General features: G+C 38.4%; 3 protein-coding genes and 3 long non-coding RNA genes across 15 annotated transcripts; 1 reads left to right on the top strand and 5 right to left on the bottom strand.

Annotated features, from left to right (window-relative positions):
- Positions 1 to 3,124: 3,124 nt before the first annotated feature.
- On the bottom strand, positions 3,125 to 6,094 carry LOC112201945. The gene is made up of 5 exons (XR_002936992.2): positions 5,665 to 6,094; positions 5,437 to 5,566; positions 4,187 to 4,380; positions 4,018 to 4,080; positions 3,125 to 3,781 (listed from the first exon to the last, which is right to left on the bottom strand). It is a non-coding gene; the product is annotated as an uncharacterized LOC112201945 (long non-coding RNA).
- A 2,699-nt stretch (positions 6,095 to 8,793) lies between these two features.
- Positions 8,794 to 11,154, bottom strand: LOC112167172 (aluminum-activated malate transporter 2). Of its 2 annotated transcripts, none has more exons than XM_024304144.2 (6): positions 10,805 to 11,154; positions 10,562 to 10,702; positions 10,197 to 10,469; positions 9,771 to 9,883; positions 9,475 to 9,618; positions 8,794 to 9,383 (listed from the first exon to the last, which is right to left on the bottom strand). In XM_024304144.2, exons 1-6 carry the CDS (start codon positions 11,064 to 11,066, stop codon positions 8,985 to 8,987), a joined length of 1,332 nt encoding a protein of 443 aa, XP_024159912.1. In that variant the 5' UTR covers positions 11,067 to 11,154; the 3' UTR covers positions 8,794 to 8,984. The 2 variants fall into 2 exon arrangements, with proteins under 2 accessions (XP_024159912.1, XP_040375664.1); XM_040519730.1 differs by having other exon boundaries at positions 10,784 to 10,821.
- A 22,878-nt stretch (positions 11,155 to 34,032) lies between these two features.
- On the bottom strand, positions 34,033 to 36,082 carry LOC112165474 (histone deacetylase 8). The gene is made up of 3 exons (XM_024301995.2): positions 35,739 to 36,082; positions 34,948 to 35,528; positions 34,033 to 34,498 (listed from the first exon to the last, which is right to left on the bottom strand). The coding sequence occupies exons 1-3, from the start codon at positions 35,986 to 35,988 to the stop codon at positions 34,196 to 34,198; spliced, it is 1,134 nt and encodes a 377-aa protein (XP_024157763.1). The 5' UTR covers positions 35,989 to 36,082; the 3' UTR covers positions 34,033 to 34,195.
- A 1,347-nt stretch (positions 36,083 to 37,429) lies between these two features.
- LOC112166337 (pentatricopeptide repeat-containing protein At2g13600) lies at positions 37,430 to 45,377 on the bottom strand. Of its 9 annotated transcripts, none has more exons than XM_040505630.1 (9): positions 44,519 to 45,377; positions 44,206 to 44,324; positions 44,029 to 44,100; positions 43,462 to 43,662; positions 39,878 to 42,649; positions 39,255 to 39,389; positions 38,729 to 39,064; positions 38,515 to 38,595; positions 37,430 to 37,963 (listed from the first exon to the last, which is right to left on the bottom strand). In XM_040505630.1, the coding sequence occupies exon 5, from the start codon at positions 42,611 to 42,613 to the stop codon at positions 39,884 to 39,886; it is 2,730 nt and encodes a 909-aa protein (XP_040361564.1). In that variant the 5' UTR covers positions 42,614 to 42,649; positions 43,462 to 43,662; positions 44,029 to 44,100; positions 44,206 to 44,324; positions 44,519 to 45,377; the 3' UTR covers positions 37,430 to 37,963; positions 38,515 to 38,595; positions 38,729 to 39,064; positions 39,255 to 39,389; positions 39,878 to 39,883. The 9 variants fall into 9 exon arrangements, with proteins under 9 accessions (XP_040361564.1, XP_040361562.1, XP_040361563.1 ...); XM_040505628.1 differs by having other exon boundaries at positions 37,431 to 37,963; positions 38,491 to 38,595; XM_040505629.1 differs by having other exon boundaries at positions 37,431 to 37,963; positions 38,515 to 39,064.
- An 815-nt stretch (positions 45,378 to 46,192) lies between these two features.
- LOC121049592 lies at positions 46,193 to 52,907 on the bottom strand. The gene is made up of 2 exons (XR_005800836.1): positions 52,870 to 52,907; positions 46,193 to 46,288 (listed from the first exon to the last, which is right to left on the bottom strand). It is a non-coding gene; the product is annotated as an uncharacterized LOC121049592 (long non-coding RNA).
- On the top strand, positions 48,244 to 49,405 carry LOC112167504. Its single transcript, XR_002923814.2, has 3 exons — positions 48,244 to 48,315; positions 48,550 to 48,607; positions 49,356 to 49,405. It is a non-coding gene; the product is annotated as an uncharacterized LOC112167504 (long non-coding RNA).
- Positions 52,908 to 72,089: the final 19,182 nt, after the last annotated feature.

Genomic DNA, 72,089 nt, shown 5'->3' with positions numbered 1-72,089 from the left:
GTTGGTTTTAAGTCCCTTGAAATTGAAGGGGATGCCCTTACGGTGATTAACACGCTCCATGAGTAGGGAGAAGATCTTAGTGAGGAAGGAAATATATTGGATGAAGCAAAAGATGTGATAAGTCAGTTAGATCATGACATGAAACCATTGGTTGATTATTATGTCGGAAATTCTGGGTATATAGAAATTTCAGACATAATTGCAAAGTTAGATGGAGTAAACGTAGTAGATGATCACTTTGGAGTCAGCTTCATTCTGTTGGCATTGGGAACCTTGCTTTGCCCAAATACATCAACACATCTCAATCCAAAGTATCTTCTTGCATTGAAGAATCTGAAGAATATAAGAAGTATGAACTGGGCAAGTTTTTCATTTGAATTTCTATTGGAAAGTGTGCGGTTGTTCAAGCAAAACAAAGCAAAGTACATATCTGGATGTGTGTTGTTCTTCCAACTATATTATTATAATGTCATCGGATATGGAAGGGCACTTGTTGATTGTGAGACGCCTTCAATTGCAGCTTGGGGAGAGGAGCAATCAGCAAAATTAATTAAATGGATATCGCGTAAAGGGGGTCATGAAAGTCCAAACATTCTGGTTTCCAAAGTTTATAATTCAAGTGAACAGAAACATGAGGCAGAAAATGTTGTTGCCCTTCGAGCTGATGTTGAATCCGTGAAGAGTACCATTATGCGTGTGGAGGAAAAGATTGATGAATTGGGAGGTCTTCTTAGAGGGATACAAGAAGGATTGTTCAAAGTAGTGAGACAAGATGGTGATCAGGATGTCAATATAAAAAGGGACAAGGCTAATCATGAAAGAAAGACTGTAGATCTGTCAGCAAATGATACTATTAGGCAAAACCATCAAGAAATTGATGATTTCAAAACTCAAAGTTCAAAAGAAGTTGAGGTTAATGACGAATCATCATGCCAAATACAAAGTGACGACAACTCTGAGGCAGCACATCCTAAGGTATGTTTTGCATCAACTTCTTATTTGAATTTTATCTAAAAAAAAACAAAAAATCTTGGTAATTATTTCTAAAACCGTTACTAACAAGTGTACATATTATGATGCAAAAAATAGCTTTAATTTTTTTTTTCTTTACAGATTAAGGAAGAATTTGTCATAGGCAAAACAATCAGGACGGACACTAAATCAACTAAATTCAGTCCGATCAATACGCGGCGGACCGCTGAAAGGAAGCCAAGTCAAGCAATATCAGATCCATTTGTGAAGCTTGGGTTCAAATTAGATGATGAGCAAATGGACGAATATTTGCATGGGAGAACCCTAAATTTGAAGAGAATTGGTGAATTCAACGGTCCTTTCGATTTTGACGATGATGATTGTGATTTGCTGAGTTTTATATATGAAAAATATAAAAAGGAGTAAGCCTTCATACTTTTCATACATTGTTCAACAAGAATCTGATACATACATGTACAAAATTAAAACATAAATTTGTTCTGCAGCTTTATGGTTTTCCAAATAGATGATAACTTCCTAAACCGTGCTGATATGAGATGCTTAGAGCCCGGTCAATATGTCAGCAACAAGGTATGAATTTCAAGTACAGTACAATTTTTGTTTCAGTCATCATGTTTACATCTTTTTCGTAACTATAACTGTACCATATTTTTTCCTGGATACCAGTTGGTAAGCGCTGTAATTGGAATTCTTAGGAAACATGGAGATCCTTCTCAATGGTTTTTTAGTGCATATTTTTCGGTAAGGTTGTATATACTTGGATTGTCTGTGCAAAATTTGACTGTAGGAGACTAAGTTCAGTATTTTAATGTAGGCCAAAGCACTTTCTAAAAAAGAAGGTCAAGATTTGTCAAAATTTGCTGCCAACGCGAAAAAAGAAAATAAGGCTGAGTTCCGATACTTCGTATTTGAGAAATGCGAAAAGGTATCATATACACTTTTAATTTGTTTAATTGAGCTTCTCAAACAGATATTTCATGTAGTAAAAATTTATAGTGTGCAGATTTTTATTCCCATTCTGGATGAGGGTGTAAAAGGGAACCACTGGTTCCTCATGGTAGTAAAAATAAGAAGCAAGGAAGTTGAGATATTGGATAGTTTTCCTAGTTCCGCACGCAAGACTCCACGAGAGAATCTAGCTTATCATTTGGTAATAAATTATTTTGTGCATTATTGTTATTAATTCAGATTATATGTACACACTTTCAAAATCACACCTTCTTGATTCTTAACGATGCAGCTGAAGACACTGGACATGATATTTAATAACGAGATTATGATTCATTTCGATGAAGGATGCACATTCTCTTCATTTAAAATTATTCATCCCGATTGTGTTCCAGTACAAAAAAATGGATTCGATTGTGGTATTTTTATGATTAAATTCATGGAGGATTATGAGAATGCATCCAAAGCAGGGGACAAGGTCGTTATTTTATCTGAAATTCAGCATCTAATTTTTCAAGTTATTTCTTTATAAAAATTCTAATAAACCCATGCATGCAATATCATTATGTGAACGAGCGTCTGCGCATAGCTCTCACCTTGTTGAGGCATCCGGACAACCAAGCACGCAACAATATTGCTGAAGCTAGACAAAGGTCAATGCAAAAAGTTATATGCAAGAAATGTGGACCAAACACAATGAAGATAGATCAAGATAGCACAGCACGCAGCGATACTGATGAAGGTTTGCAAAGGTCTCCAAAGAAAATGAAGGCAATCCACGAAATAGATGCAGCCAACGTGAACAAGAAAAAAGGTCCTGGTCGGCCTCGTGGATCAAAGAATAAACAAAAGAAATAACTAATAGCACACACTAAGTTACAACTAGTTACATTTTATCATACTCTTTTGCAAGTTACATTTGATTGTTAGAACTGCATTTCTTTAGGTCAAAGCTTGTAACAGGGTCTTCCTATTTGGATTATCATAATCAGTCACCAATCTCAGGCATTATGCTGAGACTACACTGGAACATGTTAGCCTCTTCCATCATGTCATTGACAGTTTGACACTGTATGGGCCGAAGGCATGTAGACTGGGTGCTCCTTGTCTTTTTGTTTCATGCATAATGCATTCCAGCTTAGTTTGCCTAATGTAGATGGAAAGATGGGGAACTTTATCAATGTGATAATAACATGGTTTTGAATTTTTATTCACTTCTGTTTTGACATTTAGAAGCAGTCTGCTTAATTTATTCTAGTTTAGATATACCTAAATTGCAGTAAAGCATGCATCTGTTGACATGAGCACCTGAATGTGCACCGCATTTAGACAAATAAACAGTTCTCTTTTTTCTTTTTTCTTGTATTCTTTTCTTTTCTTTTGGCCAATAAACAAAGAAGTTGTTCAAGCAAAAAGAAGCTGAACAAAGAAAAAAGAATGAACAAAGAATCCAAACATTGAGGTCATTGTTGGCCACGGGATCAGCAACGTGGTCATAGAGGTTCTCAACTGGCCCTTTTCCAGTTACAATAGCCTGAACAAAGAATCCAAATATTGAGGTCATTGCCAACCGCCCATTCTTGATTTCCTTCACCTTCAGTTCAGCAAAGGCTTCAGGTTTAATTGATAATAGTTGATTTCCTTCACCTTAACTCGTCAATGTCTTCCATATTGAAAATGGGAATGGTCGATTCAGTTCTTTTGACAGCCCTGGAATCTCAAATTAAAAAGCAGTAGATGCTATCTGCTCCCATCCTTCGAGGGCCTCCAATTGATGCGTGCTAATTGCAGCAGCACAAAATTCTTCAAAGTCCATTTTCCTATATGCAAGTGGTTCCATCTGCAATCATATAGTGTTTTCATCAAAAGCTGATTATACTAAATTTTAAAATGTAAGAGAACAAAGAGGATCAAATCATAGTTTAACCAATTGCAAAGGGGTTGAAATATTTAATCAAGCATACTGGTAGCTTGCTCTAGCACATGCCGCAAAAGTGACAGAACTTTAGAACCAACACAAACGAAAGCAATACCAGCGAAGCTATATATCTACAGTAGTATTGAAATAAGCCTTACTGCATTTAGAATATCAACAACCCTTGCCTCCATCATAGCTTCGGTTGAATTTCTCTGAAGAGCCTGCAGAATTTAATTTCCTAACCATAAATGACTTGGATAGTTGCATAGTGTGGAAGTAACAAATAAAAAAGACAAGGAAAAAAGAAAAGTCCTCTTCAGTGTCTACCCTGGAATCTCAAATTAAAAGAACTAAGAGCAGCCCTCTTCTTGTGGGAACTGTACATAGCAGGTCTTCTTCCCATAATCTGGGTCCATCATGAAACACATTGCTTCCTTAACAGCTTTACTGTTATTGAAGTAGTGATCACAATCGACGTTCAAAAGATATGCACCATTTGTCAGGACAGCTGAAACTCGAATCTACAAGGCACATGGTAAACCATGTCAGACAATTGAAATGGTTTGGGTATACAATTATTAATCAAAATACCTATTGTATCTCAGATAATCTTGTTTAAGAGAGGATAACAGTATTGCTATAAAACAAGGGTAATTTACAACAATTGCTACCCCAAATTGAAAGAATGTTAGCATCCTCACAATATGATATGTATCATGCCATCATGGTGTACTTGGTCAAGGATTATTGAGGATCCTAATCAGCCAAGTAACAAAGACAGATCCTCCAGAGAGGTCATAAATAGAAGCTAGCGGGGTGAGCATTTATGCAGTTATACAAATGCATATCAATGAAAAATAAATCATTTTGGGCATTTATCCATCTTTATCAGAAAATGATTGAATAACCAAAATACAGTTCCAACTCAGTCAAACTTTGATTATAGCAATCAGAAAATAAAACTAATAAAAACAACTCAACAGAACATACCAATATTCAGTAAGGGCAAAGCAACTAAAATGAGGTGAGAAACATCGATCAAACCCAACCCAACTGCCATAGACAAGTAAAAAGGTAACCCCAAAGCCAATTTGCACTAAGAGTTTAGTGAATGTACTAAACTTAATTAGCATAACAGAGAAACAAAAGCTTAATTAGCATTGCACGGGTTCTTCAACCACAAACATTTTTGTACAGTGAACAGCCAAAAGACCAAATCCCAACCCAGAAATTTTGAAATAAAACTACAACACAGAAACTCTAAAACTCAATTCCCACAGAAGTCATCACAACCTCTAAGTTTACCCAAAAACCCTGACCTTAAAAAATTCATCAGGTCACACCCACACCTCTACAAATTCATCAGGTCACCCCTAACATTACTCAATGCCACCATTATATTCCAATCTCAAACCCCCTCCAAGTTGACCCTCCTTCATTCGACACCTCCTCCAACAAATTAACAAGAACACAACTTTTCATACAAATTCCAAATTCATATATAAATAATAAATCCAATAAAAATAATAAAAAAAGACCAAAACAGGGTGAATTTTTTTAAAACAAATTGCATATACCTGTGAAGAAGAACTCTCATGCACAAGGCCAGACCTTCTTCCTTCCATAGAAGAGCCATCACTACCTCTCTCAGCTTTCTTGGACCCAATATGCGCAATCCTCTTCCGCCCCAGAAGCCCCTTTCAATTGCTGCAATAGAATCACATTCAAAAACCAAAGAACTAACCAAAATCAACTCCAATTTACCGAAAATAGACTGCAAACATATACCAAAAAGCAAGAAATACCTAACGAGCCACAAGATTTCGATTGCAAGTACAGAAATCGAGTGCGACAAGCAACTGATTGCTAAGCAAGAAGTCGAGAGAGCAAGTGAGATTGGAGGAGGTATTTGGGGCTGAGGTGTTAGGTTTTTTGATTTGGGTATTACGGATTTTGGGCCAAGATTGGTTTCATAGGAAATGAAGCAGGATGTGAGAGGCTAAGAGAGAAGGAAGACGAAACGGATGGCGAAGGTACGATTCAGATTTGGTTGTTTGGTGTTTGGTATGTTTTTCGATCTGGTTTTTGAGGGTGAGAGCGACTGGAGGAGAGAGGAAGTAAAAGATATAGAACGAAGAAAAATGACAACAAAAGAAGAAAAAAAGAAGAAGCAAATAATCTGAGAGTCAAAGATTAACTATGGACCAAGAAGGAAGAAGTAAGAAGGAAGAAGGAAGAACTAAGAAGGGCGTTGGAAGAGAAAGGGAAATAGAGAACCCAATCCTCAGTTCGGGTAAAAAAAAAAAAAAAACTTAGTTCACTTTTTAATACTTTATTATTACAAGTTTTCAGAACCACTTTACTAATAAAACACCGAATGTGTTGCTATAATAGTAAAACTTCATATATTTAAGTAAATTTGCAGTGAGTCCTTTATGGTGTAATAAGGTTGTCTATTTTGTAATTACTGTCCTTTAGAAGTTATTTACTTATTTGACAATATTTTTTCTAGATTTTACGGCAATTGAGGTCCAAAGTAATAACCAAGGTTGTATTTGTGGTAATTCTTCAATATTACAAGTTTGACAACGAATTGTTGTAGAAGTAGTAATCAAACTCTTATTTGTGGTAATTTTTTATATTACAAGTCTGAGAACCATTTTATTAATGTGACAACGAATTGCTGTCAAAGTGGTAAAACTTTATGTATATATTGTAAAAGAGGCGCGAGTTCTTAATTGTGTATTAAAGTTCTATATTTTGTAATTAATACTTTTCTTGTGTAAATCTCATCATCCATGAGAGAATTACTCGTTTGACAATGCATTTTACTATAGATTACAACAATTGAGGTATAAAGTGGTAATTATGGTTGTTTTTATGATAATTACATGAAATATGATCCATTTACAAAAAAAAACGATCCACTTACCAATGCTACAACAAATGATTTGTTTATATGGTAAATAATCATATTAGACCTAAAACTTTTCAAGTCCTTATTCTTGTAATCCAATTGTTCTTTTTGTAATTAGAGTCCTTTCTTTTGTAAATTATATCATCGATGAGGCATTTTACAACAAAAGATCACATTGGACGTATTTAATGATAATTATAGTTGTAATAAAAGTAATTATTATATTTACGATATTCATTACAAGTTTTTGAACGATTTACGTATAAAAGAATAAATGAGTACTTAATATGGTAATTTTTTTTTTTTTAAGTACACATGTCAAATTATAATTGGATAACCTGTTGACCTGTACAATAGGTTTCACCAACTAATTTAATTTAATATATATTAATTAAAAAGTTGATGTATGACAAACATCAACACACCTTAGACTTCCCCTTTAAGTGAAACCCCTTTTTAATTAATCTCTTGATCAGGCCGTATCTGCGCAGTTGTTCCTATCAAAAACATCCTCAAAAGAAATATTTCCAGATGCATCCGATACGTGTCGATATGTATATACTACGAATCATGACTACAAATCAAAACTAGATTTCAAATTATTCCTTGGGAATGGAAACAACAACAAATAGTGAGAACCTTTATTCCCAAGATTTGGATGTAAGCTATGGTTTATAAGAAAGAAATCATCTACATTCTAGACGTTGAATAATTAAATGGGTAAGGTTGGGGATATCACAAAGTTCAATTTCTTTATTCCTTGACAGAATTATTGTTGGATTTCAAGAATCTTATACTATTTCTCTCCAACAAAAATTATTAGATTTGTAATTGGAATTGAACAATATGGCATAAACAAAGCCAGAAAGGAACCTAGCTAGCTTAATGACAATGTTTTTCTATTGTGGGGAGTGGGGCTGAGGTGGACTATCTATGGTAGCTCTTACGAGAGGAGAGGAAAATGAATTAGTTAATGAGGCAGCAGTTGAACATTGAATATGAACGTGGTTACACGTTAAGTACTCTCAATTTTAGTTTTGAGGTATTAAACAAAGTCATATCAGGAGCGTCCATTAACAGTAAATAACCGCCTAGAAATTTAAACCATTCAGTAGTGTTCATCTAGTCAGTTGCTGACCAAAGAATTTATGCTTAATAACCCTTAGATTTACATGCAAGGGTGGAAAACAAAACACCTCAACTTAATAATAATTCTCTCTATCATTGGATTTACATCCAAGGGTGGTTGAGCATTATTTTTTTGGTCAATAACTGACCAGATGAACATTTTCACACCAATATATATAAAAAGTAGTTACTCATGCAGTCATGCATATGATCAAGAAGTCTAAGATTCACTTACAAAACCCTAGTGTAAACTTCACTGACGAAACCCTACTAAGTTAATTTATGAAAGCTTGCAGGCGAAGAATAATTACTAACTAACCTATGCCATATAAGCAGTTCGAGGAAGAAAGTGCAGCTTCTAGATAGTATCAAAACGTGCTCACAACAATCTACCAAATAAAAAGATCAACATCAAATCTAACCCTTTAGTTTAATGAAAAGAGTAAGTGATTCAAGGATTGCAATCTAATTATTAGTTTCCTGCGTCTTCTATCTTGTTAATAGATCATGATAATTAATAGGGGGTTAGGTGTGCTTGTGAATTGCGGTCTTGGTTTTTGGGAAAATCCAACACAGTGAAAGTTACAGGTTCGAATCTGCATCATGCATGGGTGAGCTGGGGTTAGAAAAGAAAGAGAGAGGAATTAGGTGTTAAACACCTCTCAACTTTCAGGTCTAGCAGGGTATGCTTAATTTATCAGTAAGACGGTAAGTGCAATAATTTTCTGTATCCAAGCATGAGAGTACAAAAGAATTGTTCCACTCGATCTATCTTTTTTTTTTTTCTTATTTAATTTGGGAAGGAGGACAGATTATTGTGATCACAAAAGGTGACTTTTTATCATTTGCAGAGAGTACAAATACGAAACGCTTCGAACTGAACCTCTGAGCTTCCAGTGGAAAAGACACTAAATGCATCTACGGGAGAGAAAAAGAAAATTCTAAAAAAGCTAAATAAGCTCTTCCAGCAATTTATTTATTGACAAAGAACTGCTCAAGCATCCCCAATCTACCCTTCCATTCTTGAACTTCTCATTGACGGAGTGAATGACGAGTTAGCAGTTTCGGGTAACTGCGCGATTATCCCTCAATCGTAATAACATGGTGCGGCCCATCATTCCCCGAGTTTTCCTGGACCGGTGTCACTCTAGGTTTTACATCCTTAAAATGTGCTTGGGATGCTAGTTTATGCGCAGCCTCAGAAATTTTCTCTGTACATGTGATAATTTCAAAGAGTAGTAATGCCACTGCACCATCTTTTATTATATCTAGGGAATCATCTTGGTGTTTACACAAGCTTGATCTTATAACAGTTTTGAGTTCTTCAGCGGCATCTTTAGACTTTGCAATGTGGGGATCCTTTGAGGGTGATTTGGTCATTTTCCTCATTGAGGTTGCTAACTCCTTCAATGCTTTCCCACACTCTGAGCTGATAACCACGCTTGGCCCTTGTATTATGCTTTTAACGTCCTGAGGTGTCTACAAGAATTTATAGCAAAAGATAAGTCAGATCATATGTATGGTATATATAATAACAACGTAAATTGGTGAAAGTGCTTGCTTATCATACTTGGGTTTCAGAGGTAAGGTAGTTGTTGAGAGCTTCAATTTTGAACGCACATTGTCGAGTTAGGGTTCCAACTTTCAAGTATTGTTTCCATGGATGACGAAACCTGAACCTCCCATGGCCCGGTTCCCATCTTGCCAAATTAGCCTGGAGAATAATATAAAAAAAAATAATTTAGAACATAAAACCTAATTGAAATCCGATTGCAACGAGTAAAGCAACCCTAATAGGACCATGCAAACTAGCTTTAATGCAATGTGGAATTTATATTCTCAGTTGATTTGAATATTTGTTCTTACCATGGTGTCTTCACTGCTTTTTGAAGTTAGAACACTTTTGTATCCCTGAAGAGAAGATGACTTGTCTCTATTCTGGCTATTCTCAGATACTGAAAAGTATTCATCTCCAAATCCTGTAATTAAGTAATTATACATGCAAGAACTTGTTAGATAATTACTTTTAAGTTTCTTGGTACGTAGTAGTAAAAACAAACTAAAAATAATACATGAATCTTTTTGGCGAAGTTAAATATAAATGCAAGAACATATACATACATATATATGTATAATAATAATAAAGTTAGATACTTTTTAAATACAAAGTGCACATAATATTAATTTACATGTATATATCTATGTGCGTGATAATAAAAACACGTATAAAAGTGATTGATAGTAGAAGTAAAAAAGAATAATTATTGATTGCTTATAGCTGGATAGCTGTACCTTCTAAGAAGTTGGCAAGCTTTTCCATGTTGGTAGCAATCTGATTGTGAAGTTCCACGCCAATCCATACGGGACGAATGAAAACACAAACAGCAACAGCAGTACAGCTTCCAATGATGATGGTATTTGTTCTCTCGAATCCCATTCGTATAACCTCATCGTCGCGATAGCCAGAGACCGATATCAGGCAGAATGTCAAGTTGAATACCAGCAGACCAAAATCGTATCTGGCCTTCATTTGGGGAATAAATCTGAAGAATGTCACTATTCCAGCTGCACCAAATTCAAAACCAAGATGAAACATAGAATAAAATGGAAGCATACATAACCTAATTAGTATTTATCATCCTTATATACATATGTACCTTCTACGAAGACAAAGAGAGCAATAAGTATAGGCTCTCCTTGCTTTCCAGAAAGAGTTGCTAATCGATGAGCTCCAATGCCAAGAGCAGCAGCTACTAAAGTTGCCATCATTCTATTCAAACCTCGTCCTATCGTCGCTCCTGAAATTTTTTCAAATGATTTGATATGGATTCTTTGAGATTAATTTAAATCCATATACGAATAGAAATATGGTTAATTACATGTATGAAGTATGAACTGACCAACAGTAAATTCAAAAACAATGACAACAGTCAGAATAGCCCACATAGCAGCAAGACCAAAACCGTCATATAGTGGTTCAAAGTAGAATAACATGGAGACTAATGTAACAGCAAGTGCCACTTTAAGAGAATGAACAATTCTTCTTGGATCATCTTGCCCTAGTTTTTTTAACATCAAGCCAAACTTAACTATCTTCCCCCATAACCTCTCGAAGAGTCCTGCAGATTTAACCTGATCATGATCATTATTTGAAGATGCCATGGATGTCAGTGCTATAGCTACCGGAAGCGAGCTGCAGGAGAAGATAGAGAAGACAGCTCTCTAGCTAGTAAAGTAAATGGTGGGTGAGATGTCTAGGAATTAGAGAGAGTGGTTTAACAGAGCAAAGATGTGGTCTATTTATAAGTGAGAAGTGTGTGGTACGCTATAGGCCAAAATGTCACACATAAAATATGATACACTTCCCACTCGATCAGGTACAAGCATATAAGATAGGAATTAATCGAGTTCGGCGGTTTAAATATTTCTAGGTTCCAGAAACATTCTTCTCAATTGTCAATGAATTATTAACCCAGCACAAGCTAAGCGCGTTCTTCATCTGATCGACTCAAGGAGAGACAAACAAGGGTACCCATCAGCCGTTCAAAACCCACATATTACTACTCATTGTTTTAGGGTTTGACCCTAGTCAACATGTACCTTCCTCCACTATTTTTAAATGCAGTTTTCTCTTTTATATTTCTATCCTTGGTATATAAACTAATGTTTAGTGTTACAGAGTTACAGACTTGTAGATCATCATTAGTTTATACAGATTATGATACAAGCTGGTATTATCAATTGATTCTGCATAATATATTGAGGTTGTTATGCATGACATAGTTGAAATTGAGCTCCTTGACTGCACTCCTTTACCAATGGAAACATCTCAAGGATAGTTTGAGGGTCAGTTTGCTTGTAATGGGCATGAAAGGGCAATGCGGTTTTGATTTTTGATTTTATTCTTATCACATAACAACTGAGAATACACAATAACTCGACCTAGCACTCTGCTAGGGTGAGAGCGGCCACCTCCTTAGATGGCCGTCTCTAGCACCTTCCTCCATGCTAGCGGAGGAGTACGACGGCCCGTTCCTGGTGTCATGAATACTGTGCAGAGCTTGTGGCCTTATTTTTCAATCTTAGATCGCCCAAAGCGTTCAGGATTTTTCTGTGATTCAATCCGGCGGCCATGGCAAGCACATCTCACCGGTGGCTGTGCGCATTCCGTTCTTCAACCTGGTTTGTCTAGGCTAAAGAACCAGTGGGCAACGATAAGGAGCGAGGTGGTGAATGGCAAGAGGCTGCGATTGGGTGTATGGAGGGCTGCCGGAGATCGAGTCCGGCTCTGGGGCCAGATTTGGGATCCAGGTCTGCATGGGCTATTATGGAGTCAAGATGCGGCGGCGTTGCTGAGTAACCCTGGTGGTGGAGATCTCTGGTTCCCATTCCTTGATCGGGGTCGTTGTGTCTCTGTTCAATGGGGAGGAGCAATGGCTATGTTGCCTTCTCGGATCAGGACTACCCAGAGAGTCCGGCATCCTTGGCTATCTCGGGTAAGTGGTGGGACCGGGTGGTGCTTTCTCCGACGATGGGCGGTGGAGTAGCTGTCAGAGCCGTGATCAAGGTTGGTGCCCAGAGAGGCTTTGGGTGCCCAAAGTACCCTGGTGGGCCTAGGCCTCTATTCTGTTGGGTTGCTCAAGTGGAATTTGGGCTGGGCCTTCCTTCTTGAGGCCGGGCAGCTGGTGAATGAGCCCGAAGTTGTTAGGGTTCACATTTGGGATCCGAGAGACTGTTTTTGGGCCCTAAACTAATTATCTGCATGTTGCAATTGCTTCTTTGGTTACTTAGGTAGAAGATTGCTCTCTATTCAGCGCTTTATTTTGCGTGGAGTAGGCAAGGTCGGTCACACTACCGGAAGTTACCTTGATAGAAGGTTACCCTCTATTCGACATATATCTTTGCGTGGAAGTATAGTCGACCATACTATTGGTACCGTTTTACATAGCCCGGACTCTATCTAGTGCCTCATCAAATGCTTAATTGCATCATTTCGTATCCTTACTAGGTTTTATTTCCGATGCTTTGTTGCAACTAGTACTTCTCTTGTTATTTTATATTTTGATGTAGCTTCTACATCTATAAGCTATAATTTTTCTTATGTTTATTATTAATACAATGGTTGACTATTACTCTCAAAAAAGAAAAAACTGAGAATACACAATAATCAAAATCAAATGGTACTGGGTGATGATGCATGTGTCTTTGATAATGATAGACTATAGCCTTGTTGCTGTTTGATCTAATGATATCAACTTCTCTTTCAAAAAAAATGTGTCTTCGATAATGAATTTTTTTTTTTTTTTACAGTTTACTGGAAATTGAGCTTGCTATTTAATTGGCTTTTAATTATTTTGTTTTGTCACTTTGTGTAGGGAGTTTTGTCTTCAAGTCCATCCTATCTCACTACTCTCTTTGTTTTTTCTTTCATTATAAAACCTCCCGCACATCGTTGAGATTAGCTTTTAATTTTAAAACAAAGTCATACATTAATTAGACAACTTCTGATCACCCAATTTTTCCATTTAACACCTTTTTTTTTGAAAAGGATTTGATTATATTAGATATCAAAGCCATGAAATGAACAGGCCAGAGTCTAACAGAACTTACATAAGAAGAGCCGGAACAAACCGGATGTCCTATCTAAGTCACACCTAAACTCATTAAAGTCTAAATGGTCGCTCGCTGAAACAGCAAGCCAAACTAAGCGAGGATAATCTCACTTCCTAAGGCAAAATCATTCATCTAGTCTAATCTGCCAGCACTCAATTGTGGTACACATATCAACTAGAAACATCTTTAAAAGTCTATAGAAATCATTCCCACTCAAGAAGGCTTGAAGTTCAGAATGTCTTGAGATTTTGATACCTTAAGCAAGCACCTGCTCTTTCCCCTTAGGGTTAGGGCTAGTACTTGCCTCAGCCTCATCAGCAGCCAATAACCTCGGCATCAGGTTGGTCTTCTTGCTCTTTAGCTTGGCAGATTCTCCTTAAAAAATGATGATGATAATAATAATAATAATAATAATAATAATAATAATAATAATAATAAAGTTTCCATCTTCATGCATGTTGGAAAGGAGAAGAGAAAATAAATAAACAGAAAAAGGGGATTGTAAAAGTGCTTAAACGTACCCATTACAAAGAAATATGCAAGTGTATATGCTTGTATAGCTAGCTCATTTGGATATACAGTGAAACCCTAATAGTTCACTATTACAACAGTACTTCTATTCATTTCTGCTGGCTTTCTCTATTATGATGTTAGCTCGTTTGTTTGTGAAGAGAAACCCCAATATTCCAGTATTACACTACTTCTATTCCTCTCTCCATTATGATCTTAGAATATGATTAGTATTCTAGAAGAGTAATGTGATTAGTATTCTACAATCATAATTGGTGAAGGTATAGAAGAAACCAGAAGCTAGAAGCCGAGTCTTGCTTGCATTTTCGTTTCAGTGCAGTGTACTAATCTAATATATATGAATTCGGGGATTGGTTGGACCAGTTGAGGTCCTTGGAAAAGAATAATATAACTAGGATGAATGACAAAAGAGTTGAGATATGACGCGACCAAGCGGTGAAAGACGACAAAACATGATCCAGGGGCAAAACAGTCAAATCCTAGTGTAAGGGGTAAAATCGTCCAATCACTTGGAGGGTACTGTTCTTTTTTTGGTCTGAAGAGGGTAGTGTTCATTCAGCGCTGGGGCTTTAGAATAGAGAATTTTGGTATATATTTTTGGGAATTCAAACTTGATGGACCCAAGTTTGGACCCAAGTTCTGAACTTCTGATGACGTGCTCGCCTTATTTGGACCCAATTTCTAATAATCATTATCAATAACATATAATATACACAAACAATATCCCTAAATCCCAAATTTTTTAATATCAGCCATAGAATTAGGATTTATTAACATCAATAATATATACTAGTTAAATAACGATTCTCAATCAATTATTTTGAAAAAAAATATTACCTGCATCCCTTTTTTTTTTTTATGTTTTGATAATTGATATTATATTTTGGGTGTACTCCAATAAGCTTAAATTTTGGTCTCTACCACTAACCACATGTGGTCAAACATGAAAATCAATAATAATTGAAGAACCGATCATAATTTCAGCTGTCATGCACTTAGCTGATTTTTGCAGAATATTTCTTCTGAGATAATAAGAAACTAAAATCACTAGGTGCCACGTACTGTTGTCCTTCTCTACCAAGCACATAATTAATACTTAAAAGCAACATGCATCATGTGGTTTCTCCTACTCACAATATTCAATATTTCTTTTTGTTTGCAAGATGAAGAATTGTTTGCAAGCGTGGAACATATTATATCCGAAGTTTTATTCTCCTTCTCTTCTTAATTTATTAGGGCATAAAAATTAATTCCATCCTTCCCAGATTTGGAAATTAATTAATGGTGGAACCTCGAATGTGGGGGACGTGTTTTTCAGCAAGAGTCGACCCAATTCAAGATTAATTATTAAATGTTTTTTTTTCAAGAAATGATCTGCCAGGTTTAGATTCTCGATACGAATCCGGATCCTCTCTTTGGCTACCCTCCATTCTTGTTTGTCCTTAACTTTTATTTCAACCATTGATTTCAAAATCTAATGGTTGCTAATGATCCATGTCAGCAAATAACTCTTAATGGTTCTTAATTTCTTAATGATCGACGTCGTTATTATACAAAAAGTCAAAAATTGAGTCCTTAGAGCATCTCCATTGGGTTTGTTATTTGGCTTTGGTCAAATTTGAATTTGACATATGACATGGCAAATTTGATGCAGCAACATTTTGACTATTTTTAGCTCCAATGGAGATGTCAAATTTGAATATTACTTTAATATATAAAATTCTATTTACGTTGTTTTTCCTTTTTTTTTTTTTTTTTTTTTCTTGTAATCAAATATCATACAATGAATTGTTCCATTTAAAAAGATGCAATTGAGATTATGAGAAAAGAGATGCAATTGAGATTATGAGAATTTGAGAGAGGGGAATACATAGCCTGAAACAAAAACAGAAACTGCTTGAAAACTAGCAGGAAACAGAATCATCTAGAATTTGATAGCAGTCAAATACAACTTCACTGGAAACCAACAAATTGAAATGGATTGAAAACAGAAACAGAAACTGCACAGTTCTAGCAGTCAAATAGCAGGAAACATAGTCATTCTTAAAGGGTTTGCAAGCAGTCAAATACATGATCACTGGACAAAACCTCAAACTGATACAAACTAAAATGGAAACCAACAAACCAACAACCTTGTAGGCATTGCAGATAATAAACTCATTGTCTACTCTGCACGTTTACTACTGAGCAAAACACTTACAGCCTGCACAACAGAGCTAGAAAAGAATCAATCTGCACCTTTTGTACCTCATCAATTTAAGACATCAGTCTGCACATTAACTCATCATTATTTCCAGTCACATGTTTGGTAATAGAAACAATTAAAGACCATGTAGTTGACAGTCTAATCTGGTAACCAACAATTAAAGACCATGTAGTTGTATGGACCTATATGTCTACTTACAAAACCAGCAACTCAATCTACCATAGGAACAACGTAAAAAACAGAAACAACAAAACAATATCTAGTTGACTGCATCCTAACTATGGCAACAATATGAGATTTGTTCATACCAAGCACTCATTTGTAATTGTGCGGAAAGATGAATAGATTGAAATAGTTAATCTATATCACACTAGTGTAATCATAATAAACACCAAAACGTCATAAACAAATGTGAAATGTCAGAACACTTAATTGGTGGTTTCAAATAATGCTTTTGGTACAATGTTAGAACATTATGTCCTAAAAGCTTGAGCTGTGCGAATGGACAGCAAGCAAAAGCTAGAAATAGGCTCAGGTGCAGCCATTCACAAGTTTTAAATTTCACTTGAAATCATAGTCCATTGCTTTGAATAAGCATTAATTTCCCAAAATAACTCATGACAACCATCATCAACAAGAACACAACATTGAAGTGTTAGCTGGGAGTGCAAAAGAAAGCATAGCAATTACATTAGTATCTATATTATGCACAACACTTACTTGAAAAACTTTGTACATACAAGCTTTAGTACCAGCTGAGAGACCCACAAAAACTACATAACACGGCTTCATCCTTAGCTCCTGGAAAATCCAAAACAAGAGGGATTATGAAGAAGATATCTGATAGATTAAACTTGACCAAATTAAGACCACTGCCTAATTTATCCCAGATAAAAAAACAAGCATACCAATGGTGTCATAATGTGGAACATATGTAATGGCATGGCTGTTACAGGCCTGTAAAAACAAAAACAAAAAAACACAAGCATAAGGCTATAAAGTTGCAATCTTTCTAATAAGATTCAGTCCCCAAAATCATATTCATTTGTTCAATACTTCAAACAGTCACAAAAACTGGCTCTCAACAGTCAACATAGCACATATATCAGTTTTCAATATATGCACATATATGCAATATATTCTAGTGTCTTCACTACCATTATTATACATGAATGGGCTAGTCTTCCTAATCAAACATATATCAGTTCTGCAAATGCATTATTCATACTATCAACTAATCAACTATGGTCTAAACAGCCATTCACAATATCTACTTACTGATATTAGCCAAGTGACGTTGTCCGGCGTCTTCTTCTTCCCATCTCTTGTAGAGCAGTAATCCGCAGATTCATCAATTCTTCGTCTGCTGATGAATTGGCAAGATCCCAAAATTCCTCATTTGTAGCATCTGAAGATGAATCTGAAACATTTTGATCCATGTGCCTAATATTCAAGAAGAAAAAAGAAACTTGAAGAGAGGAAGCTCAAAGTTTTGGGTGAGAGGAGAGGAAGCTTGAAGTTTTGGGTGAGAGGAGAGGAAGCTTGAAGTTTTGGGTGAGAGCAGAGGAAGAAAGACGTGAAAGGGAAAGAGATCGAGAGAGAGAGAGAGAGAGCGAGAGAAAGAAACAATAAAAAAATAAAAGACCGAAAGGGGAGAATTTGTCAAATTTGACAGAGGATGCTCTGATGTTAAATACACATGTAATAGACAGATGGGTTGGAACATAATTTGGTTGGTCAAAAATAAATGTTAGTTGTCCATCTGGCAAAAGACTCATCTGTTGGAGATGGTCTTAAGAGTTATTTGCTTACGTGGATCATTAATTAGGAATCTGTTTTAGAGAAACAGGAATTAAGAGAAAATTGTTATGTCTCCTCATTGATAATAGAGGCCTCTTTATACAGAGGATGACAATGCATAGAATCTGAATTGTATAAGGAAAGATAATCATACAATGAATGGATATCTCTAAGATATTCTCTGAGATTATCTCTAATTAAAACTCTATTACCACTAGGTCAAGTAACCTAGAGTTTGGGCCAGACACAATTTGGATTTACTTAAACACTCTTCCTTATGTCGCCCAAACGTGGTGCTTCTCTAGTTGCCTCGTTAAAAACCTTGTCGAGTAACAAAAACCCTGTGGAACAAAAATAACCTCGGTCGAAGGGGAAAAAGATCACAACACACCTTTCACGTTTCGAGACCATACATGTAGACATCTCCCCCAGAGGTCTGCATCTCCCCCTGATGACAACGATCATGGGAGTTCGGATAACTTCCGCAAACGATGCTACCAACATGTTCCTCGCAAGTGGAATTTAGGAAATGACTTAGTGAGCAAGCCTGCCACACTGTCCTCAGATTGAACCTAGTTCACTTTGATCTTGAGGAGAGTTTGTTGTTGCTGATTATCCTTGGTGTTGTCGCTTTTGATGTAGCCTTGCTTCATTTGTTCAAAACAAGCAGCATTATACTAAATACTTGTAAGCTCATCTGTGGTAGACTTCAAACCACAATTTTTCGAACATGCGTAATTATGGATCCAATCCATATACATTCACGAACCACTTCGTGAAGAGCAATGATCTCTGCATTGTTCTAAGTATAGCGATTAGGGTCTGTTCTGTAGACCTCCAATATATGATGGTCTTTACCCATAGTGAACACTTAACCAGTTTGGGAATGACCTTTGTGTAGGTCAGAGTGATACCCAACATCAGCAAAACCTTCCAAAACACATGTCATTTTGGGATGGGGATAGAAGACGTAGGCCAGTATTGGCGGCGTTCCTGGTGTGTGATGGGTCTGAATCCATCATCTCTCTGTAGTGATAGAACAATCCAATGGCGTCGCGTTGGCGCAAAGCTATATCTAGCTAACAAGTTCACAACATATCAGATGTCCAGTCTTGTGCATTGAGCTAAGTACAATAATGTGCCTATTGTACTTAAGTAAGGCACTTTTGCTTCTAGCACATCTTCGTCATCATCCTTCGGACGAAGAGGATCATTTTCAGGATCAACACTACGGACGATCATGGGGGTACTTGAATGCTTGACCTTGTCAAAATGCCTAAGCATCTATCAACACAATGCTCAAGTTCCAAACCGAGACATAATCGTGTTCTCCCAAAATCCTTCATCTCAAAATCGAATTTCAAGTGTTCAGCGGTTTCCCTTAACTCTTTAAGGGTTTCTAATGAAGATCATGTCTAACATGAACCGCGATAGAATCCGAAACTTGTTATGGAAACGCATGGGCATATGGCATATCCCTTCCCAATCAAGTAATCACTTTAGTAAGCGTTTCAATCTTATTGCAAACATGCTCCGTGGTCTAGAGCCACTTGACTTGGGTAAATGAAGTCCACCATGAACTTTCATGTATATTCCGTAGCTAGATTCCCATAAAGATACGTAGTGACCACATTTGTAAACTATATGTTTAGTTATTCGGAAACTACCAAACTGACAGGGTAGTAGAGTGCAATGACATCCATTATGAGAGAATATGTGTCATCGTAGTCGATTCCAAGGCGTTTTGTGAGAAGCCTTGCTCCATAAGGCGAGATTGCCATCTCTTTTTCTCATCACGCTTTCTAACGAAGACCCATTAGTCAATAGGTTTTATGTCAGGAAGTGTTGGCGTCACTGGCTCAAAACCCTTCCTCTTCGTTAGAGAATCCAACTTAACCTGGATCACATCTTTCCATTTAGGAAAAATTTCTCTACGTTGGCATTCATTTATTAACAGAGCGTGGTTCAATATCATCTGACTCAACAAACTCATGCGCAACGAAATGCACAACTACATCATCAATTATGATGGAGTTTCTATCCCACGTCTCATGTATACTAGTGTAATTTGAGAAATAGGTTATGACATTGAGGCGTCCCCCAATGATAACCATAATCCGGAAGATACTCAAAAGACAGATTTTGAGTCTAGATGATCAAAGGATTGGAATGTGCCAAAGTATCCTTCAAACCCACGGGCCTCCCACGCATCCTAGCTGGGGCCATGGCCTATAACACCAGAGTGCCACTCTCTTTGGCATTGGCGCCATGCCTACCTCCGTGTAGGGGTGGCGCTACGTCCTCTCGTAGGGACGTTCATGTTTGCAACATATTTGTGTGATCTTGTCACTTTAACGAGGATCAGATGAGACATAGTGGGGACAGACCAAGACAATTCATGTCGTTCCTGCGAAACATCCGTGTTCTTATCTCCCCCTAACAACGGGAAGACTGTCTCATCAAAGTGAGAACCATAAAATTTAGCGGTAAGGAGATCGCTTTGCAAGGGCATTAATTGGCGAACTATTGTTTTAGAGTCTCAAATCCAACGTAGTTGCCCATTCGTCTGTAAGGACCTATCATAGTGCGCTGTGGCGGCGCAATTGGCACATAAATGGCTCATTCAAATGTGCGTAAGAACGATACTTATACCTAGTCACTAGCTGTAACGCAGAGGTAGATTGAGTGACGGTAGGTCGTAGACGAATTAGCATAACTACATGCGATATTGCATCAGCCCAAGCGGATATAAGGAGATTGGTGCGCATTACCAATGTCCTGACTACCATCGTAGTCATTTCCGCAAGACCATTTGGGTGTGTTCATGAGAATATGATGTCCAACATCAGTCCCAATGCAATAACCATCGAAAGTCTTCGATATAAACACTTTAGCATTGTCAAGTCCAATTGACTGAATAGGATGATTTGGAGAGTGAGCCCATTGTTATATGATATGGGTAGGAGAGTAGTATAAGCAGCATTACAAGTGGACAATGACACAACACGTGACCAGCGTGTTTGCATGTCAACCAACATCTTGAGATATTTAAACGTCCGCAAGTTGGTTGAATCAGTCCACAGAATCCCCATGGATTCTATGTAAGAACATAATTAGTATCTTCATATCCTTTACATAGGATAGTCTCAGTCTTAACTTCCCTAAGGAACGAGCTTTGTAAAACGAGCGAGAGGCTCTAAAAGCAACCAATGAGGATTTTGGTTGGGCCTGAGCGTCCGAAACGCTATTTGAAGAAAAGTTGGTGATAGCAACATCACCTGGGGCAGCATCACCATGATGTACGCTATCCATGGCATCATCGATAAGAACTATGCCAGCCCTAGGCTAGTGGTGGCTCCAGAGGCAGCGGCGGCTGTCACACTTAGTCCAAGAATCAACTTTTGATTCATGCTTCGTTTCGCTCGAAAGAAAGGATGTCCATGTGAATTCTTTAGTAGACGGATCATCATATCATAACCAGGATGACCTATCCTGTCGTGACAAAGCCAATATGTGTCTAAATCCAAGATATCGTCTCTCATGACTTTATTGGATTTAATAGCTCGAATAGTGACATCGAGTCTACTAGAGAGACACGTAAATTTCTCTAAGATGTGCCTTTGTTCGCAATCATTAGAGGTATTGCAAAGGAACTCATTTTCGTTCTCTACATGCGTTTTTGCATGAAATCCGTTAGCTATTCATAGGTATGATTTGCCCTAGGAGCGTAGAGAGTTTCTGTGACAGTAATTAAGGTGCCATTTGGCAAGTGGAACTTGGGATATTCCATGTCCTTGAATTAATACTGATGGCCCAGCCATCATAGTCACAAAGTAATATGCTCAGAATCAAAATGGAGTCATGAAAAGAACTCGAAATTTTATTCATAAGCCAACGGAGTTACATCATTGTCTCTTTGACCAAAGAAAATCTAATCTAAAATGCTAGCTAATGCAAAACAATGGTAGTCGTCTAACTTCTTTTGGTAACTCCAAAATAAATGTGACCAGATGAGTAGAGAGATATCGGTGGAGCAAGGCTCGCTTAAGTACCACTAATCTCATAACCTTCCTAGACATTACACTTACTTTGGGTGAGTCTACTTTGAAGAAATACTAAACCATTGGCATCTACTACAAAAATATATGGCAATTGCCTATTACATCTCTTGGAAAATAAAAAGACTTAATCAAAATCACCAGTCTCTGGATCTTGGCCTTTAAAGTCTTCAACCCTTAGAGCGAGATCGTCATCTTGATCTTCTTGCTCTATGTAATTTGCTTCCGTTGCTTCACGATACGTCTTGTACGCGTTAGTAACATTCTAGGGTGCATTACATGCTTTAGCCCAATGTCCGGACGCTCCACACCGAAGACAAGCATCATCATGGTTAGGCTCCCTTGATCAAGGCGTGCCTAGAGCGCGTTGGGGATGGCTATGATCCTTGGTGGCACCACCACCACAGCCGAAGGCTCTACCTCTCTCTCTCTTCACATGTTGACCTCTACGGTTCCGTGCACGCCTATCTTGGCGGTTTCCTTTCTCTTTGGGCGAGAATATGGACCAGATCGTCCAGGATAATCCCTTTCCTTAGGGTTTCGCTCCTGGAGCCCTCCCTGGGGGGCGCGACTATAATTAGACTCCGGAATTGGCTTTTCTCCCACTGGTCTAGAGTTATAGTTCTTCACAAGTATGTTGTTGTGCTTTTCAGCTACGTTCATGGCACCAATAAGCTCATGAAATCTTGTGATGCGTCCAGCATTGACATCAATCCGATAGTTCTTGGCTATGATCAATACAGAGACGGGGAAGGTAGAGAGAGTCTTCTCTATCAACATCGTATCAGTGATTTTCTGCCCACAGAATTCCATCAAAGACTTGATACGAAGTGCTTCCGAGTTGTAGTCAAGTATAGACTTGAAATCACAAAAGCGGAGGCTATGCCATTTCACTTCTAAATCAGGACGCAGGGAGTCATGAACGTTGCCAAAACGCTGCTCGAGTTCTACCCATAGTTTTCTGGGGTCTTCCTAATTGAGGTACTCATTTTGGAGCGCGTCATTCATGTGCCTTGTCATGAGAATTATGGCTTTAGTTTCATTGGTTCATAGCTCTATTCGCTTCAAAAGCAGCAGCTTGTTGAGGAGTAAGCACATTCTGACTTGGCTCTTGGATCGTACTTAGGATCCCATCAGCCTTAAGAAGCTAGCGCACATCACGGACCCACTTGTGGTATCTTCCGCCTGTTGTCTCTAGTAGAGCGAAGCTCAACTTGTTCAGGTTACTGATCCTGAACAAACAACAAAAGATTAGGGTTAGTTTCGGAGCAAAAAAGGTTACCACGAAAACAATAAAAATTTCTGAGCATAGTCGCTTCCAAGAAATTAGGAATTTCTGAGCGTAGTCGCTTCCAAGAAATTCGATTCCAAGAGGGGTTGGATTAGATCGAAACAATGATGTTTGTGGTTGATCGTTTTATCTCAACAAACTCTAAGTTTGGAGGACTCTACAAGCTTCAAGCTTGGAGTGAGCACGAACCCCCACAGTTCAGCTTAATTTGGTCTCCCCTATGATAAAGAAAGGGGCGTAGAAGAAGGGAGATTGCAAGTCCCCGATAAAGAAGAGAAATTGAATGTAAGAACTCTAAAAAACGGGAACTTTTAGCAAAAAATACCTTGAAATAGGTTGCCGGAAACTGCCGGGAAGTCGTCTGAAAAGTTGATCGAAAATTGTCAACCGGCGTTGACCGGTGCTGACGTGGTGCTGGGGTCCGCTGCTGACGCGGACGCTGACTAGACGCTGACGTGGATAAGGCCCTGGGCTGACGTCAGTGGGCTTCTGGGCCAGAGGCTTGTTTTCTTCTTCTAGGCCGAGAGCTTTCTTTTCCTTCTGGGCCGCGCTTTGCTTTTCCTTCTGGGCTGCGTCGTTGGGCTCTTTACGTGTTAGGCTCGTCGATGTCTGGGCTAGGTGACTGTCCACTTGTGCAGATGAAGGTTTGGCTGGCGGTTCAAGGTGCAGGGTTTCTGCCGGCCAGTTCAAGTACTTTCCGGCCGGTTTTTGCGTTAATTTTCCCAGTTCCAGAATTCTGGGCTTTGGCTGCCTGTCCTGGAAAAAATTCATGGCGAGAGGAGGACAGGAAGAATGTGAACCGGTCAGGGAATCTTTTGTTTCTTCTAGAGGCCGGTTCGGTATAAATCTGGCCGGTTCTTGGGGTGGCGTCGCCAATTCTGGACTCCTGGAGTTGAGAGCTTTAAGGTGAGCGGCAAAGGTTTCTGGGATTTGAAGGCTACAAATTTAGGGTTTCAAGGTTAGGGATTCATGCTGATAAAGTGTTTTAGAGAAACGGGAATTGAGATAAAATTGTTGTGTCTCCTCATTGATAATAGAGGCCTCTTTACATAGAGGATTACAATGCATAAAATATAAATTTTACTAGGAAAGATAATCATACAATGAATGGATATCTCTAAGATATTCTCCGAGATTATCTCTAATTAAAACTCTATTACCACTAGGTCAAGTAACCTAGAGTTTCGGCCAAACACAATTTAGATTTACTTAAACAAAATCATTATATTTTAAAATCAATGGTTGAAATAAAAAGTCAAGGACAAACAAGAATGGAGAGTAGCCAAGGAGAACATCTAGATCCTTCTTGATATATGTTGTTCTTGATTTGACAAAAATTTGATCTATGTATGATCGTCAAAAACTAATTGAAAAAAAAAAAAAAAAAACAGAAACGCAAGTTTGTAATCATGAATATAAGCCATTAATTATAAATCACAGTGACAGACAATTTATGCTAACTTTTACTTGGTATTTTCTCATTATGATCTACTTAGCTGATGTTTTTATTTTGATCGAATAAGTCAGCCCTTTCATTAAGTTCAGCAAGCAATACAAAAACGAAACACCCCATGGGGTCAACAGAAAGAATTGTTCCTTAAAACCTCCTGAAATCTCTATTCTAGAAGAATAAAAACCCAAAAAGTTCCCAGTATACCCACCTTTTAGGAAGTCCACGCACCTTTATTCTAACAAAAACTAAGAAACCTCAAAGCAGACATAAAATGGATTCAACTAAGGCTCTGGTTTTTGCGACCCAAACAAAAATTAAATTAAACTAGCAGTAGATGGTGACACATTACCCTTTGCAGCAGAATACTCCACCATCTGCACAGCCTCGCTCTCCACCATCTGCATAGTCTCACTCTTACCAGTAGTTTCAGCATCAGATGATTCAAAGTTTGAATGATTCTTCAAAAATTTTCCCCAACGCTTATACTTTCTAAGCTTTTTCACTGCTAACTCATCTGCAACTTTAATTCTGTTCTTTCTTCCCTTGGGTCGCCCAATCTTCTTATTTTTTGGTGAAACCATCAGTTTACCATTCTTATGCTGCAGAACCAAGGAGACATTCTCCTCCACTTTAAGCATCGATCGAGTCAGAAAAAGCTAAATACTTCTTCCCAAACTGGTCCAAATTGTTCACATTTTTTTTTCCAACTGGAGCCACTTGAATGGAGGAGAAATCCACCCTAGCAACTGCCTTTCCAAACGCTATCGATGCAAGGATCATAGCCAAAGACTTCGAAGCTTACCTCGTCCGAGATGAATGGAAGAGGTACATGAGTGTTCAAGCACCCTGCTGCTTTGATATCAACCAGGACATGTTCCAAGATTATGGGGCTTCCCATATTCTTGGAACCCAACATCCCTTGAGAAACTACCATTGCTTGGCGTCCTTTCTCAACAAAGAGACCACCTACAATACCACCAGAAAAACCCGAAGCTTGCCCAATAGGAACCAGGGCATTGCAGCTATGATCTGGCATGGCACCCATCCCCAAAACCTTGCCAGACACATCAGAGGGTTAGATCCAGCTTCGACCGCTGAGATCAGAGACAGGCCAGCCAGACCGTCGATGACATAGCTTGAATATCCTTCTTCTCCTTGATCAGAAGCTTGTCACAGCCTAGAGCATGATGAACGAACAACCCACAATCACAACAAAAACCCTTCACCTTTTAAAAGATGAAAACTAGCTCCTGTTTCACAATAAATGAGAACTCAAAAACCTTCCAGTTTCGAATCCAACGACAAACATCGAACTCAATTTGATTCGTTGTTCTTCTTCTTTTCTCTTCAACACATTCAGATTAAACTGGATTACATTCCCTAGAGAAGAGCCCACCATGGAGAGTGCCACTTTGTTCCTCAAAGCCAAAGGAAGCCCTTTTACAGCAACCCAGGTTTCCATCAAATTCAGCAGCATATCCTCCATGGGACCTAGGCCGTCGTACTCCCCCACCACAAGCATTGTGTTCCGATAAAACCACGGCTCCCCATGCAGAATCTTGTTGCACACGGCCTCGCTCTCGAACTAGAAGATAAAACGCTCCTCCGCATCCTGAATGGTAAGCCCTGATCTGATATGCCAGATGGTGGATATGGTGCCTTTAAATCCTAGCAACTTTGCCTTCGGTGCCAGCAGACAGCCTACCATATACCATTGGTCGTCTTGAAATGCAGCAGCCCCTACTGCCCTCAGCGAAACTAGTGTCGAATCAGAGTGTCTCAATCCACCGCTTCAATCATTGAAAGAGTGTAAAAATTTGTTAAGAAAGATGAGGTTTTGAAATTTTTGTCGATGTAAGAGTACACTGAGAAATCCTAGCTGAGACGGCTAGGTCCGTCATAATCCTAATCATAAAATAACATGTGCCTAGCTACTGTTTGGAAGGCGCTATGATTTAAAGGTTCAAATGCATTCGCAGGGATAGAACAAGACATAAGTACTTTCATCTTAAGAACAAGACATAAGTACTTTCATCTTAATAAGGGATGTTCATACATAAACAATAAAGTAAAGCAGCAAGTTTACTTTCATACAAACAAGTACTTTGCAATAACATTACTATATTATGAACAGAATTCTACAAGCTACTATAACCTAGTCCAAATTAAACGCCTTTCAAAAAAGGTACAGTATCTTTCTGAAACCTTTAAAGGATTCAATTCCTTCAACAGCCAACCCCTCACCCTCAGGGTAATTACAAGCAATGGGATTGGATTCTTGGAACTTTGTGATCAAAGACTAATTAGCTTCGGGCCTGAGAGCTCGAGCTCTAGGGACTTAAACATCTCTACTGAAAGACGTATTTCTTTTTATTTCTGATAAATATGATAGCAATTGTGCAAAGAACACATTTTGTACGTTTTGAATTCAAATTGAGTAGTTGCAACCTCTCATACAACTATTCAATCCGAACTCTATAAAAGACTCACAAAGACCAATTCCCATATCATCAGTTTTGAGACTCATTTTTCATCAAATCTTTTGAGAGAGAATATAGATTGATGTTCACGATAGAATATGAGGCAACACTACAAGCCTTGGATTGAGAGTTGTAGAGTAGACGTCAATGAAGATCTACAAGTGTGTAGGGATTTTCTTTTGTCTTAGGACATTGCACTAAAGCAAGCCTCCCATAATTGAAGTCAGTGAATTTGACTTCTTTTTTCTTGATATTCTTTCAATTTGCTCATAGATATATCAGAAATCATATACGAGTCCATATTTTGATTTGCTGATATACTCTTAGATATATATTTACATGTTCTTTTTTGAGGATTGCACATTGCACCATTATTTGGAATCCTTATCGTGCATAAATATATTTATTTACGAACAGCTTTTATTTATTAAGGATTGATTCGCCTCTTACAATCCCTATTTCTAACAGGGATAGCAAAGGATCAGTAGGGTGAGCAGACCTTAAAATGATGCAAGAAGACAATACGCCGAGTACATAATGCGATATTCACCGTCTTGGACAATCGGCAAACATCCACTAGCCTATCAACCAGGGTAAATACTGTAGAATCGCTGTAAATCTGTATATAATTAGGATTTTATTTAATTAGGATATCCTGTAATTATGGAAAGTTTGTTTCCTATTAGAGTTAGACTATTCCTTTGTACTTGTATATATACCCTCATTATGGGATGAATACAATTATTGAATTAACCCTGAATTGAAATATTCTTTTCTACTTGGTATCAGAGCAGGTTCAATCCTTTGAACTTGCGCTGCATCCTTTGAATCCTAAATCCAGAAGAACACCACAAACCGCTACGAACCACCACCTTTGAAATCAAACCATCCTGAATTTCAAACCACCATCACCCTACCTTTTTTTGGAAAAAGAAGAAGGAAAAAAAAAAAACTTTTTTTTCCAAAACATTCATATCCATCTTGAAACCCTAGAAAATCCAATCCTGCGAAAATCCTGAATTCCTCAATGGTGCAATCAAAGAAACAAGCTATGGGGCATTTGGTAACTATCAAATTTACTGTTATGGCTCAACGCAAACAGGGTCTTCCTCCAGGCTTCTCAAGACCTTCTCCACGCCGTCCTCTAGGTAAACCAAATCCATATGCAAACAAAAGGTGCATTATCTGTGGGGAATTAGGTCATAACAAGGAGCGGTGCTATGAAGTGATTGGTTACCCTGATTGGTGGGACTTCACCAAGAAACCGCGAAAGAATCAGGGTAAGGCCGCTGTTGCTACTACATAGGAAGTTTACCTAGACAATGCCTCCGCTAATGTAGCGCAGTCATGTATGAAGGGTAAGGTTACTTTTAATAGTACATGGATGATACAGGTACATCTGACCATATGACCAATGACCCAAGTCTTATGAAAAATCTTAGACGTTCCCATCAAGACATTGTCTCTACTGCTGATGGTACTCCAACTTCGGTTACTGGAGAAGGTTCTATTGCTTTATCTGATACCTTAACCCTTGAATCTGTCTTAGTTGTTCCATCACTAGCTTATAATCTCCTGTCTGTTGGCCAAATTATTTTAGCTCTTGCATGTATTGTGACTTTCTATCCGTCTTTCTGTGTGTTTCAGGACATTCTGACTAGAAGGATTCTTGATTATGGTGTTAGAAGGGGGAAATTATACTATCTGGATCGGACAGAGACTAGAAAGAAACAAAAGCATCTTTTGGGACAAGCTAATCAGATCAACGAGGTAGAAAATGCAAAGGAAGATGTATGGTTATGGCATTGCCGTTTAGGTCATCTATCCTTTAGTTATCTTAAGAAGCTGCAACCTCATTTGTTTTCAGTTGTTAGTAATTTGGATTTCCACTGTGACATTGTGAACTGGCCAAGAGTCACCGTATTTCATATTCACCAAGTCTTAATAAAAGTCATGTTCCTTTGATGAAGATTCACTCTGATGTCTGGGGTCCTGCGAAAATTCCTTCTCTTTCTGGAGCTCGGTATTTTGTAACGTTTATTGATGATTGCACTCGCATGACATGGGTGTCATTACTGAAGAATAAGAGTGATGTATTTGGAATGTTTACCAAATTTCACAAAATGGTGGCAACTCAGTATCAACAATTCGTCAGAGTGTTTCAGTCTGACAATGGTGGAGAGTTTGTGAATGGCCCTATGATTGGGTTTTACCGGTCACATGGAATTCGTCATCAAACCTCCAATTCTTATACTCCTCAACAGAATGGTTTAGCAAAACGGAAGAACATGCAGTTGATGGAAGCTGTTCGTGCTTCCTTGTTTGGCATGAATGTACCTCGGTCCTATTGGGGAGAAGCTGTGAAATCAGTAGCATATCTTATCAACCGTACTCCTTCACGAGTGATTGAGTTTCATAATCCTCATCAGAAGCTTCACACACTTTTGACCATCCCTTCTATGCCTAATTTGGAGAACCGGGTGTTTGGGTGCACAGCTTATGTTCATATTCCCAAGCCTCAACGCAACAAGCTTGATCCACATGCCTGTAAGTCTATATTTATTGGTTATGCTAACTTCCAGAAGGGTTATCGATGTTATGATCCTCTTATTGGCACTATACATATCTCTCTTGATGTTTCTTTTCGTGAATCCGAGCCTTATTACTCAAGGGGAGCTTCTCAGTCTTCCCTTCAAGGGGAGAGAGGTTGTGAAGGGAATACTCGTTCTATTATTGATTTTGATGTCTTTGAAGACTTGGAAAATTTGGAGGAACAATTTGAAGGTAGAAATTCTAAAACAGAAAATGTAGTTTGCCGAACAGAGCATTGTGAATTCCGAAAAAGAAAATGCAACTGCCGAACAGAGTGTTGTAAATTCCGAAATAGAAAATGCAACTGCCGAACAGAGAGCTGTGAATTCTGAAATAGAAAATGCAACTATCGAACAGAGCATTGTGAATTCCAAGACAGAAAATGCAACTGCCAAACAGAGTGTTGTGAATTTCGAGACAGAAGAGACGACTTTTCTAGACAGTCTAAATCAAAATCAAGACGTATCAAAAGCTCACACACAAGATATTCCCTCTTCTGCATCACCAACTGAAGATCCCAGTCAGAATGATCCACCTCAGGTACCCCTAAACTTTAATGAGTCTTCTAGGTTAGAAAGTGTCGAACCTAGGAAATCACAAAGCGTTACCAAGGGAATTCCTAAGAAACAATATGAACAGATATCAAAGCCAACTAAATACCCTATAGCTAATTTTATGTCTAACCATAGGATTTCTGGGTCACATGCACTTATTGTTGATCAATTATCTACTGTATCTATTCCTAGTAACGTGCAGGATGCGTTGACGGATCCAAAATGGACAAAGGCGATGAATGAAGAATTGGAAGCTCTTTAAAAGAATGCAACATGGGAGCTAGTACCTATGCCAGTTGGAAAGAAGACTGTAGGATGTCGTTGGGTATTTACTATGAAGCTTTATGCATATGGAACTATTAATAGATACAATGAAGCTTAATGCATATGGAACTATTAATAGATACAAGGCGAGGTTGGTTGCCAAAGGATATACACAACGCTATGGGATTGATTATGAGGAGACTTTTGCACCTATGGTAAAGATTAATACTGTCCGGATTCTAATCTCACTTGCATCAAACAAAGATTGGCCCTTGCTCCAATTTGATGTGGAGAATGTGTTTCTTAATGGGAATTTGGAGGAAGAAGTGTACATGGATATGCCCCCAGGTGTTTAGAATTACCCAAGTGACGTTGGCAAGGTGTGTAAATTGAAGAAGTCTTTGTATGGCCTAAAGCAGTCTCCAAGAGCTTGGTTTGGAAGATTTTCAAAGTCCATGAAAGCCTTTGGATACAAACAGAGAAATTCTGACCATACCTTGTTTATCAAACGCAAGAATGGTAAGATTACAGCTCTTATTGTGTATATTGATCGATGACATGATTGTTACAGGGAATGATCCGAAAGAGATGAATGAATTGCAAAAGTATCTATCAAAGGAGTTTGAAATGAAGGATCTGGAACAACTTAAGTATTTTCTGGGTATTAAAGTTGCAAGGTCTAAGAAGGGGATTTTTCTTTCACAAAGGAAGTACGTCCTTGATTTACTTGCTGAAACAGGGATGCTGGACTGCAGACCAATGGAGACACCCATTGAGATGAATCACAGACTTGCTATTTATCCTGATCAAGTTCCAACTGCTATAGGGAGGTATCAACGTCTTGTAGGAAGGTTGATTTATCTTTCACATACTAGAACTAATATTGCTTATGCTATGAGTGTTGTTAGTCAATTTATGCATTGTCCTAGTGAAGAGCATATGGATGCAGTCTTTCGTATTTTGAGGTACTTGAAGATGGCGTCAAGTAAAGGGTTATTGTTTCAAAAAAAAGATGAATTGGAAGTTGTTGGGTACACAAATGCAGATTGGGCTGGTGATAAAACTGACAGACGTTCTACATCTGGATACTTCACTTTTGTTGGAGGGAACCTTGTCACTTGGCGTAGCAAAAAAGCATAAAGTTGTTGCCAGATCAAGTGCAGAAGCTGAGTTCCGAGGTATGGCACATGGAGTCTGTGAAATGTTATGGATTCGTAATGTCTTGAAAGACTTGGGTTACAAGCTTAAAAAGCCTATGGATTTGCATTGTGATAATACAGCTGCCATTGAGATTGCACATAATCCAGTTCAGCATGATAGAACAAAGCATGTGGAGGTTGACCGTCATTTTATTAAAGAAAATCTTCACAGAAAGGTTATTCGCTTTCCATATGTTAACTCAGAGGAGCAATTAGCTGATGTTTTTACTAAAGGAGTGTCCAGGAAGGTATTTGACAGCTCAGTTGACAAGTTGGGCATGATAGACATCTATGCACCAACTTGAGGGGGAGTGTAGAATCGTTGTAAATCTGTATGTAATTATGATTTTATTTAATTAGGATATCCTGTATTTATGGAAATTTTGTTTCTTATTAGAGTTAGACTACTCCTTTGTACTTGTATATATACCCTCATTGTGGGATGAATAGAATTATTGAATTAACCCTGAATTGAAATATTATTTTCTACTAATACAAACTATCCGGCCAATCTCTTAAGTCTCAATAACATCCATTGTCAAATAATATTGCCTTCCATTTGGATCAAAATGTGCAAAAACAGTGATATCTGTGAGCTACTCAAAATCTTTTCTACACCAAGGCACTAATAGTAAATTTCTTCAGTAAGTTCTGCTGAGAACAAGCTTTTATTCTAATCTAATCAAGATCTGACAGTAAGTTCTGCTGAGAACAAGCTTTTACAGCCGATAGTAGAGACGTCATACTATCAGCCGTGAATTTTTTTTTTTTGGCCTGTAGTTTTAGATGCCTCATGATTAACTTTAAGTTCTTTCATAGAGTACATATTGTAATATATAGTAATCATTATGGAAGATTATAAAATAGATATCCTAGTATGCTACTAAAACAATCGAGATAAAAATCTAAATATGGTTGAGCAGAAAGATTTTAACTTACGGGATTTGAATCTTGGCCAATGACCAGAACTATCATTTCAGTCTCAAATTTATCCTAGTCTAATGCAGTCATGCAATCCAATTCCTATTACTAATCTAGTCTTCCTCTATAGATTCTGAGACAAGGATACCAGTCGCAGAGATATAAATTTATATATAATTATATATATATATATATATATATATATATCTGCGCGCGCGCGCGTGTATATTAAGGAAAATTACTTGTCCTTCCTCCCATTTTCACCCCATTCTCCACATTCATAGCAACTCAACAAGTTCCACATAGTACATTCACCCTCCTCACTTTTCCATTTTCAGTTTCTGTATCCGGGTCTTTGTTTTCGGAGCTGTCCATTTCTGATCATGTTCAGTAACTGTTGCTTAATGAACATTAGATTATCTGTGGGTCTGCAAGAGTCCGGCAATTCTTATATGTCTACATCTGGTTTGTCTGTTAAAGCAAGGAATTCGATGGTGGAGAGGTTGTGGAGATAGGTTTAAATGTTTGATCTTAGAATGATGCTCTCCAAATCACAAAAGATGGATTCTCTACAAGGTTGGTGATCTTCAAAAATATGAAGCAAAAGGTTTTGGCTCGTCATGCACCTAGGTAAATGAAATCTCTGAGATGAGGTCAGTCACCGACTCACCAACATGGGAATTTTTACTGCGTGATTTTCCACCACACACGAAGTTGTGATTAGGCCACAAGTTAAGATCCCTTCTATGTACCAGTTCCAAGTCTATAAATGAAGTTTCATTTTTGATAAAAAGAGAATATATAACAAAGTAACAAACAACATCTGCAAACTGAAATCAAACAATATCAGCAAACTAATAGAAACATACTGTTCACGGAACAAATATGTTGTAGGAATTTAAAGCAAAGATATTTTTTGAGATTACACAATCTAAAGGGTTAGCATAACACAGACACAACACTTTCTATAAAATCTTAACTAGAATGAAAACGAGAAACAGAAGTCCATAAATAATAACCAATGTGTGTGTGTAATATATGTCATTAATCATAAATCACAAGAGATAGAAAGCTTTTGCCAACTTTTACCAAATATGAAATATGAGAAAAGATGACAATAACTTATTTTCTCACTATGATCTGAGTAGCTAGTATTTGAATTCATGGGAACAGGCCAAGACAACACTATTTTCACCCTTACTGGGGGTTGTTCATACAGAAACAAGTTTTTTATCATACAAATAGAACAAAGTAAACCACACTAGTTTTTTGCAATAAGATTACTATATCACAGACAGAATTCTACAAGGTACCACAATACAGAACAAATTAATGACCTTTCAAAAACAGTACAGTATCTTTCTGGAACCTTTTAATGGATTCAATACGTTCTACAGATAATCGCTCGTCCTCAGGGTAATAAGCAATGGGATCGGATAACAAAGGAATCAGTAGGTTGAGCACACCCTCAAGTGTTGCATGAAGACAATAGGCTGAGTACGTAATGTGATATCCACCTTCTTGGACAATCAGAAGACGTCCACCACAGTGCCTATCCACCAGGCTACGAACTATCTTGCCAATCTCTCGATAACCCTCCATTGTCAAACATTGCCTTCCATTTGGATCAAACTGTACAAGCAGTGATATCTATAAGCTACTTAAAAATTTTGTACACTAACAGTAAATTTCATCAGAGGTAGCAAGAGAAAAACTTGAATTCCACACTTTATCCAGGACTAATGCTATATAAAGTAAAATTAATTAGGATAGGCAAATGACTATTCCAGAAATGATGAAAAGTCTCTACCTAAAGACAATGACAATTTTGGTTCTGCTAGACTCAAATTTTCCTATTCAAATCTGAACTGTCAGTTCTGCAAAAAACAAGCTCTGACAGAACACAGCAGCGAAATTCTAAGCATAATAGTACAATAGTCTATCTAGATGGCTTACGATTAAATTGAAGTTCTCTCATAGAATACATATTGTAAAATAGTAAACACAGAATCTTAAAACCGAGACATGATCCTTAAACAATAAACAACTAAATAAAAGTTGAGCAGAAAAACTAAACTTACAGCACTAGAATCTTGGCCAATGACCAAAACTATCATTTCAGGCTCAAACTTTCTGACTGCCGGGGCAACCAACTCGTTCATAGCATACACATATCCTCGGTCCCCTGTCCCATTGGGCAAAGGTATATTCAAATTATAACCGAAGCCCTCCCCTTCACCGAGCTCATGAATAGAGCCATTCTGTGGGTGAGATGGACCCCAAGTACCATGATTCATATGAAGGGAAGTTGTAAGAACCTTATCAGACCGATAAAACCCCTCAGCGGTCCCATTGCCATAATGAACATCAATGTCTATCACCGCGACCTTTGCACAGCCAGAGTCTAAAGCAAGCTGAACAGCAAGACCAGCATTGTTAAGGAAGCAGTAGCCATCAGCTCGAGTAGGCTGAGCATGGTGACCCGGAGGCCTGACCAATGCATAAGCAATTTTGCCATTTCCGTCAAGCACATGCTTCATTGCGGATAGTGTAGTACCAGCAGCAAGAAGGGAGGCATCCCACGAGCCGGGGTTCAAGAAAGTCCCGGCACATAGCATCTTACCTCCCTCTTTATCTGCTTCAACTAGTTCATTTATGTACTCTGGACAGTTACATATGGGGGGAACATACATTAGGCACTAATAACTTATGTATGCAAATAAGCAATCAAAACATGAAACAGTTGACAAACCCATATCAAATCTGGTTCACTCAAAAGAAAAATCAAACAACATAATGTAAAAATCCAAGCAACAGAAGACAGAATTTAGAGACTACAAAACCCCAATAATATGTGAACTGAAGCAGTTACCTGGAGAGTGAAAAGTGAGCAATTCAGGAAGCAGGGCATGCCTTCCAGGAAGCCAAGAAATGTAGGGAGAGATTGGGCCGCGCTTTAGAATAGAAACCATGTTCTTGACTCTATCAGAGTTCTCTGGGTGCTTTTCTAACACGTCAAGGAATCCAGGATCCATTCCGGTGTCGAATACTCCGGTGCCTGAGTTATGGTTCAGCATGCCCGAGTCCCAGAACACATCTACGCGCTCAGTTGAAGCAGCCATGGAGGGGGATTAGTGCGTTGCTGCCTTGCCAAGTTGCCAGTACCCATGTCTGTATTAGTCATATCTTCATTTTAAGGCGACATGGAAAAGGGCCGCAAAAGGCAAATAAGAATTTTCATTTATTTTTGGAAGAATTTTATTTATTTATTTATTTATTTATTTATTTTTGTTTCTCACACAATAGTTCTCTATTGTGGTTACTTATCCGAGTTATTGTTGACTATTTTAGTCAACTTGATTCAGTTACTTGCTTAACCTTGCTCTCGTTGTTGGATATATTGATATGTCAATCTCTCATCTTTTGAACGAATGCTTGATCATAATTAAATTTATTGATATTTATCGTTGCTTGTAATCTCTTAGTGGTATTGTGATTGTGGTCAATTTGTTATTTTAATTTCGTTGGGACGGGCCACATAATAAGGATTAGTTTACCAACATACCACTATTGGGTTCCATTTGGAAGAGTTTGGCCTTAGAATGATACACACTAAATCTCAAAACTGAAAAGATTGATATTCACAAATAGGAAGAATATTATAAATAGTCGGGTTATTATCACAAATGGTACCTGAACTATACCTCAATCTTATCGATGGTACCTGAACTTCAATTTTGATCATAACCAGTACCCGAACTTTTCAATTTCATTTTAAATGGTACCTAGAGCCACCTCCGATCACTATTCTGACTAAAAACGGCATGGGAGGCGATCATATTGATGATTTCGAGGGTTGCGATCATATATAGTGATGATTTTTTGATAATAGACTTGCCTTGAACTTGTTTTTGTTTTTTTAGATTTGACTTTTTTGGCAGGAATAGTTATCGAATGTGGCCTTAGGTACCATTTAAAATGAAATCGAAAAGTTCAGGTACTGGTTGTGATTAAAATTAAAGTTCAGGTACCATCGATAAAATAGAGGATAAGTTCAGATATCATTTGTGATAATAACCCTAAATAGTCACTTAACTGTGACTCATTCAACACTTTGGTCAGACAATTTTCAAATATATCACTTTGGTAACTCAACTATTATGTCATCAATCATTTTAGTCACTTTGTTAAATCCTCCATCAAAATCTTAGTTAAATAGACAATATTTTTATAAATATGCATTTTTATAGGGTAATTTCATCAAAATCTTGCTTTAGTCACTCCTCTCAATCAATCTAATTCAGACTTCTTAGTTTTACAAGAGTAGTTGGACGAAAATATCTTTGATATTATGGCAAAAAAAATTATTTTTTAACTGAAAAGTAACAAAATGATTAAAGTGAATAACGTAGTTAAAGTTAAGTAACCAAAGTAATATATTTAAAAAAAGAGTGATCAAAGTGTCAAATAGGTAAAAGTTGAGTGACTATTTGTGATATTCTCCATCACAAATATGAAACAAAGAAGATTTACAATAGAAAAACACTACTCGGTAGGAAATATGAGAAAAGATTATTGTCTCACTGTAATCTGCGTAGCTAGTGTTTGGAAGGCAAACTATGATATAAATTAGACGTTCAAATGCATTCACAAGAATAGGCAGTACTTTCATCTTTGTCAAGGATCCTTGACAATAGCAAGTTTGCTTTAAAACAATTTTAACCACGTAAACCATGCCTTTCATTTTTCTTTGCTATAACATTACTATATCAGACAGAATTTTACAAGTTACTATCATACGGTTCAAATTAATCACCTTTCAAAAACGATGCAGTATCTTTCTGGAACCTTTTAATGGATTCAATACCTTCTACAGACAATCGCTAGTCCTCAGGGTGATAAGCAATGGGATTGGACGATAAAGGAATCGGTAGGTTGAGCACACCTTCAAGTGTTGCATGAAGACAATCGGCTGAGTAATGTGATATCCATCTTCTTGGACAATCAGAAAATGTCCACCAGAGTGCCTACCCACCAGGCCACAAACTATTCAGGCAATCTCTCGATAACCCTCCATTGTCTTCCATTTGGATCCAACTGTGCACAAGCAGTGATATGAGCTACTCCAAATTTATTGTACACTTACAGTAAATTTCTCAAGAGGTAGCAAGACAAAAACTGGAACTCCATACTGTTTGCAGGATTAATGATACATATATAGAATATTGGACACCATAGGCAAATGACTCTTCTGAATATGATGAAAAGCCTCTACCTAAAGACAAGAAGAATTTTGGTTCTATTAGACATGAATGTTTTCTATTCTAATCTGAACTGTAAGTTCTGCAGATTACAAGCTCCCACATTAGGCAGTACAGAGATTCTATAAGCCATGAAGATTGTATCCTAATCTGTTCTTTGGCCTATGGTTCATATAATAATTATGGTCATTTATAGCAGAATGAGGCAGAATGGCATATAAAACTGTTTCTAGATGGCTTAAATTGAAGTCTTTCATACAATGCATATTGTAAATATTACGCAAGATTTAAAAATATAGACATGCCCCTTAATTAATCGAGATAAAATGTTAGATAAAAGGTGAGCAGAAAGACTAAACTTACAGCACTTGAATCTTGGATACAGACCAGAACTATCATTTCAGGCTAAAAGCTTTCTGATTGCCAGGACAACCACATTGGTCATAGCATACACATATCCTTGGTTCCCTGTCCCATTGGGCAAAGGTAGATTCAGATAATATCCAAATCCGTCCCCTCCAACAAGCTCACTAATAGAGCCATTCTGTGGGTGAGATGGACCCCAAGAACCATGATTCATATGAAGGGAGGTTGTAAGAACCTTATCAAACCGATAGAACCTCAGCAGTCCCATTGCCATAATGGAAATCAATGTCTATCACTGCAACTTTTGCACACCCAGAATGTAAAGCCAATTGAACAGAAAGACCAGCATTGTTAAGGAAGTAGAAGCCATTAGCTTGAGTAGGCATGGTGACCCGGAGGCCTGAACAATGCATAAATAATTTTGTCATGTCCATCAAGCACATGCTGCATTGCGGATAGTGTAGTAAGAGCAGCAAGAAGGGAGTCATCCCATGAGCCAGCGTTCAATAAAGGCCTGCACGTAGCATCTTACCTCCCTCTTTACCTGCTTCAACTAGTCCATTTATGTATTCTGGATAGTAACATTTTTGAAACATACATTAGGCAACTATTAATATTTGACAAACCCATATCAATTTTCCTTGAAAATAGTACTGGGTAATTGTTTCAATAATTACAAACAATTAATGTAAAACTGCAGCAACAGTACACATGATTTAGAGACTACAAAATGACAATTGAACCAAAATGAATCCAAATACCTGAAGAGTGGAAAGAGGCAATTCAGGGAGCAGGGCATGCCTTCCAGGAAGCCAAGAAACGTAGGAAGAGATAGGGCCTCTCATTAAAATAGATACCATGTTCTTGACTCTATCAGAGTTCTCCGGTTGTAGATCCTGGATACAAAAAGATCAGAAAGGGGCTGAATGTTAAGATAAATGCAGAAATACAGATTAGAAAGTGATTCTCTTAAAATTTTAGAAATTCTTTTATATATATTTATTTTTCTCATACTTGTAGCACAAAGTAAAACAAAGGAACAAGTGAGCATGACCCAGATTAGCAAAAGATGTATCTTTTAAGATTCTGCATTTAACAATTTAATACAAGATTTGATGTGGTCATAACAATGTTTTAAAATAGAAAGAGTTCATTCTGATTTCCTTACTTGATATGATATTATGATGAATTTCCATAAACAAAAAATTAATATTAGTGGATGGGTGAAGTAATCATTGTAATTAAATACATGACCCCCATGTAACAAGATATATGACAATAAGATATCTAACAGAAGATGTGTGATCTTTATTCCATAACCAAAATATGGATAACAGCAGTAACAAAGAAAGTGCCTACAATAATAAGAGAATGTATCCCATACCCCATATCACCAGTAGTCTCCACAGGAGCAACATCCATCCTTGAAATGATGAAACCGGTGTCCATCCCGCACAATAAGTTCCCTTGAGGTAACAAGGGAGATCAGCTTGATTACCAAGTGACAATCATGGCAAACTCGAAGATTTTTCATTACATAGATAGGCATCCAAGCAGGCAAGCTAAGCAACCCAAAAGCAACAGCAAGCTTCTCACTGTGATGGCACTGAGAACGAACTGCATTAGTTGGATTGACATAGCATCCTGTATCTTCTATCTTCTTGACTATCTCCTCTAGTATTCTATAAACGTCCTTGATTTGTGGATGATAAGTGTCATCTACAGTGAACACGTGTACCCTATTATTAACCTCTATCCAGCTACATCCAGGATTTTTCTCTATTCCTTTCTTTCTCATCTGTTTTCTTACATCTGCAAAAGCTTCTAGTTGTCCACAATCTGAATATGTATTAGCTAGAAGGACATAACTGCCAGAATCATCTAAATCTAATTCAAGCAAATTTCTTGCTGCAAATTCTGCTACATTATAATCGCGATGAAGCCGGCAAGCACCAAGAAGAGCTCCCCAGATAGCAGCATTTGGCTTAAAGGGCATTGCATCAATCAAATTCCTGGCCTCCTTCAGTAACCCAGCCCGACCAAGTAGATCTACCATACAAGCAAAATGTTCACATGTAGGATTGATGCCAAAATCTTCAGTCATAGAACTGAAGTAGTGTTTCCCCTCTGTTACGAGCCCTGAATGGCCACAACCTGATAGAACAGATACATAGCTTATATGATCAGGTGCGTAGTCCATTTTCAACATATTCTCAAAAACCTCGATCACCTTCCTACCTTGTCCATTTTGAGCATATCCAGCCATAATTGCATTCCAAGAAATCAAATTTTTATCACATATTGAATCAAACACTCTTTTCGCTTCTATAATTCGTCCACATCTTGAATACATAGTAATAATGCTATTCATGACTGAAACATTAGAACCAAATCCTAATTTTTCAGCTTGAGCTGTAATCTGCAGCCCAAGTTTCAATATTGCCAAATCAGCACAGGCACTGATTGAAGTTACTAGTGTGATCCAATCCAGGTTAACCCCTACCCTTCGCATAAGTGTATACAATTTAAGGCCTTCTTCCCATAAACCATTTTGGAAATATGTTCCTAACATTGAGTTCCAACTTATGACATTTCGCTCTGGCATTTTATCAAAATACTCTCGGGATTTTTCAACATTACCAGTTTGAGAGAATGCTGTGATCATGGCTGTCCATGATATTATATCTTTAGCAGGCATCAACTCAAATGCTTGGCTGGCTTTATCAGTGTTTCCACATTTTGCATACATCGTAACAAGAGCATTCCCTACAGGAATAGAGGAGATCATTCCACCTTTGATTGTATATCCATGGAGCTGCTCCCCAACCCCAGCATGCTCATGGCCTGAACAAACCCCAAGAACTGTTGCAAGAGTAAACTCATCCAAGGCAATAGGAGATTTTCTCATTCGGTTAAACAGTACTAAAGCTTCATCTTCAAGCCCAGACTGCATGGCTCCACTGATCATAGAAGTCCAAGAAACTGCATTGTGTTCTGTCATGTTGTCAAACACCTGCCTAGCAAGATGCAACTGTCCACATTTCACATACATATCAATCAGCCCACTACCTGCAAAAACATCCATACTTGGTTCTATACGGAGTATCCGAGCATGCAAATGGCTACCCCATTCAAGATCATGTATACTTGCACATGCACTAAGTATAGTAGCATATATCATAGCATTTGGTCTAAAACCATGGTTCCACATCTCAACAAACATACTAAGACTCTCAACCCCAAAACCATGTTGAGAAAAGATTGATATTATGGTATTCCAAGACACACAATCACGTTCAGGCATTTCAATGAACATATGGAGAGCCCTTCTGACCCCATAAAGTTTAGAGCAGCCATAGATCATACTGTTCCAACAAAACAAACTAGGATTAGGGATCCTCATAAACATTCTCTCAGCCAAACGCAGTGCACCACACTTGATGTACATGTCAATTATAGAATTTTGAATAACCATGTTGCCTCCAAAATTTAATTTCTCCACTAGAGTATGCAACTGAAGAGCCAACTTAATGTGACCAAGACTACCACAAGCCTTCATTACGCAAGAGAAGGAAAATGGGTCATAGAAACTATCACAATTCCATAGCATTGAAGCAAACACTTTAATTGCCTCCTTAGGTTGCCCATTATGAAAATGGCCAGACATCATTGTAGTCCAAGAGACGGAGTCTCTCTCAGGCATTTCATTGAACAATTTCTCTGCCTCCCCCATGTGACCCAAGTCTACCAACGCGCTAATCATTGTATTCCAACTAAACACATTAGGATGTTGAATACTGAAGAAAATCCGGCGAGCATCATCTATCAAGCTGCAACGGGAATACATATGCAAGAGATGGTTCTGAAGGAAAATGGCAGAGTCCAATCCTACAGAAATGAGTTGGCCATGGAGTTTTCGGGCAATGGGGATCGACCTTAGAGATGCACAAGCTTTCATGGATTCATAGAATTTTTGTGACAATTGCATGTAAGATTGTTCCATGGAGGGATCGTGGCAGAGAATAAGGTTTGACAAAATATTTTCTTGGGTTGAGATACAGCGAACCATTAGGCCTGAAAAAATCCGGAGATGCTTCAATGGATGATGAATTGACATCATTTGAGATATTAAGCTTATTCACTCCTTGAGAGGTTCCTGCAAGTTTGCATATCTCAAAGTAAAACACAAAAGATTAAAAATAAATAAATAATTAATTAAAAGATGCTACACCACAACACAAGTGATAGCAAATGATAGAAAGACACAAGATATACAAAATATTGTGATCAAGACTCTTCAAACTAGAAAGAAGTTACATACAAACCCAATAGTAATACGATGAAGAACAAAATCCCAAAATACAACATGAAATACAGATTGACTTAAGCACAGAAATGACTAAGAGATGCAGAAAAAAATCCAAAGATAATAAAAGTACAGCTGACTACTAGCTGCTTCTTCTACTTTTTCAGGTTCCAGAAGATCCATTCAGAGTCAGACTAGCTTCTTATACAATATAGGACATCACAGAGTCGTCTACTTGTATGCATATAGTTTATAAGGTATAAAGATCACTTTTCCATTGCAATGTAAATTATGACCTGGTGATAGAGGTTTCCCTACCATGAATATTTCTCTCTCTCTTCTTCCCACCCTCCAAACTGTGATTTGCAGAATGTATATGCCTTAATACATATATTCCCAATTTATGATTAATCATAATAATTAGCACATGAAATTATCAACAAATGCCCGAAGCTTTGTCATTAAGTTCTTAAGTGATACATGAGGAGAAGCTAAGATGATGCCAAAGTACCAATAGCAGAGAGTAAGAATCAGAGAAACATAAGAGAGATATATGTCAAATTCAAGTTCACTGTTTTGACATGCCTGTTCCATTTCAGTTTAATCTCAACATACCTATCAAACAGGAAAGCCGAGAATCAGATAGTGGACAAGTGACTCACCAAAAACGACTCAGAAAGAGCGCAACAATGGTGAAAGCTAGCATAGTGACACAAATGTAAGGGCACGTCAGCAGTAGTCTTGACCATTGGATGTAAAAAAAAACTGTATAGTTTAGTACTTGATTAAATGAATGATATTTAAATTTTCAGCATGCAGCTTTCTCTGTGCGTGAAAATCATATGATATCTGAGCATCCATTCCTGTATAAAGAAAAATACATTTGTCAAGAAACCTCACAATTGCATTCAAGTAATAGTTCCTAGGCACTGATTATTGAACCAAATAAGCATCTACTTTCAGATAGTTGTAAAGACTATGCAATTATTTTCTAATTCTAACTTAGAAAATCAAAGCAGAGGCAATACAAACACTCTGCATCCATGTATAAAGTAGCACGATAATATCCGCCACTACACACATGATATCAAAAGAGACGGCATATGTGCACTCATATGATCTGTGCCGAAGTCTCACCTTGCATTCTTACAAATAGCTTATCATGTTGCTGTTTATCTAACGTCAGTTAACAAACAAGCCTAGAAAGAAAAAGATTGATCCCCACTTACAAGAGTCGGTTGCCAAGGACAAGGACGTGCTCTAGGGGAACCATAATTAACTGCAAGGATATTAACTCCATCCTGCAAAAAAAAATTGATCAAAGAGATATAAATTATGTTCAGTAGGAATCTGTTAACAATATGGATTCAGCTACGAAATCCGAAAAGAAAGGTTTCCAAATGAACCTGTTGGTTTATGTATTTCTGTATTTCCAAGAAACAATGCAAGTCTTCCTATACTGCTACCAATGCAGATTTCTTTATGGGTTGGACAGGATGTTTTCAACTGGAGATGGTGCCCAGTTCTGCAGCCATAAAATATGGGTTTCGACCAGCAAATGAATTTTAGTACAATGGTCCAAAAGCCAAACAAACATATGAATAGGAGGCGAGCGAATACGTCTTGCTTCCAAGAAGCGAGCCAATGCCCTCATGAGCATTTATAATTCCCACTTTTTCTTTGAACTGAAAAATACAAAAGTTAATTCAAGCATATTACCTTGCCCTTGAATTCGAAGCAGCAGCCATCAGCAGTTGTTATTTTTCTGGACACGATTTGATATTTTCTTAGAATAAGGGAAACTGATTGGGGCAGCGGCAACAGCAGTTGAAGCAGCCATGGAGGCGCTGGTTTCTTGCTCAGAGCAGTTTTTAAAGTTTTAAGACGAGAAAATGGTTTTTTCCTAAAAATAAAATAAAATAAAATATAAAAAAAGCGGGTTTATCTGTAACCAAGGAAAAAAAACAGAAACAAAATACTGATTTTTTATAAAGATAAACTGTTCTGCTAGGGTTTTCTCCCTAGCCGCGTTTTAGCAATGCCGTCAAAGGCGAGCATCGGTGTTTTGACACCGAGACCAAAGGTCATGCACGATACTGGTCTTTGGGATTTGGTTATCATAATCTAAGGCTGATTGGTGGTTTGTGGGGAGGCCGGCGTGGATCAGATCCGGACGGTGAAAATTAGCGAACCTGGTGGTAGGTCGTGCACGAGCGGCTGCAGGTGATGGTTTTGATGGCAGCGGTGGCTTGCTTGCTGGAGGTCCAAACGTGGCTGAAGTTGGTCAGTTGTGTCTAGCTGCCAAGTGTATGGGTGTCCAGATCAGAAAGAGGGAGACTGTGTCTGGGCTCAAGGTAAAGCCCAGTTGGGCTTGGTTTCTTTAAGGATTTAGATTTGGGACCTAGGAGGTGTTTTGCTTATGCTTAATTTTACAGCAGTTACTTTTCTAGACATGCTGTTTTTCTTTTCGAGTAGACTGATTTTCTCTACATTATATAAATTGTCTCGATGTAATCACATTGTGAGTACCACAATTGCGTGTTTTGGCAAGCAATGTGTTGTAGGCTTGGACGAGTCTAAAGTTGATTGGTCTGCTAATTTGTTGCATGTTCGGATTGTAGATTCTGATGATTTGATCTATGAATCTCAAGGTCGTGACAATGGTTCTATTGTTGATAATTTTCTTGGGGAGGCTGAAAAAATACCTTCAGTTTTTGCTAGTTTTTGTATAAGTGTTTCAGAGCGGTGTTTTATTGTACAAGGACAACTTGTTGGTGTAGTAAACCTTCTTATTTATTCTATATTAACTCTAGAGTTTGTCATAGCTCCCGAAATTATAAGGGATGTCATTTGGAACAATTGTAATCATTAACTGTTTCAATGAACTCATTTTCCCAAAAAAAAAGAATAAAAAAGATAAACAAAATGCCGCAATTTTTTAACCATCGATCGTTTCTTTTATTTTTGTAATCCTTGGCTTCGAGATACAAACTTGTAGTATTTAGAATTTTAAAATGACCTAAGGTATTTTTGAATTACACTACTAGAATTATGTTCATAGACATCACGACAATTACATCGGTGAGAAATACACGCGATGTAAAACAATGTCATTAACATCGATTCCTCAAAAACCGATTTCTATGAATATAACTAACATCGCTTTTTACTGTTGACCGATGTCTATATTTTGAATCAAAAATTTTCAAAAAAGCGGAAAAAGACTAAGTTAAAAATTTCAATACGCGGGGAACAAAATTTTCGTTTCCACACACTTGGTCAGTTTTCCCACTCTCTCTGGTAGCCCATTTTCATCCTTACTCACTATCTCTAACAAAACTAGAGACCCATCTCTCCGACTTTTCCTCAAAACCCTAGCCCACTCCTCCTTCCTCTTCCGCTCTCTTTTCACAGCCACCACCACCTCCTTCTCCTCTGCTCACTCCCGCTACTATCTCTCCAGCGGCATCGCCTCAGCTGGCAAGCTCGCTCGCTCTCTCTCTCTAAAACCCTCCATGTCTCTCTCTGGGATTGACGAAGATGAAGTCTATGCCACACAACAATTTCTCATGGACACAATGGAGCCTCCCCAGTCGCCAAACCTAGCCCCGGCAAGCCTCCAAGGAGAAAAGCGCCTGCACCTTCATATCTAACTATACGGCCTTGGATTCGAAGCCTTCGCCAGCAGCTAAGTTGAAGAGTCTGTTGCCGCCACAGCCGCCACCGTCAAATCCTCTCAAACAGAAACTTGGGAAAGACTGGGTATTCACATTTTTTCAACCTTTCAAGAGAGACAACTCTCAGGCCAAGCGGTCTAGCATTTTCGAACTCTCGCGCCGGTAACTGATCGCATTTCGTCTCTCGAATCGAATCGGTTTGATTTTGTTTCGAAAGATTGCTTGCATTTCTCCTATACGTTCATGTTGATTTGAAATTCCTGAATCTTGTCTGTTTCGAAAGATTGCTTATCCTAAATCTTGTCTGTTTCGAAAGACAAGATTCCTGATTATGTTTTGAAAGATAGCTTATCCTGAATCTTGTTTGTTTCGAAAGATTGCTTGCATTTCTCCTATACGTTCATGTTGATTTGAAATTCCAAGTATTTATTTGATTTTAATTAGTATGTTTGTGAGCAAAGTTTGCTTAAGCTGTTCTTTGTTGCAGCGTGGTGCTTTCTCATTTTTGCTTGGCATACTTGATCATATTGCTTTGTCTGCTGGTATTCGGGATCATTGCTAGTGCTATTCACATGCCTATCCTGGCGTTTAACATCATCTATGGTAAGTTTGACCCTATTAATATGTGTTGGTATAGTTATATATTGGTGATTTTGAAAGTTTTCCTTTGAATGCAGGTGTTCTTGTGGCTTTTGGAACTGGTATTACCGTTGGACTTATCTTGTCATGCTGCTATGTGGTGGGAGTTGTGCAGAGGGAGAACATGATTGCCAAGAATGTGGCTCTTGGCAACCGTCCTGCTCATTAATTAGGTAAGCTTGTAAATACTAAATAGTAACAAGATGTAGCATGCAGTAGAACTTTGTTATGGGATCTGGATGATGTTTGGCTCATCATTGTTTTGTTGAGGGCACTCACTTCATAGTCGCAAACCATAACCTGACGGTGGTTGCAGCAGACGCAGCCTACACCGCGCCAATCTCAACACCCTACATCACAATATCTCCTGGACAAACCATTGATGCCCTGTCGTTCACAGACCAACAACCTGGTCATTATTACATGGCTGCTAGGGCATACCAAGGTAACCTAGCGATTGGTTTTGACAACACCACAACCACATCAATAGTTGAATACAAAGATGGCAATGGAAATAGTAAAACTACTCCATTATCAATAATTGAATACAAAGATGGCAGTGGAAATGGTAAAACTGCTCCATTATCAATTATTGAATACAAAGATGGCAGTGGAAATGGTAAAACTGCTCCAGTATTGAGTATTGAGTGGGTTTTGTATACATGTGAGTTGATTAGGAACCCAAGTTATCATTATGTTTCTGTTTCTTGAATGTCTAGGGTCCATGCATTTCGAGTCCTGGTGATTTTACAAGCCAGGGTTGTTAAAGTTTACCACAGTTTACTAGCATTAATAGTTTAACTAGTCTCAGAGTACTGTCAGATGCCATATTGTAGATTAACATAGATATCTGATTTCACAGGTTGCATGTGAAGGTCTTATTAATGCTCTTATTCACCCTCCAATGTTATTACCGTGTGCGACAAATGCTGCAGAAAAGGATGATGGTAAGCAAAAAAAGGGAACACAAAGGAAATAGTGGTGAAATCCAAAACACTAGATCTTTGAAAAGCGTAAGGCTTATCATGACACCACTGATAGGCATCATGTTGAGTAACTGCGATGTATCTGTCCGCATGTCTTGCTTGAACACATGGTGTTATCTATTACCTAGACTTGATACCTCTTTGAATGATTCTTCAATGATTAACCGGGTAGTAAACCCTATGTTTGAAGCAGCTTTTCAACTTGATCCTAATGGTAAGAGCTTCTGGGCTACGGATCTGTGTATCAATTTGCTTGATGATTTTATATCAGCAAAATGTAAACCTCTAAACTATGACTATCTTGTGGATTTTCTTATTGTATGTAGTAGATTAGCACTATTAGTTTTGTACCACGATCCTTTAATAACTGTATGTAGTGCTTCTATTTTTTAGTGCAGATACATTGTATCAATTATCTAAATTTCTGTTTATTGGCTTGTTTGTTTAGGTTCTGATTTTGGCAAGGACAAATCATTGAAGTTCCTGCAGCTCTGGATCTATCGAAGGTTGATAGAACAGATCTAATGAGAAAATTAGTATAGTAGTTACATGTCTAATGACTGCTGGATATATGTTGGTTGATCTTTTACCAGTTTTTCTTCATTCATTTTCTCGAGCTCTTACTTCACCTGTAGAACTCAATCCATTTGCAAATATGGAATAAGCATTTTTTTTTAATTCCATTTCTTCAGGCCTGGAGGAGTACTAGATATTTGTGTGTACATATTTGAACTCTACAGGTTAGGCTATTAGTTTCAGACTTTCAGTTATGTTAGTTTGCTTGTTTTGATTTCTCATACAGTTTGCTTGTTTTGATTTCTCGTACTTTACGGACCAATTTTCTGTCCGTAAAGTTTGGCCACTTTTTCTGTGTTTGTAGTGTCTATAAACTGTGTTTCTTAAAATGATTTCTCTAGAGCTGCCTAGATTGTAAGTGGAAGATAAACTAGGGAAAGAAGAGCCAGGCAGCCTACCGACTCATCCTGTATAGATTACTTGTAGTTTACCACTTTACTAGGCATGTGCATATCAATGTAATCATGATTTCTTACCAGGTACTTCCAGTAATTAATCTAAAGTTCTTGATCACCTTTATATTGTAAAAAGTGTTATCATAAGCATAAGCATCCAAAGATTTGCTTTGAAGGACAGAGATGCCAAGATTAAGTATTGCTTGGGAACTTAGTGTTCCATGATTGGTCTTTCTGATTGATATATATGCGCAGATGATGTGACATTGAATCTAATTTGTAGGCCAAAATTCTCATGGAAAAACTTCAGGAGCATACAAATGGTGAGTGATGTATTATATTTCCTTTTCAATGAAGATTTGAACCTCTGATCCCACTGTTATTTAGAACAATTTTTGTACCGATTCTTTAGCACAACCTTTAAGTAGCACACTAGCACACTATGTTACTTCTTTTCAAATGCAAGTCTTGATGCTAGGATAGGAATGTCTTGTAAGCTCAATGCTAGGATAGGTAATAATTGGCCTGCCAACAGATTGTGTTATGGATGCTAGGATAGGAATGTCTTGTAAGCTCAATGTCTTTTTGTCTTTCCCTTTTCCTTTCCTTTCTTTCCTTATGTTTTTCTTGTTATAGCTAATTGTTCATTTCATTTTATTTGCAGGTGAAAACAGAAGAACAAATGGAATATATGTACGGCGAGGCTTGCTTTCGTTTCTGTTTCTAGTATTATGTACCATTTAGACTTAAATTTTTGTTTTATTTCGACATGTTATGCATAGAAATACTTGGGATGTTGTTATGTACTTTGAGCATCAACATTAATCAAAATTTATTTATTTACGATATGTATTCTCATTAGCAATAGTTACAAATCAGTTTATATATAACTATAAAAATGAAGTCATATAAGAACTAATACATCAGTTCAAAAAGAAAAAATTGATGTCCCATTAGCCAGTGGATAACAAAATATTAAGTAAGAAATGATGTAACACAACCCAATGAACATCGACTTATTAAGTAAGAAACGATGTAAAAAACCCAATAGACATTGAGTTATTAAGTAAGAAACGATGTAAAACAAATCAATAGACATCGATTTATTAAATTAAAAACGATGTCTAGTATAAGTATGAACATCGGTGACAACCTCAAAAACTGATGTTTAATAGAAAAATGGACATCACTTCATAAAAGGAAACGATGTTTAATAGAATAATGAACATCGGTCACGTAATACAAAAGAATGTAGATTCAATCTTAAATAGTGTGATATATGGCAAGTACCCATAAAGCTTATAAACAGCAGGCAAACTTCAAAAACACCGATGTGTAAGAGAATATAACACATCGTTTCTAGAATGAGTAACGATGTTAAAATGAATACTAGTGATATTGGACCTATATTTCGTTAAGCATTAAATGCATAAATATGAAGGTTTAACAATATCTAAAAACACAAATTTGTGATCATAATAGCAGTTTAACATCGATTCTGGAACATAATCCGATGTTTATTATTATATGGGACATCGGTTTTTAACCGATGTCTATTTTTTTGCGATCTTTTACATCACCCACTAACACATGTGTACAAATTTTTTTTTACATCGGTTTCTGGCCGATGTATATGAGGAAAATTCTAGTAGTGTTAATAAAGAAAATGTTATAAATTAGAGAATAAGATAGAGGTAGAATAGAGAAACGGAATATAGAGGAGGTAGAAGTGTGTTTCATTCTCATTAGACCCCTTTATATAGGAGTAGGATTTACATCATAAGGACATAACTAATGAATATTTACAATGGACAGCCACATATATATAATATTTACAACACTCCCCCTTAGATGTCCACCATTGAATGATATGGTGTTGGACGTGCTTAATGTTGCCTCGTCAAAAACCTTGCCAGGTAACAAAAACCCAATGGGATAAAAACAAACCTGGTCGAAGGAGAAAAAGAGTACGTACAACGGGCATATGTCTTAGGTAGCATAATTTTGAATGCTCGCCCTGATGAGAATCTCCCTCTGATTTGTTGCAAGCTTCAATCATGTATGTAATAAATTAATACATGCACCATGTAGATTGGATATGGTGTGTCGATTACATATATAGATGAGACTATATGTGCTTTGCATAAAGGGGACTTATCATGAATTTCAATTCTTGCGAATGTTAGAGTAATACCAATAAAACTATGATAATAAATCTTACCTCAAATAGAACCAATTTCATATGCTCAAATTATAGATAAAGATATTAGCAAAGAATAACAATATAAAGGAACAACAATTGACACATTTACCTTTATACAATATTCCGAGCATTGAAATTTAAGTATGACATATTTAGCCATAAATATCAATTTGTGTAATTGATAATTTCATATAGGCTCAATATGAGCTCTAGATAAATTCATAACTTCGTAAAAGTTAGAATATGTTGCAACATTGTGAGCATGATTCGAATTCGATTTATTAGTCTTGTCATAGTACTCATTGAGGCAATAAGTCACTTTGACCATAAATGAATGAGTATATATGAGCTTTAGACTTTTTGATTCCATGAGTGAGCTTTAAGCTCTTTCACTCATTCATGGACTTACCTTTGGCAATATAAATCCGTCAAGGATTTGATTAAACAATATGATGACGCAAACGGGTCTTTCACCGTAAGGTACTCATCTTTTAGGCTCTTGTCAATATGATGACGCAAGAAAATCATAGCTTTGGCACAATTTTGCACTGATGACTTATTGTCATTTTTTTTTATGGCATTTCCAAGGTTGTTAGCCATAAGGTGAATTTCGGCACCAAATAGTTCTTGCCAGAAATTTCAAAAGGATCAAAGTCTAAGTTTGTCAGATGCGTCATCTTTCCAAAGAGAAAAAACGAGATATATCAGGATCCATAAGTATTAGAACAGTATGTTATATGAAAAATAATAGAAAATTCATATACGAAACAGAGTTTCGAAGAGTTCATAGATATGAACAATGGATCCCATAGGGAACACACGAGAAAAAAAACATTCATGTGATGTCTATAGAACCATAGGTTCTAAGAGTACTCGGTTAGAGGACTAGAGTCTTGAGCAATGGAACATGTGGTTCTCATTGTCGTATATGAAATATAAATTTTCAACAATTATATGAACGTATACCAAAAAAATTGATATTCATCTATAGAGAAAAAGAAACTCATAGATCATTTGTTTTGGTATAAGCAACAATGTTGCATCATAAGACTTGTAGATCATCATGGAGTTCAAAGAAGAAGAAAAAAAAAAGAGCAAATTCGTGCTAATTACGTGTTATAAACTAGAGAATAAGATAGAGGCAGAATAGAGAAACAAAATATAAAGGAGGTAGAAGTGTATGTTTCATTCTCATTAGACTCCTTTATATAAGAGTAGGATTTACATCATAAGGACATAACTAATGAGTATTTACAGTGGACAACCACATATATATAATATTTACAACAGAAAAGTATAAATTAGAATGGCCTAAAGTACTTTTGAAGTAATAAAGAAGGGGAAAAATTTCAGTTTAGTACCCTGTGGTTTACACTCAACATCATGTTAGTCCATCCCCTTTCAATTTGATCAGCAACACCCCCTACGCTTTCAATTTCAATCAGCCGTGCCCAAATTTTTCCAAGACATCCAAATCGGACGTTAACTGGTGAGCTGGCAGCGACAAAGTCAATGAGTGGCCCACAAAAAGGGGTAAACTCGACATTCCACTTAATTTCCTCCCAAACTAAAAAAAAAAAAAACCATATGCGACCTCTCTCTCTCTCTCTCTCTCTCTCTCTCTCTCTCTCCTCCTCCTCCTCCTCCTCCTCCTCCTCCTTCTTCTTCTTCAGATAATCACATGCCTAAACCAACAATTTATCGATGAGGTGGGAGTCGGCACCATCGGTGACGACGATCCTGAGTCTGCGCCTTGCCGAGGCTGGCTGGAACCCTGCCGGCATTGTTGCGAAGGTCGGTGGAGAAGGAGGCGGTGTTGATTCTATCGTGGACGGAGGAGATGGATAGGGGGATGGAGGGATTCTGACTTTCTCCGCTTGTGAATTTTGGGGAATCAAATGGTTTTTCCGCTCCGGTCGACCTTCACTCGTTTACCGATTCGAGCAGTGGCGTCGTCACCTTTCTGAAGCAGATAAGCAATCGAACTTGGTCAACGGGCTGCAAATGTCCTTTCCAGGTAACTTTAAGAAGAAGAAGAGCAGTCCTTAAGCTGGGTTCGTGGGCTCATAGATTTGCTCTTTGTGTTTATGTTTTGATCTGCAAAATCGATAGGCGTTATGGTGGAGGATTTGTGGTGCAAAATCTAAATTTTATTGATCTGACATGGCTGGGGAATCGAAAAGAGATAATTGCAGTTGCAACTTTTGTTTCGATTTGTTGGAATTTGATTTGTTGCAACTTGGTCGGCCTAATTTCTCAGATAAGGATTTGGTGCCAGTGAATTTGAGCTTGATGGGGAAGACCCATTATGTTGGTGAGGATTTGATTGGATACGAGAGTGGGTTGTCGGTTTTGGAGAGGAGGGAAGTGGAGGAAGACGACGAGCCTTAGAGGGAGATGAGCTTGCTGGGTTATTCAGAGTTAACCATCGGAGCTTAGAGAGAGAGAGAGAGAGAGGGGGTGGTGGCAGGTATGAGTTTGTGGAGGGTAGGGGAAGACTAGGACGTGAGGGGGCGGTGATTTTGGTCCCCAGATATCAACATTGTTGTTGGGGAGAGGAGGACTAGAGGAAGAAGAAGGAGATAGGTCATCAAAAAAAAAAAATTATGAAAATTTGAATGAAATGTCCAAATTAGCCCTTCAAGTGGACCTCACTCAATCAGCTAGTCACCGCCATGTCTTCACTTGACGGCTAATATGGACTGAACAGTAAAATTTGGGCACGGCTGATTGAAATTGAAAGCGTGGGGGTGTTGCTGATCAAATTGAAACGGAAGGGACTAACATGATGTTGAGTGCAAACCACAAGGTACTAAACTAAAATTTTTCCTAAAGAAAAGTATAAATATATAGTATTTATAAAAGTATTGTCAAAAAAGAAATATGTCTTGATTAAGTTTAAAAAAACTTGAAAATAGTTTTTAGAAAAACTTGACAAATATAGTTATCTTTAAGAAAAGGGCTAAATACTGATACTACTCTGTAGTTTGGGTCCAAAATCAATTCAGTCTCTGAACTTCTAATTTCATCAAAAACACTCCTGCACTTTCAATTTTGATTTAATAAGTCTAATATGTTAGTCTTCCGTTAAGTGAGTCCACTAACTTGCTGATGTGGCTCATGTGGGGCCTATGTTTTATGATGTGGTGTTGAGGTGACTTCGGATTCAAATTTGTTCATCACCAATACTTTGGTGGTGATACCACCACTCAATATAAAACTGTCATGTGTTATAAAACATAATTATAGTTAATTATGATGTTTTATTAAACAAATAAATTTTAAGTATTAAATTAATTCTACATGACGTGGCAAGTTTTAATTAGGTGGTGATATCACCACAAAATAAAAATGGTGAGCAAATTTGAATCATGTGGTGGCATGCGTAGTTAGCTTAGGAGTGAGTCCCACTATTAGAAATCTATCAAATAAAGAGTTTTTCACCAAATAACCTAACCATTACTGGAACCCACAACCTCTTACATACAAGTCACACAATAAACCAACACACTAACCTCACAATATTATAAATTTTACTCAGATTTTATATTTATACTATATTCCTTATAATATGAATATAAATTGATATCATTAACATCAATAGCCGGCAAACTGCCAATAGTTAGAGTCTAACTGTACTTACACCAAGACAACCAGTAAGAAAATTCGGAAACCCTATGGTAAGCAAAACAGACTCATTACAAGTCGATGATAAGCTCGCTATAATTAACGAACTTATAAACAAAGAAGCTCTGCACTTGCTAGGGCAAAATCATTAACTAGCATTCCTAGTTGGCCAGTCACACAATTGTGGTACCACACAGAAAGCCACTTCCTAACAAACAAATAGGAGCACCTCCTCATTCATAAGCAGTTTGAAACAAACACCAATCTTATTCCAGATAATTACCAACTCCGGTAGCAGTCTTGATCTGAAAACGATTGGTCTTGAACCATCTACTGACCCAAATGCCCAAGAAAGTCCAACTCTTAAGTCAGGCCCACCCGCATCACTAAGTGATAAATGAGAGTGGCAAGGCACCTCCATGCTGGCCCATAACATAGAGCCCAACAACCCAAATTTGAGCTCAGACCCAAAGGCCCAAGCCCCAACATGAGAAAAGTGAGCAAAAGCCCAACTCTGCTCTTACCAATCTAGCACTGCCGCCGCCATGTTTTCCGGCTGCCAGCCTCTCCAGCACTACATCACCGTCAATCTAGTTCCACTGCCTCTGCTACCACAGCACATCAGCAATAAGACCTAACCAGAATCAGGAAAAGAGAACCAGATGTTTTGCAGATGGCTGGAATCAGCCTTTGATCTAGTTAGGAAAAGAGAACCCAACCTTCTATCTGGTCCAGATCCTCTTGCCGCACTCAGTTACCGAAAGACCACACCTCCGTGCTCTACTCTCGTCGGTGAACAAGGGCTATCTGGGGAACCAAATTTCACGACCTTCACCGGCGAACAATAACGAAAGCAACCCAAAAACTCTCGCTCCACGCACCACTAAGGGCACCTAGAAACAACCTCGTCCTGCCTAGCTAGACTAATGACGAACCGCGGTCAGATGTCGCCGCTGATTTGAATGAAACCTTAGGGTAGGGTTTCAACTTGTCGTCGCTCTCTGTGGAGACCTCTAATACAAGGGAACTTGTTATCACACTTGCGGATATTACTTATGAAATAACAACAAGCACTTCAGTCACTAAAATAATTTATATATTATATACACATGCTCTGAGATTAGAGGCCTAGTGCGGCTGCACTAGTTGCAGCCTCTCAAGGCCTCCTTTGTTAAAACTAGTAAATATAATTAATTATAACAATAAAATAAATGATAAGAACCAAACACTTAATAATATTAACTAATAACTTACCAAATTTTGTATCACTAAATAAGAGCATAAGAATTTTTGGAGTTAAGAAAAAAGTAGCAGGAGAAATAAATCAATAATCAAGAATGAAAATTATGAACCAAGTATTAAACTAGTAAATATCATCAATTATAACAATCAAATAAACTATAAGAACTAAATTCTTAATAATATTAACTAATAACTTACCAAATTTTGTATCACCAAATAGGAGCATAAGAATTTTTTTTGAGTTAAGAAAAAAGTAGCATGAGAAATAAATGAAGAATCAATAATGAAACAAGTCAGATGCAAGAAATGAGTAAATTTGAAGCAATTTATAGGAGTAAGAATGTGAAAGGTGGTTATAAAATTTTTGAACTGTTACACTTCAACAGACTCTTGTAAAATAAGAATAGAATTAGTGCTTACATATAAGACCAAACAATTTTATAATTTTTGCAAGTTTCAATTTTTACAATAAAGTGGGCAAACTAACCTGAATGTCAACAATATTTGCTCCAATTGATTACCCAAGTCATCACCCAACTCAAGAATCTGTGTTCTCAAATTGTCACTCACAGTTTGCTCAACAGCCAAACCCCTCTCTAATTTTTCAATGCGTGTGTGTGTGTGTTTTTTTTTTGTTTTGAAAGAAGGGCCGGAGCAGCTGCCCTCAAGCCTTGATTAATGAAACTGCAGAATACATGGAGGCAACATGGTGCCTAAACCCCAGATTACAATAAGCATCATGAGAACTTCCTGAGATAATAACAAGAGTCTCAACTAAAACAATGTATTCTAACAAGCACCAATTAGCGAAGAGTACCCTACTAGCTACTCTATTCGCTTTACAATTGTGGACATACTAGAAAGATAACTCTATTACGAAGAAGTATCATTACTAATAACACAGTTTTCCCACTATCTTGCCACCGGAAAATAACTCTGGTGACACCTAGTTTCACCCTGCCACTAGGCGGCAGCGACCATTTGATCAAGCAAGGAACTCGCTGCCTACCCAGAGCAGACACATTACTGCTACTAAAAAGTTGCGACCATTTTCTAATGCAAAAAGCTCGCCGCCTTCCTAGAGCAGACAAGGTATGCGAGGTGCATAAGTCGGCGCGAAGCCCATCCCCTCCTACCAAACTATGGCAAAAACTTATTATAACCAACAAACTGACTATAAAAAAAACAACTACTATAAAACCAACTAAAAACAGTAGCCCACCAGCAAAGGCCCAAAACACCCAACCTCCCGATATGCAGTCATCCAGTCTCGCCACCAACTCGGCTGCCAACGAACCTGGGGAATCAACCCTGCATTATCACACCTTCGACCCATAATCTCAGCTGAGATCGGAGGCCGGACCCATAATTCGATTGAGTCATCAAATCATTAATCTCTGTTGTCAAATTGCCACTCACAATTTGCTCAACTACTAAGTCCGTCTTCAATTTCTCAATGCATGTGTTTGCATTACTCAATCGAGTCTTCAAATTATCAATATCTATTGTTAAATTGTCACTCACAGTTTGCTTAGCATCCAAGTCCCTTTTCAATCCTCAATCCTCCAATGCGTGTAAATTTTCACACTTATTGACACTACACTACAATTACACTCATTGTCATTGCACATTTTCAAAGTAGTTACATTAAAACCAACTCAATTAGTAGACTTAAAACACAGTTTGCTCAGCGGCTAAGCACTCAAATCCATAATGTAGGCACAATGTGTTTTTATAGTCAATATACAAGACTTACAATTATTTGACAATACAACTTGAATCTATTTTGCACTTAAAATTAGGCTTCATCATGTGTCGGGTTAGAGCTAGCCTCACCCTAAATTTTAGGGCCTAGAGTAGGGTCGAGCTGGGCTTTGACCAAGTCAACGGAGCTTAGGGCCGGGTCGAAGCTTCAATATGCGAGCCCTTATCCGCCCTTAAGGCCTATTCAGCAAGGGTCAAAAGGACTGGGCGGGGCTAGCCTTTCTGAATGGGGCCGAGCCGGACATTTGTTTAACTCACATAAAATACAAAGTTGCTAACTACATAAACTCAAACTAAAAAACAAAAAAACACTTCAGTCATCATACTTAACAACTTAAGAACCTACATTAATTACAAATACATTCTCACTGATCAAGTCTTCTACTTGAAATAGAAACTGCACTAACGCTACAAAAACTCTTTTCATCAATTCACAAAAAGTTGTAATCTAGACGATTCTTCATTTTTGGTAAATGATTGAGAGATGGGTGACTGATCCAAAAGTGAGACTCTATCCAGATTGGAGATTCTTCATAAGTAACATCTCTTGCAACTGGACATATGTAGACCAAAGTTGTTGAATGGAGATCAGAGTAATCCAATAAAATAAAATAGGAAAAATTACTGGTCACTCCCTATACTATTAGGGCGTCAACAATTTAGTCCCTATTATCCTAATTTTAACAAATTACTCCTCAGACATTCAAATTTCACATAATGTGGTCCAAAATGACTATTTTACGCTTACTTCCTCTCTTTTTTTCCCTCTCTCTCTCTCTCTCTCTCTCTCTCTCTCTCTCTCTCTCTCTCTCTCTCATCTTCTACATCTTTCTCTCTTGGCGCTGGTATCGGCGATTGCGAATTTGTGCGAGCAGTGGTGGAAGGAGGAGTTGCTGGCCGAGAATCGCTAATCTCTCAGTCGCTCCCTTTCTTGCTCTCGAGATCCCTTACTCTCAACAAGAAGGTAGACGTCCACAGAGTCTACGCCCTCCATGAGGCTTTCACCTGCTTTGATTTCGAGGATGAAAGCTTTGAAAACTTGAAGCTCTTGCTAATTCAGTGCATGATTTCGCCTCAGATGAGGGGAGGAAGTTTCTGGCGTTTCTGTTTGGGTTGAGTTCACAACTATTGAAGGAGGTTTTAGCTGTGATTAAGTCTTAGATTCTGTTTGGAAGGAAGTCAATGCTGGAGACCTACGGCGACGTTTTGTTCCGGGCTTGAAAAGTGGCAAAGGGGGAGTTGGGGAGTGAGATTGAGAATGGGTTCTTACAGGTTTTGATTAAGGGAGCGCGTCCTCGAGACTCTCCGGCTTGGACGCGTCACACTGTCGAGTGACATCAACGATCTTTTTAGCTCGCTCTCAGAGGATCGTTAATTCATCTACGCTAATTAGTAATCGTAGCGACCTCTTAAAGCACGATGGCGGATCAAGCAGTGAGGTTGATGCTAGGGTCGTTGATGATTATATTCATTGGCAGTAATGGATTAGATGGATGGGGTGGAGTCGTGGGTGACAGTGGAGCGCATGCGAGGCACATGCGTGCCGGCTCCGAGTTCTTCTCAAGGGTTAGAGAGAGAGAGAGAGAGAGAGAGAGAGAGAGAGAGAGAGAGAGAGAGAGAGAGAGAGAGAGAGAGAGAGAGGAAGTGAGGGGTAAAATAATAATTTTGGACCACATTGTGTGACATTTGAATGTCTGAGGAGTAATTTGTTAAAATTACAATAGTGAGAACTAAACTGTTGACGCCCCAAAAGTACAGGGAGTGACCAGTAATTTCTCCAATAAAATATGTAAACTGCTCAGTAATCAAAGTTGACTGGAGATTGAGTGATCCAATAAAATAAAATATGTAAACTAATTTGATCAAAGTTCCAAAACACTATCTAATCAAAGTTGTAAAAGTCAACTGCAATAATGCCAAGCAGTGCCCACAAATTCCTAGTCTCCCTTGCTTCCATTAAATAAGTATATAATAGTATCAAGTCCTTCATTCTAATTTCATCAAATCCACAAATTCTATAATTCTAGCTACTCTATTTCATGCATAATCAAGCAACTGGTCTTAAGCAAAGCAACTATAATTCTAGCTTCTGAAACCATGGCAAGCTAAATATGTAATGTCAAGAAATTGGACATAATCAAAGCACCAAAATTTTATCTACCCAGACCTCATCGCTTGTTTAAGAAGCTGATAATCCAACAGAGAGCTCTCATGTTCATCCAACAAAGGGCTCTCATGTTCATACCTTTGCTAAGAAGGGGTCTCGGCTTAGAAGAGTAAGTGTGTGCCTCGTTTGATTGATTCGACTCGGGTGTTTCGGCCATGCTTAGTGGCTAATCTCTCTTAACAAGTAGCCGTCGTACCCTCGATGACTCTTAAACCTAACCCTTGACAGCTTTGTGCGAGCCTCTCTCTCTTTCTCTCTCCATATGGTTGCTGTTAAGATTAGAAGTTTAGGTCGAGGAGACTGTAGACTTCGATATCTAGCCGTCTGGGTTTTTTAGGATTGGACTTGGACTTGGACTCTTAGGCTAGGCAAAATGGGCCTCGTAAAAATTTTATATTTGTTTTAGAGAAACTGGAATTGAGAGGAAATCGTTGTGTATTCTCATTGATAATAGGGGTCTCTTTATATAGAGGATTACAATGCATAGAATCTCAATCATACAAGGAAAGTAATTCTACATTGATTAGGATTCTAGATCCTTCTAATTAAATCCCATTACCACTAGGTCAAGTAACCTAGAGTTTGGGCTAAACACAAATTAGGTTTTCCTTGAACACTCCCCCTTGTGTTGCCCAAACGCGGTGCTTCTCTCGTTGCCTCATTAAAAACCTTGCCGAGTAACAAAAACCCAGTGGGACAAAAATAACCTCGGTCGAAGGGGAAAAAGAGCACAACACACCCTTCACGTTTCAAGGTGAACATGTAGACATCTCCCCCTGATGTCTGCGCCTCCCCTTGATGACTACGATCATGGGAGTTCAGATAATTTCCGCAAGCCAATTCTTGCCACATGTTTCTTGAACGTGGATTTGGGCAATGACTTAGTAAACAAGTCTGCCTCACTGTCCTCAGATCGAACCTAGTTCACTTTGATCTCGAGGAGAGTCTGTTGTTGCTGATTATGCTTGGTGTTATCGCTTTTGATGTAGCCTTGCCTCATTTGTTCAAAACAAGTAGTATTATCCTAAATACTCGTAGGTTCATCTGTGGTAGACTTCAAACCACAATTGTTCGAACATGCGTAATTATGGATCCAATCCATATACATTCACGAACCACTTCGTGAAGAGCAATGATCTCTGCATTGTTCGAAGATATAGCGACTAGGGTCTATTCTGTAGACCTCTAAGATGTCACGGTCTTTTCCCATGGTGAACACTTAACCGGATTGGGAATGACTTTTGTGTGGGTCAGAGAAATACCCAACATCAGCAAAACCTTCCAAAACACATGTCATTTTTGGGATGGGGATAGTGGACACAGGCTAGCGTTGGCGGCGTACCTGGTGTGTGATGGGTCCAAATCCATCATCTCTTTGTAGGGATAGAACAAGCCCATATCAATCGTACATCTCAAATATCGAAAGATATCTTTTACACCAATCCAATGGCGTCGCGTTGGCGCAGAGCTATATCTAGCTAACAAGTTCACTGCAAATGAGATGTCCGGCCTTGTGCATTGAACTAAGTACAATAATGCGCCTATTGTACTCTAGTAAGACACTTCTGCCTCTAGCACATCTTCGCCATCATCCTTCAGACGAAGAGGATCATTTTCAGGATCAAGACTACGGACGATCGTGGGGGTGCTTGAAGGCTTGACCTTGTCAAAATGCCTAAGCATCTATCGACACGATGCTCAAGTTCCAAACCGAGACATAATCGTGTTCTCCCAAAATCCTTCATCTCAAACTACGGATTTCAAGTGTTCAGCGGTTTCCCTTAACTCTTTAAAGGCTTCTAATGAAGATCATGTCCAACATGAACCGCGATAGAATCCGAAACTTGTCATAGAAACGCGTGGGCATATCCCTTCCCAATCAAGTAGTCACTTTAGTGAGCGTTTCAACCTCTTTGTAAACGCTCTCCATAGTCTAGAGCCACTTGACTTGGGTAAATGAAGTTCGCCATGAACCTTCATGTATATTCCGTATCTAGATCCCTATAGAGATACGTAGTGACCATATTTGTAAGCTGCATGTTCAGTTATTCAGAAACTACCAAACTGAAAAGGTAGTGGAGTGCAATGACATCCATTACGAGAGAATATGTCTCATCGTAGTCGATTCCAAGGTGTTTTATGAGAAGCCTTGCGCCATAAGGCGAGATTACCATCTCTTTTTCTCACTACGCTTTCTAACGAAGACCCCATTAGTCAATAGGTTCTATGTTAGGAGGTGTTGGCATCTCTAGCTCGAAAACCTTCCTCTTCGTTAGAGAATCCATCTTAACCTGGATCGCATCTTTCCATTTAGGCCAAATCTCTCTACGTTGGTATTCATTCATCAACGGAGCGTGGTTCGATATCATCTGACTCAACAAACTCATGCGCAACAAAATACGCAACTACATCATCAATTATGATAGAGTTTCTATCCCACGTCTCATGTACACTAGTGTAAGTTTCATAGAGCTCTATATTCTTAAGAATAGGTTCTGACGTTGAGGCGTCCCCCAACGATAACCATAACCCAGAAGATACTCATGAGACGGATTTTGAGTCTTGATGATCAAAGGATTGGAATGTGCCAAAGTATCCTTCGAACCCACGAGCCTCCCACGCATCCTAGCTGGGGCCATGGCCTATAATGCCAGAGTGCCACTCTCTTTGGCGTTGGCGCCATGCCTACCTCCGTGTAGGGTGGCGCTACGTCCTCTCGTAGGAACGTCATTCCTTGCAGGCATGTTTGCAGCATATTTGTGTGATCTCGTCACTGTAATAGGGATCGAGATGAGACATACTGGGGACAGGCTACGACAATTCCTGTCGTTCTTGTTGAACATCCGTGTTCTTATCTCCCCCTAACGACGGGAAGACTGTCTCATCAAAGTGACAACCCGCAAATCTAGCGGTAAAGAGATCGCCTTGCAAGGGCATTAAGTGGCGGACGATTGTTGGAGTCTCAAATCCAACGTAGTTGCTCATTCGTCTGTAAGGATCCACCATAGGGCGCTGTGGCGGCGCAATTGGCACAAAAACGGCTCACTCAAATGTGCGTAAGTACAAAAGACGTGTACCCAGTCACTAGCTGTAACGTAGAGGTACATTGAGTGGCGATAGGTCGTAGACGAATTAGCATAGCTGCATGCGATATCGCATCACCCCAAGCGGATGTAAGAAGATTGGTGCGCATTACCAATGTTCAGACTACCATCGTAGTCATTTCCGCAAGACCATTTGGGTGTGTACATGGGAATGTGATGTCCAACATCAAGCCCATTGCAATATCCATCGAAAGTCTTTTGATGTAAACTCTCTAGCATAGTCAAATCCAATTGACTAAATAGGATGATTCGGGGAGTGAGCCCATTGTTGTATGATATATGCTAGGAGTGTAGCGTAAGCAGCATTTATAGGTGGACAATGGCACAACACGTGACCAACGTGTTTGCGTGTCAACCAACATCATAAAATATTTAAGCGTCCGCAAGTTGGTTGAATCAATCCACAAAATCCCTACGGATTCTTTGTAAGAACAGAATGAGTATTGTCATATCCTTTGCATAGGACGGTCTCAGTCCTAATTTCCCTAAGGAACGGGCTTAGTAAAACGAGCGAGAGGCTTTAGAAGCAACCAATGAGAATTTTGGTTAGGCTTGAGCGTCTGAAACGCTATTTTGAAGCAAGTTGGCGATTGCAGCATCACCTAGGGCGTCATCACCATGATGGACGCCATCCATGGAGTCATGGATAGGGACTACGCCAGCCCTAGGCTGGTGGTGGACAGAGGCGGTGCCCTAGGCAACAGCGTCGGTCACACTTAGTCTAAGAATCAACTTTTGATTCATGCTTCGTTTCGCTCGAAAGAAATGATGTCCATGTGAAGTCTTTTGTAGACGGATCATCATATCATGACTAGGATTATCTATCCTGTCGTGACAAAGCCAATATGTGTATAAATCCAAGAGATCTTCTCTCATAACTTTATTGGATTTAATAGCTCGAATAGTGACATAAAGTCCACTAGAGCGACACATAAACTTCTCTAAGATGCGCCTTTGTTCGCAATCATTAGAGGTAATGCAAAGGAACTCATTTCCGTTCTCTACATGCATTTTCGCATGGAATTCGTTAGCTATGCATATGTGTGATTTTCCCTATGAGCGTAGAGAGCTTTTGCGACAATAATCAAGGTGACTTTTGGCAAGGGCAATTTGGGCTATTCCATGTCCTTGAATTAATATTGATGGCCTAGCCATCGTAGTCACAAAGTAATATGCTTAGAATCAAAATTGAGTCATAATGAAAAGAACTCGAAATTTTATTCATAAGCCAACGGAGTACATCATTGTTTCTTTGATAAAAAAAAATCTAATCCAATAAAAAGTAATATGGCAATCGCCTACATCTCTTGGAGAATAAAGACTTAAACAGAATTGGCGATCTATTGATCCCAGCCAGATTTGTAGTCTTCAACCCTTCACTCTAGATCATCTTCTTGATCTTCTTGTTCCACATAGTGAGCTTCTCTTGCTTCACAATATGCTTTGTAGGCGGTGACAAGTTCTTCACGAGCTCTACAAATGTGTGCCCAATGATCAGACACTCCACATCGAGAACATACATCTCTTTGCTCGAACTCCATTGATTGAGGCGCTTTGAAAGTGTCATTTAGATGGCTTTTATGTTGGTGGCGCCACTAACATGGCCAGAGGCATTGCCTCCCTCTCTCTTTCCACGTTTACCTCTTCGGTCCTGTGTTCGCCTATTTTGGCGGTTACCTTCCCAAGTAGAGCGATTATATGGATCAGAATGTCCAGAAGTATACCTAAGATTACGGTTTCGCTCTTAGCGCCCTCTCTTAGAGGTGCGACTATAATTGGATTCCGGAATATGTTCTGTTTCCACGGATCTCGAATTATAGTTCTTCACAAGGATATTGTCATGCTTTTCAGCGACATTCATAGCTCCAATGAGCTCATGAAATCTTGTGATCCGTCTTGCATTTACATCGATTCGATAGTTCTTAGCAACCATCAATGCAGAGACGGGGAAGGTAGAGAGAGTCTTCTCAATCAACATCGCATCTGTGATCTCTTTACCACAGAATTTCATTAAGGATTTAATGCGAAGTGCTTCCGAGTTATAGTCAAGAACTGACTTGAAATCATAGAAGTGGAGGCTATGCCATCTCACTTCTAGGTCAGGAAGCAAGGAGTCACGGACGTTGCCAAATCTTTATTCGAGTGAGACCCACAGCCTTCTGGGGTCTTCTTCATTCATATACTCGTACTGGAGCGAATCATCCATATGACGAGTCATTAGGATGATAGCTTTCGCCTTATTTGCCTCTAAGGCTGCTCTATTTGCTTCCAAAGCTTGAGCTTGCTCAACAATTAGCACGTCCTAGCTAGGCTCGAGAATCATATCCAGGATTCCATCAGCCTTGAGATGCTGGCGGATATCACGAACCCACCTGTGATATCCAGAGCCAGTTGTTCCCAATGGAGCAAAGTCCAATTTGTTTAGGTTACTCATCCTGAAAGAGAACAAGAAATTAGGGTTAGTTTCGGAGCGAAATAGGCTACCACGAAAACATATGAAATTTCTGAGCGTAATCGCTTCCAAGAAATTAGGAATTTCCGAGCGTAGTCGCTTCCAAGAAATTCGATTAGATCGAAACAATGATGTAAGTGGTCGATCATAAATTCTCTACAAACTCTAAGTTTGGAGATCTCAACAAGCTCTATGTAACGTCCTGTATCTCAATTACCCGTTTACTAGTCATTTGGACGGTAAACGACTTTTATTTTCACTTTTACTATCGTTCCAGTACGTTTAGTGGCCCTAAAAGTCGACTTTTTGTTCGGGTCAAAATTTGAGAAATGTTCTTCATGAAAGTTGTTGGGGACGTTAAACCGAGCGCGTGCATATGTAGTACGTAAAAATTGGACTTAGTATGTGAGAGTTATGGCCAAAAATGTAGAATTTACTGTTCATGGTAAGTTATATATATATGGAAATTATTGTTGGTAGATTTCTATTTTTGGAAACCTACCCAACCGGGTAACTCTCCTTTCTCTCTCTCCCCGACTCTTTCTCCCCTCTCGGCCCGATCTCTTTCCCCTCCGGTTTCTTCCTCCTCCGGCCGACCCAGGACGTAATCCGGCCACCCTCAAGCTCGGTTTCTTCCCCCGGTCACGTCTGTGGAGGTATCTTTGGACGATTTGGCCGGAAAGGCTCGGATCGAAGGAAATTCCTCCCCGGTTGCAGTTTTGGGATTTTGCCGATTTCCGGCCATTCCGGCCACCTCCGGCCGCCATATTCCCATCGAAGGTACGGTTTTTGATGGTGATTATTTTCCCTAAGGTGGTTCGTTCCAATTTGCATTGTAGAAGCCGAATTGACAATTTTCCATTCTAGGGTTCTTGGAGCTTCGGGGCTTTCCTTCACCGGCTCGATTCGGCCACTTAGAGGTAAAATTGATCAATGTTGTAGTTGAGAAGTTGATTGGGTCTGTTGAGATGATGTTGTTGCCGGAATTTGGTGGTCATCGGAGAAGGTCGCCGCCGGCGCGTGGTCCCCACGCGCCGCCACTGTAGGTAGCGTGTGGTGGCGCATAGACTTGTGTTTTAATTGTCGTTTTAATCCTATATACCCTATAATGATTGTAGAATGTAATGCATGAAGTTTGGTGGAAATTGGAGGATTTACAGATTGAGTTTAAATGATTAATTATTGATTATCGTGAATTCGATCGCCGGATTCCTTTCGAATTCACTCTAGGTATTGCATCAATGACAGATTAATGTTGGAGCATTAAGGATGGTTATTGTAAAGGGTTGAGGAGTCGGATGTTAGGAAGGGGGATGTTTTGAATTTCCAATTAAGTATCGTGAAATTAAAATTCCGTCCTGTGGATTATATATATATTTATGATTGTTATCGTACAGGACGTGAGGAGGATTCCCTCGAGGAGGGTTCGGATCGACGGCAGGATTAGCCGTACACTGTGAGTGGACTTTTATTTTTTTTAAAGAATGATGCATGCATTTATTTAAACAGTTCCGAAGTTGAATTATTTATCAATTTACTTCCTTGAGCAAACGGTTATTTTCGGAAACGGTTTTGGTTAATTGATTTACTTGGAGATTTTATGGCGTGCGGGGTCACGTCATTGGATTACGCTTATCTTCTTTTATTTATTTATTTCCGGTGTGATTCCCGGATTTATACTATTTATATTATACTTATATTCGACAATTTGAGATTCGATGAAGTTAATCCTTATACTCATTCATATCCTATTTATTTTTGATGATGAGATTATCTTGGCGTGTGGGACACGTCGTGGGAAATTCATTTACGAGAATTGGGGAAGTTTTATGGATTTACTTGGTTTTCGGATTTTCTTTTGCCATACTTTGGGTGACTTATCATTGCTAGCATTGATCTTCCGCCTTTGTGGCGAGGTGATGGGATCACCGAAGCCCTCCGCCTTTGTGGCGCTGGTTACTGTCTCTGTGACAGTAATTCTGAAGCCCAGTATCCTATCGCTACACATAGTGGCGTAAGGGTATATTACGGGAGTAATGGGAGTACTTTAGCCTGGGAGGCTATCACCCGAGCCTGGGAGGCTCACTCGTATGGCTATCGTCTTCCCCTACTCACTATACTATTTTTGACTAGCGGGGCTAGTCCGTTTTGTTTTAGCCAGCGGGGCTGGTTCTATTTCTTTGAGTATCGGAGTTTCCACCTTTTCTTTTAAATCATATGTGACTAGCGGGGCTAGTCGGTTTTTATGAGTGGAACTCCTCTTGTTTTATTTTCGTAAATCCTTGCATGCATCGGGAGCCTTTTTAAAAGAAATAAATGTGGAAAAGTATAAAACCCTTTTTCTTTCAATTATTTATTTTTGTCCACTCACGCTAACGTTTTTATATACTTTTCCCTGGGCCCTTCGGTTTCAAATGCCCAGTCCGCAGTGTAGCTGTTCGGCTTTAGGAGTTGAGGCTTAGCACCACCACTGTCATCTATCCCTCGTAGGTTACTTGCTAACCTACTATGTGTATCATTGTTCTTTTGGTTCTAGACTGCTCTGATAACCTTGAGATTTTTGTATTATTATTGTAACCTTTGACTTGGTTGTAATTTTGAGTTAATTGGATAATTTGGTACTCTAAATTGTGAAGTTGTGCAGTTTTGGGAGCAGGGTGGCTCCAGGAGTTTTGGGAGGGTTGTTTAGAAGTGAAATTGAAATTCTACAGGTTTTGGGTTACCCATTTTTAAGGAAGGTTATGCCGAAATCTTTGGTAAACCTTCTTTAAAGGTGGGTCCCGCAGGGTCACTTCGGATTCCAGGGTGGAATCCGGGGCGGACCCTATCACTCTAAGCTTGGAGTGAGCACGAACCCCCACAGTTCGGCTTAATTTGGTCTCCCCTATAATGAAGAAAGGGGGGTAGAAGAAGGGAGGTTGCAAGTCCCCGAGAAAAAGAAGAGAAATTGAAATAAAAACTCAAAAACGGGAACTTTTAGTAAACCATACCTCTTAGGATTGCGGATCGCATTCGATCCTCATTGTAGGATTGCAAACAAGCTTCAGTTTTAGGTGAATCAAACTTGTTGAAATTCGGAGCAGATTCACTTCTAAACAGCTCCCACTCCGATTGGCGTACAAGTCACAAAACATCTCCAATAAGGCTGAAATTTTGAAGTCAGAAAGAAGAGACCGAGCCGAACAACTTTGATGAAGGAAGAATTTTTATCTGAAAATCCGAAATAGAAGTTTCGGGGCTTGCAAACTGACTGATATGCACAGGAACGAGCATGCTGAACAGCTCCCACCTTGAATACTGTACAGGTCTCAAAACGACTCCAATAGGGCTTAAATTTTGAGGTCAGATATAGGAGATATAGATTAACAACTTTGATGAATAAAGTATTTTGATCAGAGGTCCCGAACAAGACGTTTCGGGGCGTGCAAGCAGGCTGATCTGCACAAGAACGAGCGAGCTGCTATGCTGCGGGGGCAGCAGGAGTGCCGCAATGCTGCATGGGCAGTAGGTGGCACATGGTGCGCAAGGGCTGCAGGGGTAGCTTACGGCATGGCTAGCAAGGGCTAGGAGCTTGCGGCTGTTTTGGTGAGAAGAGTTTTGGTTTTTAGGGCTAGGGTTAGGGCTCGTGCTGATAACGTGTTTTAGAGAAACTGAAATTGAGAGGAAATCGCTGTGTATTCTCATTGATAATAGGGGTCTCTTTATATAGAGGATTACAATGCATAAAATCTCAATCATACAAGGAAAGTAATTCTACATTGATTAGGATTCTAGATCCTTCTAATTAAATCCCATTACCACTAGGTCAAGTAACCTAGAGTTTGGGCTAAACACAAATTAGGTTTTCCTTGAACAATATTTCTATTATAACAGATTTTATGTTTGTATTTCAATGTGATGGAAATTGGAAAATAGTAAAAATAAAATATAAATTTTAGGATCGGGCTGGGCTTAGTCCTTACAAGCTCAATCGGGCCAAGTCGTAAGATAGGGTCGGACTTTATTTGCATGACCCATATAGTACCCTATTTGAGAAAGGGTTGGGTTGGGCCGGCCGCCCCTAATGTAAGGGCCAGGTCGGGCTTTGGCCCTAAAGGACAGGCGAGCTTAGGGCCAAAAGGTCATATGATGAGGCCTACTTGAAATGATATAAATGGAGAATCTTTACTGTTCTTATTTTTGAAATTTATGGCATTTGAAATGACCATAGTGAAGAATCCTGATAAAATTATAGCTGGAACTGTAGCACCATTTGAAATTTTGTCCAGCTATGAATATTTGTCCTTAAATAATTGGGAATGAAATCTTACATCTGCAAATTTATTTGGAAAAAGTTGTGTGATTCAGAAATCTTCAACAAAACCTGCATCAGGATCATGATTTACAAATTGAAAACTGTACCTCATCATTGTATTAAGATATCAAGTATTAGAATCAGTCAATTACTAAAATATCGGGTTTCGAGGAAATATCGGTGGTCCGGAAAATGGAAATTTTAATGGAAATATCGGGGATATATCGATTTCGGTACATAATAGAGAAAAATGGTGAAAATTTGAAGAAAAATATGGAAATTTTAAGTGAAATTTTTGGATATGTTTGTTTTATCAATTATTTAGCTACTATATTTGAAAAGAAAATCTTGAATAAACATTGTTATATAGTAAGTTGTAATAATTTGCAATAAAACAGTAAATGCTGAATCGCTGATAATAAGTCAATCCTAAGTTTGCGTCTGGAGATAACAGACCTACAGGGACTTGAATTAACTTATTTTTTTAATATCTCAATATTTTACTAATCTCCTATATAATGTAGGAGTGTATTGAGATAATGTAGGAATGTCATTAAGATACCAAATATTAAAAATATGTTTAAGGAAAACTGAATTAGGAGAGAATTTAGTCGTTCTTTCATTGATAATAGGGGCCTCTTTATATAGAGGATTACAAGACATAGAATCAGACTTGTACAAGGAAAGATAATCGTACAATTAATCGCATATCTATGAATATCTCCAAGAATATCTCTAATTCATTACCCTATTACAACTAAGTTAAGTAACCTAGAGTTTGGGCCAGACACATATTCTGGATTTACTTGAACACTTCCCCTTGTGTCGCCCAAACTTGGTGCTCCTCTCGTTGTCTCATTAAAAACCTTGCCAAGTAACAAAAACCCTGTGGGACAAAAATAACCTCAGTCGAAGGGGAAAAAGAGCACAACACACCATTCACGTTTCGAGACTATACATGTAGACATTTCCCCCTGATGTTTGCATCTCCCCCTAATGACTACGGTCATGGGAGTTCGGATAACTTCTGCAAACGATGCTACCAACATGTTTCTCGAAAGTGAAATTTAGGCAATGACTTAGTGAGCAAGCCTGCCACACTGTCGTCAGATTGAACCTAGTTCACTTTGATCTTGAGGAGAGTCCGCTGTTGTTGATTATGCTTGGTGTTGTCGCTTTGGATGTAATCTTGCTTCATTTGTTCAAACCAAGCAGCATTATCCTAAATGCTTGTAGGCTCATCTGTGGTAGACTTCAAACCATAATTGTTTGAACATGGGTAATTATGGATCCAATCCATATACATTCACGAACCATTTCGTGAAGAGCAATAATCTCTACATTGTTAGAAGATATAGCGACTAGGGTATATTCTGTAGACCTCCAAGATATCACGATCTTTACCCATGGTGAACACTTAATCAGTTTGGGAATGACCTTTTTATGGGTAAGAGAGATACCCAATATCAGCAAAAACTTCCAAAACATGTCATTTTGGGATAGAGATAGTGGACGCAGGCCATTGTTGGTTGCGCTCCTGGTGTGTGATGAGTCTGAATCCATCATCTCTCTGTAGGGATAGAACAAGCTCATATCAATCGTACATCTCAAGTACTGAAATATATCTTTTTTTCACCAATCCAATGGTGTCGCATTGGCGCATAGCTATACCTAGCTAACAAGTTCACAGCATATGAGGTGTCCGATCTTGTGCATTGGGGTAAGTACAATACTGCACCTATTGTACTTAAGTAAGACACTTCTGCCTCTAACACATCTTCGTCATCATCCTTCGGACAAAGAGGATCCTTTTTAGGATCAAGACTACGGACGATCATGGGGGTGCTTAAAGGTTTGACCTTGTCAAAATGCCTAAGCATCTATCAACACGGTGCTTAAGTTCCAAACCGAGGCATAATCGTGTTCTCCCAAAATCCTTCATCTCAAACTCGGATTTCAAGTGTTCAATGGTTTCCTTTAATTATTTAAGGGCTTCCAATGAAGATCATGTCTAACATGAACCGCGATAGAATCTGAAACTTGTTATGGAAACACGTGTGCATATCCCTTCCCAATCAAGTAGTCACTTTAGTGAGCGTTTCAATCTCTTTGTAAAACGCGCTCCCTGGTCTAGAGCCACTTGACTTGGGTAAATGAAGTTTGC

The sequence above is a fragment of the Rosa chinensis genome, chromosome 5 (genome assembly GCF_002994745.2).
Source record: "Rosa chinensis cultivar Old Blush chromosome 5, RchiOBHm-V2, whole genome shotgun sequence".
Taxonomy (NCBI): domain Eukaryota; kingdom Viridiplantae; phylum Streptophyta; class Magnoliopsida; order Rosales; family Rosaceae; genus Rosa; species Rosa chinensis.
Note: the sequence above shows the minus strand (reverse complement) of the source record. Positions and strands in the feature narration are given on the sequence as shown.

Excerpts from the sequence above, each read along its gene's own strand:
- LOC112166337 (XM_040505630.1), bottom strand. The coding sequence starts at position 42,613 with ATGATGTCAATTCATCATCCATTGAAGCATCTCCGGATTTTTTCAGGC.
- LOC112165474 (XM_024301995.2), bottom strand. The coding sequence starts at position 35,988 with ATGGCTGCTTCAACTGAGCGCGTAGATGTGTTCTGGGACTCGGGCATG. Across the intron at positions 35,529-35,738 it reads GCTCACTTTTCACTCTCCAG|AGTACATAAATGAACTAGTT; the intron begins GTAACTGCTTCA and ends GTAACTGTCCAG. Across the intron at positions 34,499-34,947 it reads TTGGCCAAGATTCTAGTGCT|TTTGATCCAAATGGAAGGCA; the intron begins GTAAGTTTAGTT and ends CTGCTTGTACAG.
- LOC112167172 (XM_024304144.2), bottom strand. The coding sequence starts at position 11,066 with ATGGCATCTTCAAATAATGATCATGATCAGGTTAAATCTGCAGGACTC. Across the intron at positions 10,703-10,804 it reads TGTTTTTGAATTTACTGTTG|GAGCGACGATAGGACGAGGT; the intron begins GTCAGTTCATAC and ends AAAAAATTTCAG. Across the intron at positions 9,884-10,196 it reads GCTTGCCAACTTCTTAGAAG|GATTTGGAGATGAATACTTT; the intron begins GTACAGCTATCC and ends ACTTAATTACAG.